This window comes from Excalfactoria chinensis, chromosome Z (genome assembly GCF_039878825.1).
Source record: "Excalfactoria chinensis isolate bCotChi1 chromosome Z, bCotChi1.hap2, whole genome shotgun sequence".
NCBI classification, from domain to species: Eukaryota; Metazoa; Chordata; class Aves; order Galliformes; family Phasianidae; genus Excalfactoria; species Excalfactoria chinensis.
The window spans coordinates 32,029,847-32,101,935 of record NC_092857.1 but is presented as its reverse complement, the minus strand read 5'-3'; positions in this window follow the sequence as shown (position 1 = coordinate 32,101,935).

Here is a 72,089-nt window from a genome sequence, read left to right as displayed (position 1 = left end):
TGACAAAACTGTTCTTGCTAATACAAGACACTTTTTTGCTGGATAAAGGTTATTCAACACCTCAATATCACTAAGTCAAGTAGGAAAATGGCATTGGATTGAAATGATTTAAAGAATTAATTTTGCTAAAATTTTAACTGAGGAAACAATATGTATATTACAAAGTACGAGATCAAATTCCTCAAATGTGCGAAAAGGTAAATAAAGAAAAAAATAGGAGAAAAAAAATAAAATAGGAACAAGACCAAGTGGGACTCATGCAAGGAAAAATGGAGATTAAAACTGTTCATGGCTATTAATTCATAGAATTGTAGAATCATAGAATCACCAAGGTTGTAAAAGACCTACAAGATCACCCAGTCCAACTATCCACCTATCACCAACAGTTCTCACTAAACCATTCCCCTCAACACAACGCCCAAACGTTCCTTGAACACCTCCAGAGTTGGTGACTCCACCACCTCCCTGGGCAGCCCATTCCAATGCCTGACCACTCTTTTGGAGAAGCAGTGTTTCCTAACATCCAGCCTGAACCTCCCCTGGCACAGCTTGAAGCCATTCCCTCTAGTCCTATCACCAGTTACAGAAAAGAAGAGGCCAACCTCCACCTTACAACAACCTCCCTTCAGGTACTTATAGAGAGCAATAAGGTCTCCCAAGCCTCCTTTTCTCCAGACTGAAAATCCCAGCTCCTTCATCCTCTCCTCATATGGCCTGTGCTCTGGACCCCTCACCAGCTTTCTTGCCCTTTAAACACACTCCAGGGTCTCAGTGTCTTCATTGCAGTGAAGGGACCAAAACTGGACACTACTTGAGGTGTGGCCTCACCAGAACTGAGTACAAGGGGACAATTACCTCCCTGTTCCTTATGGCAACACTGTTTCTGATGCAATCCACGACTGGCCTTCTTGGCCACCTGGGCACACTGTCGGCTCATCCTCAGCTGAGCATCAATCAATTCCTCCTAGGTGCATTTCCAGCCTCTCTGCCCCAAGCCTGTAGCGTTGTGTGGGATTGTTGTGGCCAAAGTTCAGGACCCAGCATTTGGTCTTGTTGAACCTCATCCCATTGGCTTCAGCCCAGCTCTCCAGCCTGTGCAGATCCCTCTGTAGGGCCACGCTACCTCCAGACAGACTGACTACTGGCTACTTCCAGACAACTTGGTGTCATCTGCAATCTTAATGAGGGTGCACCTAATGCCCTTATCCAGGTCATCAATAAAGATACTGAAGAGGACAGGCCCCAGCACTGAACCCTGGGGAACACCACCCGTGACCGGTTGCTAGTTAGATTTAGCTCTATTCCCCACCAGTCTCTGGGCCTGGCCCTCCAGCCAGTTCCTTACCCAGACAAGGGTGTACCTGTCCAAGCCATGGGCTGCCAGCTTCTGCAGGAGAATACTGTGGGAGACAGTGTCAAAGGCTTTGCTGAAGTCTAGGTAGACCACATCAGCAGCCTTTCCCTTGTCCAGCAGACAGGTCACCAGATCATGGATGGTAAAGCAGAACCTGCCCTTTGTGAACACATGCTGGCTAGGCCTGATCCGCTGGCTGTCCTGCACATGCTGCGTGATCTCACTCAAGACAATCTGCTCCTTGAATCCTCCTTACAACCTTTCTTGTAAATGGGAGTCACATTGGCAAGTTTCCAGTCTTCAGGGACCTCATCAGTCAACAAGGAGCAAAAGTTGAAAGTTGAAAGTTGATGGAATGTGACTCATCTATCACCACCAGCAGTTCCCTCCGCAGTCTTGGGTGAATCTCATCCAGCCCCATAGACTTGCAGCAGTCCAGTTGGAGTAGAAGGTTTCCGACTGTTTCCTACTCAATCAAGAGTGATTCAGTCTGCTCCCCAGGTGAAATTAACCAGGTCAGAAACTGGAGTGCCATGAGGATAACTGGTCTGACTTTCAAAGGCAGACATAAAGAAAGCATTCAGAACCTCTGCCTTTGCCTTATCATCAGTGATCACATTCCCAGCCTCATCCAGTAAAGAATGGAGATTCTCCTTAGTCCTCCTCTTACTGTTGATGTGGTTGTAAAATAATTTCTTGTCCCTTTTTACCCCAGTGGCCAAACAAAATTTTGTTTTGTTGTATTAAAATTGCTTATGTAGCTTGTTTGTGTGATTCACACATTAAAAATATATTAAGAGTTTGAACTCTATATGAGGAAACTCATTCTAATTTCTATTTCAAACAGTTGCACTTAATCATAACTCCATAATAAATACACAAGGTACAAAAGAAGACTCAAAACATTTTCTTAAACAGGAAGAAAAATGGCACCCAACGAAACACTGATTTATCAGTGCCAGAAAGTACCATTTTGTTCCACAGAATATATTTAGAAGAAAATTACAGAATTACTGGCGCTCTGTTATAACAGAAAGATCTTTAGCTCTGGGACCTCATCTTGCATCCATTCAAACCAGTGGAACAGTTGCCATTGATTACAGTACTACAGATTATCCACATGTGTCCTAGATTTTTATACAGATTCTTTCTTTCTCTCTCTCTCTCTCTCTTTTTTTTTTTTTTTTTTTTTTTTTCCCCTGTGTGAATGGAGGGAAAGATAGATTCAGGTTGGATTTATGAAAGAGGCTTCTGCACTTTTCCTGCAAAACAAAATAAAACAGAACAAAAAAACAACAACAACAAAATAACCCACATAGAAACATATGCCTATTTTATTTGTGCTTTAGCCTGTCTCCTCCCCACCTCCCACCCCCTCGATCAGGTATCTCAAAGTATAAGCAAACTTTGAGTAAATCTAGAGAAAGCTGAATTCAACATGTACTAAAGTAATTCAGGACAGACAGGAAAAAGAAAGAATAAAAGAATTCATTCTCAGGTTTGTTCAGCAGCAGTTGATATACTATGCAAACTGGTAACATAAAAATACTAGGAAATATCCAGATAACCCCTAACAGATGAAGCAAGAAGGAAGACGGTGTATGGTTTTAAGTCTTACACTCTAAGTACAAATCTTTAGTAAGAGTTTTTCATGGATTCTCCACCACGTAGAAAAATATGTTTTGAGACTTGCAAATGGTTGGAGGATGACAGCCATTAGATTTGAACTGTTTTCAGTTGATATATGCTAGGTAAAAAATAGAAATAATGATGAGTTTAGAAACAGGCAAAGCTACCTTGAGAACGAGATCAACCGGTAGATGTGTCTAACACTAACATGAGTTGTGGCAGATGTCATTCACAGCATGGCCTAATGAGAAAGAGCTGGGAAAGAGAAAAGTGTTATCTTTCTGTTTGTTTGTTTGTTTTTGTTTGTTTTGTTTTGTACTAACACCAAACAAGTAGGAAGTGAATGTGCTTCCCCTTTTCTTCTTTCTCCCATCTTCACTGAACAGCATAGACTACTTTTCTTGGCCACCATGAAGACATAAGTGACAGCAATGTGGCTGAAGTGTCATGTATTCACAGCGTCTGGGATTAAAATTAAAGCAATTGGCAAAACAAACAGAATCTGTTTGGCATCCTATGAGATTTTTTCTGTAGCTGTTACTTGTGTAAAGATTTCAAACAGCCAAAGAGGTTAACTGTTTCCCACTTGTGAAGAGTATTTCCTTTGCTTCTGCATATTGAATGAATCTGCTTCTGTTTTGTTTTGATCTTTTGTGAGCAGTATTGTTTAGTTATCAGTGATTACCTAGCAGATAGGTATCTTAATGTTTTGCAAGGAAAAGTAAATAATGAAGCAAAATAACAACTTAATACTCTTGGAATAAATTCACTCAGCTTTCAGAAAGAGATTATACACAGAAGAGATGTCATTTAAACTTGGTCCTTTGATCCTCCCTATGACCTTATTTGATCTGATGTGTTTCCCCGTTCACTTCAAAAATGGTTTGTCTTTGGACCAAAGTTGCTTCTGCTTTAGAAAACATCTAAAGCATTTGATTTAAATTCTGGAGCCAAGACTAACCCCGGCTACAAGATTTAAAGAGATAAAAAATAAAGCATTTCATCCCTAAAGTGAATCACTTTCAAAGTGAATGAGAAAACATCATGGCTCAATTTGGGCCTTGTCATGGATCAAAGAAGCAGCACCCTCAAAATGCAAACATGTCTTGAAGTATGCTTAAGTCAACAACAAACTGTACAGCTCAAATGAGGACCTTATTTTTACACGTTAATATGTTTTTGCTAAGGTAAGAGCCAAGTATGTCTGTCAAATCAAATCTGGACTGAATTAAAAAAAAAAAAAATTGCTACTAACATATAAGTGATATTCTAAAGCAGAAACACTACATTTTTACTGTGCTTATTACCACAGAAGTATGTGATGATAATATGAATAACCTACTCACAGCTCCCTGAAATATGCAAAAATCCATGGGCCAGTGCTATTACTGAAAAAAAATAATTAGAAGACTAATTGCAGAGTTTCTCCTCTCCTCTGAAGAAGAATGAGGTTCAGCATGACAATTACAATACAGTTTTTCAGTGTAATTCAGTATATATACTTGTGAAATGTGTCTTTTTACAGATCTTTCATGTGAACTAGAGATAAAAGTCATTTGAATATGCTGGTTTGGGCCAGAGAGAGTTTATCTCAATTTAGACATCAATAACAGCCTAGAAACTTGTCATTAAATTTTACACAGGGTGTATTCCATATGAATAGGGCATCAACAATGGGAATAGACTGTAGGACACAAATAGATAACAAAGTCTCATCATTCCCTGTGTGATCCAAAATTAGAAAGCACAAAACCAATAAACTCACACTCACCTTCCCTTTCTCAGGGCCATGAGTTCCAAGTTTGAGCAGTTCAGGGAAGGCTTTCCTCTCCTTTTGACAGAATGGCACCAATGAGAATGGTGACAACTGCAAAAACAACTGATACCAAAATGGCAGCGGGGAACTGGCAGTAGCAGATCTTATGTCTTTTCACAGTTTCCTACTTATTCAATGCTATAAGCCTGTTTCATGCCAGTTAACATAAAAGTAACAACAACAACAACAACAAAAACAACTGACAATAACAAAACCACTAGAAAGAAAGAAAAAAAAGAAAAAACAGCAAAAAATATCAGAAAATGCATTTCTTGTTAAGAATATGTGCTGGTGTGTTGTTCTGTATCCTAAGAACTACGTTCTTGGCCAAGCCATGCCATTTCAGATCTCCCAAGGAACAACAAGCAGCAAAGTAAGCCATTTTCTCATTTTCATCTTAATGATTATTGCAAATCTTTCTGTTGTTTCATGGTTATTCAAGCCTCCTGGCTTTAAAAAATATGAAGTAAGGAATAATTTGATAAATTTAATCTTTCCCTTTAAACCTTTTAAGCTGAGAAAAGTTAGTGAATTTTGTTCATTTGTTTCTCCTTTTTGTTGTTTTTCCTTTCCATTTTTCTTTTCTTCCACATAACTCAGGTTTCCTTTCCATGCATAAGCTCCCTTTTCTCATCTACGTCTTAATATTTCTGTATTTAAAAACATATTTCATCTCATTGCAGACTGCATTCCTCAGAGATTTTACCATTAGCCTTCTCAGAGAGGCATGTCAAGTAAGTCCTTACAAAGGCTAAGCTTGGCTTTTGCGAAGTTTTGTTGGCATCCTTTTTAAAGGGTATGATTTAGTCAAGAGTAAATGCTTAATCAACTTGAACAGTTACCTTTAGAATTACAAGCACATCCTCTGAATATAACAAATATGAGGCCTACTCCAAAATGCCTTCTATTTTATTACAATGTCAGAGACGGATGTTAGTGATGCGTCAGTAGAAGCTGAATCTTCTCACCAATATTCCACTACATTTTTCTGACCTGTGACAAATGGCAGCAGAGGGACAGTCTGACACAATGATGTAGGACATGGCAGTGCATTAGAAGCAAAAGTGTGTCATTCAATGTTGGAATACCAGAAAGTTAACACCAGGTGGATCACACAAATGCTTACAGAAAGAACACCACAGACAAGTCTTTTAGGATCTGTTGAACAAATGTGAGGCTGAATACGAGAGTTTCCTGGATTGCATCAGTATTGGTGAAGAAATGTGGTGCTATTGCCACAAGCTGGAATCAAAATGGCAGTCCATGGAGTGGTGACTTGAATTCTCCACTGAAGAAAAAGTTAAGGATGCAGTGGGTAAAGTGAAGTATGCTGTCTTTTGGGATAGAGAAGGGGTGATCCTTCTGGATTTCCTAGAACCCAGATAAACAATCTTCTCTGACTGCTACACCACAAAACTGACTAATCTGAAAGCTCAAACTTTCAGAGTCAGGCCAGAGAAGAACACAGCGTTTCTCTAGAAATACAGTAACAACAGGCTCCACATCTGTTAGAAGACCAAGGAGTATTTTGCCAATCTTAGCTGGACTGTCCTACCACACCCATTGTATAGTCCAGATTTGGCACCTTTAGACTTCTGTTTTTTGTGATATGGGTAAAATTTTCCTAGTGATGGTATCTGTGAAACAGTGGGTCATCTCCACTGATGGAGATTTTTTTGAGCATAAGACACAGGCTCTTGTTCATCACTGACAAAAACACAGAGCTAATGGTGGTGACTATGTTGACAGATAATGTTTTGTAGGTGAAAACTAGCATTATCAAATAGTGCTATTGTAATCTTTTTATCTGTTGTATTTCCATGGAAATAAATAGGAACCTTACATTTGGAGCAACATAAATATTAAACCTTCACGATATGAAGACACTATGAATTGACTTATCATGCAGATTTCCTTCACAGAGTATGTACAGTGTTATAGGCTTTCTGCCCTACTTCTCCATCTTACATCAAATAATTACCACTGTGATTTAGAATAAATGAAAACAGTACCCATAAAATAAGAGAGAATTTTTTGCAATTATCTTCAGTATTAGTTAAACAAAAACAAATGACAGGGGCTTAGTTTGTCCGTCTGTTATTCCCGCTATTGCCAAATATTTCTGGTTTGAATGTCCAGTTTTGGCTTAGAGTAGAAACATAGTAGACACATATTTACACTGCAGTATTTGGCTCTTAGTGCACATAACTGCTCAGACTTGAGTTCATGATCTCTGTTACTGCTGTACACATTTACTGCTGGAATACATTTATTCTTTTGTTGGGACATTTTTGTTTTCAATGATATCAACAAATTAGCACAAATTATGCATACTGATTATCACTATCATTTTTAATGAATGCACAGACAATGGTTTGGATAGGAGTATCATTCTTCCATGGCAATGAAACTTCCAGACATCTGAAGACAAGAAGGACTAAGTGTGCACATATGAAGAGAAAAGGTCTTTGAGGCATTTTGAGACTATTTTCTCAAATTCCCTCTAATTATCTTCTAATTCTGGTTTGACTGTTCATCTCACATGACAAGCTTGGAGTAGCACTGAAATAAGTTTACTAACATTTCTTGAACTAGAAACTTCCAATGCAAATTACTCTCTGCTTAGCTTTTGTGAGGCCCCATCTGGCGTACTGCATTCAGACCTGGTGTCCCCATGCTTGTTCAGCCTGGGGAAAAGAAGGCTGCGGGGTGACCTCATTCCAGCCTTTCAGTACCTGAAGGGAACCTATAATCAGGAAGGGAGTAAACTCTTTGAAAGGGCCTATAATAGCAGGACAAGGGGAAATGGTTTTAAGATGAAAGAGGGAAGATTTAGGTTGGATGTCAGGGGGAAGTGCTTTACTAGGAGAGTGGTGAGGTCCTGGAACAGGCTGCCCAGGGAGGTTGTGGATGTCCCGTCCCTGGAGGTGTTCAAGGCCAGGTTGGATGGGCAACCTGATTTAGTAAAGGTGTATGTTTGGTGGCCCTGCCAGGCAGGGGGGTTGGAGCTTCATGATCCTTGAGGTCCCTTCCAACCCGGGTCATTCTGTGATTCTATGAATATATGCATGGCTTGTGCTGGAACTGCCAGCTCAGATTCCCTCATTAAAGCACAGCTTGCTACTCTCTGACAACATCCATTCACATTTACACCTTATAACAGCGCTCTTCTGTTGTTAATAATACACCATGGAAAAGCAATATGTATGAAGAGTCTTGAAACACATTTGGAGAGGATACAATCTTATTGATAAATCTAATAAATTAACCTAATTTAATTTCTTTATTGGGTTTTGATAGCAGTTTATGTTTTTTGTTTTGTTTTCTTTTTTGTGTGTGTGTGTTTTTTAACCATTTCACTTTTGTTTGTTTGTTTGTTTGTTTTTTCTGCTACAGGATTGAACAGTTCCAATTAGATCTCTTAGCCCTGCTATTCCACATGATTTGTTATTATGCGCTTCTGATGCTCTTATATTTATCTGTTCTCAGATCTCCTAACCCTGTTGGTCATAGAAGTACAGTTTCTAAGTATTCAGTATACCTAACACCTTCAGAATAGAAGAATGCACAGAACTCCATACACAGAAGATGAAAAGTACCAGTCATATGAACTACAGTATGCAGTGAAAATAAAGTGAAAAAAAAACATGCAATATCAAAACGTTTGTTTGGAGGCAGAAATGCACCAATTTGTGAGACTTTCTAATGTTTCATGACTCAGACATTCCAAGTCTTGTTTTGTTTTACCAGCTAGGGCACTACAACAACATTCTTTAAACAACAGAGAGGCAACAAAGAACTTAAAGCTGCAGCAAAGAGAGAAGCAGGAAGCAAAGGAAATCCTAGCAGAGTGATCTGGTCTGTTATTTCATTACAAAAAGACATTTGTAGAATGAATTTTTTTTGGTGAAGAGAAATACAGCATGGGTAACCATTTTTTCAGCCGGGATATTATAGTTGACAGCATGTATATAGCATCTTTAAGATGCGTTTGGTTTTCTCAGTACAAATCCTTCTCTTCTTTACAGTGAAAGTTAAAAAAGAAAATCCAGAAATGGCTCCCAAAGTATACAGGTTTTTAATCTTTTATAAGTTAATATGCACAATAATAGTTAATAATGTAGCTCAGTATATCTTTCTCATATACATGTATCCTCTCAAGAGAATCTTGTCAGTATTTACCTTCATGTTTTGCATACCTACATCAGCCCGGCATTTCTTGAAATGTTAAGTAGCATGAGCATCTTACTGCAAGTTTACCATTCCCTCTCTTCTTTGTATTTATAACTCTAAATGTGTAAATAGGCTGTTCAAGCCTGTTGCTACCTGCCTCTCTACAGGCAATCAGAGAAGAGTACACTGAATTTCAAGTAGTAACAGCATAACAATTTAATAAAATATACTAGAACTCTCTGGAATGCCAATTCTGCCAAAGAGGTACAGAAAAGGACTTAGTAAGAGCCAGTTTAAGCATGAATTGTGGCCATTTGTTTTCTAAAAGGATTGCTAAAATTTCAGTAGATTAATTTCACAGAATTGTAGAATTGTAGAATCTTCTGAGTTGGAAGGGATCCTTAATAGCCATCAAGTCCAACTCCCCTGTGATGAACAGGGATTCCTACAGTGAGATCAAGTTGCTCAGAGCCCCTCCAGCCTGACCTTCAGTGGCTGCAGGGATGGGGCCTCCATCTCTCTGGACAACCTGTTCCAGTGCCTTATTACCTTTACTGTAAAAAACTTATTCCTTGTGTCCAACCTAAATTTCCCTCCTTTATTTTGAAACAATATCCTCTTGTTCTATCACTGCAGACCCTGCTAAAGAATCTGTTCCCTTCATTTTTATAACCCCCCCTTTAGGTACTGTAAGGCCACTTACAGAACCTTCTCCATGATGAACAGTCCCAGCTCTGTAAACCTGCCTCACAGAGGAGGTGTTCCATCCCTTGGATCATCTTTGTAGCCCTCCTCTGGGCATGCTCCAACAGCTCCATGTCTCTCCTGCAATGAGGACATCACATCTGGGTGCAGTACTCCAGGTGTGGTTACTTCAGTGCAGAGTGGAATGTCAGAATAACCTACCTTAAACTGCTGACCACACTTCTTTTGATGCAACCCAGGATACAGCTGGCTTTCTGGGCTACAAAGGCACATTGTTGACTCATTTCCATCCACCAATACCTCTAAATCTTTCTCAGCAGGGCTGTGTTCAATGCTAAAATCTCACAGATTGTACTGGTAGCAGAGCTTGTCACAACCCATTTGTGAGACCTTGCATTAGGATTTGTTGAACTTCATTAGGTTCACCTGGGCCCACTGCTTGAGCCAGTGTAGATTTCTCTCAGTCACATCCTTTTCTTGTGCCCTAGTGAGCTTCCTTAAAGATCCGCCAGCTGTGCTCCACTCCCATGCCCTTGAAGGCAGATTACAGGGGGTTTTTTGTACCTTGACTTTGGATTTGCTAAAATAGAGCTTCCCAATTTTATTATTTGAGTGTCTGATATCGTTCATGAGTTTTAACTCCATAATTGCATTGCCAGTACAGCCCTGTAAGCCCCCAGTCCTGATGTTACTAATCAGTTCACACTCATTGGTGAGTAAAAGGTCCAATACTGCACCCCCCCTAGTGAAACTATCTGTTAGTTGTCTTAGGACATTATCCTCAATACATCCCAGGAGACTCCTGGACTGCCAAAAATTCAATGGTTGGTTGTGCTGTAAGAAGTCCCTTTCACTTAGGAGGTTAGCCTTTTGTCTTGTCTTTTTATGTACATTTAATTTACATAGAATTAAAGGACCTCTGCAAAGCTCACGAGACACCTTTGATTCAGATAATGAGAAAATAATGTTAAAAGATGTAACGCTGAAATCCTATTCCAGCTCAACATCCTGAGATAGTGTCATTTTTATGTTGGGGAAAAATATATACTTCTATCTTTTCAAAGTCTTAGAGTTTTTTAAGTCTTACTGTTGTCAGATAATGCCAATTGATGCCAACTTTTATTTCAGTTTATTATAGAGGCTTCAAAGATAATTTTAGACAATAATACTAACAGTCTAATGGATTTCTGTTGACATTTGGGCACCTAATTGCCCTCTACTCCCCTGAAAAATCCAACCTAGAAATATCAAAGATTTGAAGAGAAATATTTACATATTCATACATCTTTAACATAAGCTCTTCATACTGCATCTGAGCATGAAAGCTAGTCATCAAGGCCAAGAAAGAGTGCCTGCTGTGAGCAACCTACTCTAATTGTACTAGCACAGACCTTCTGCCCATGGTCTGGCACAAGAGTTGGTGTTTACTCAGTGGGAATTTGACAGCACTGCCTGTATTCATGATATGTCCTTGAGCAAGGAGTAATGCTTCTGTTAGGTATGGGAAATAATTCAGTCTCTTTTGTAGCTCAGTCTAAAGGGCCTCTAAGCAGGAGCTGGCAATTGTACCAAATTACATATAATTGTTCATGATGAATTTGCAGAGTAGGCTAGGGTTTGCTAGGAACTCAGCTGAGACCACCATACTTATTTAAGTTTAGTTTGGCTTGTGTCCAATACTTTGCTCACTAAGCTACAAACTCTTCAGAGATTTTTTTTTATTTTTTTATTTTTTTCCACTCTCAAAATATCTGAATCCCAAAGCAGAGCCCTCCACACAACAAAAAAATGTGGAATCAGTTTTATGTTTCTTGCTTTGTTAATCTTGTTTGAGGCACTCAGTGAAACAAAGCTTTATGCTGTGCTGTGAAATCATGTCGTTACTTGGGTAGCTGACATGCCTCTAAAAATGCTTTCAAGAAGAAAATCAAAAACAACCTATTACTAAGTACAACAGCAATTACAGATCTGTACTTCTTTTCCCCTGTATCTTCATGGCATGCGGTAGGAAGAAGTGAACATCACAAAAATAATGAAGCCATGACAGTGTTTGTAGAAATGCCAGGGCAGATGAATAGTTGCTGGTTATCTGTTTAACAGGAATATCAGTGTACTAAGAAGGGACAAACATCCTCACTACCTCGAGGTTCTGATCAGTGATGAGGAGGTTACAGAGGTGTATGCCATCTGGATTAACACACAGAAGTTCCCCAAACTTTCTGCAACTTACTATTTCTACTGAAAGCCTTTATATTGCTTTGCTACACAAACTGGTGGGGGGCCCAGTTCAGTGCCAGAGTCCAGTGCTTGTTATGCTCTAAGGCAAGGTTGTGTTAAGAGGTTCCATCTCTTCCCTATTATCCATTCTTTCCTCCCTTACTCAGGATGCTGTTAATCAGCTACCTCTGATTTGCCCAGTGCATACTGCAAGTTGTGGCACTTTGAAAGGCGCAGGCGTGAGGTAAAGCAGCTCAGGTTTACTGTGGTTGAGGAACATGATCCCATCTTGCCTGAGGATCTGTGGAACACAGCAAAAAATATTTAGCATCCACAGTTAACACTTGCACATCTGTCCTGCGGGAAAAGTTACAGAGCTTTTTAGTTGCTACTGGTAAGCACTCAAGCACTGCTCACAGAAGTCCCAGGCCTTTCTTCACTCTGCAAAGGCACAAAGACCCCAGACATATATTTTCTTTGTAATGATATTTGTAACAAATGTAAAATTGGATCCTTAATTTGCCCAATTTCTGGGGCATCCACCTTCTTCTGTGATCATTTTGATAATAAGAATAGTGGTAACACTAAGTCAGATGCAGGTTCTGTTAAGTTTTATCCCAAACAGTTTTCTCACAGACATATTTTAAAAATGATAACTGGAACTTCCAACATTACTGATCTCTACACTCTTATCTTTAAACAACAGAAACAAGTGACTGACCTTTGTCTTTACAGTAAAAACTGAGTTTGAACAGTAAACTGACAACAGAGAATGCATAAGGGTCTAGTCCTGACCTACACCCACACCCTGAATCACACAGAACTGATCCTGAAAGCACTGAACTGATTTCTTGCATACAGCCTGCAAATCTGGGAAATAAAACAGAGAAAAATATCAACTCCTGCCACTATTCCCTGTTCCCCCAGCTCCTCCCAGAAGATTAGAAACAAAGAAATAAACAAACAAACAAAGAGAGAGAGAGAAAGAGAGGGAGAAAGAGAGAGAAATAATGGATTACAAACCAGGCAAGCTTTTGATAAACCAATGGTTCCTTATTTTGTCTTATGATTTAATGAATAAAAAGAGACACAAAACAGAATATAATATAACAGAGGAAAAAAGAGCATTTTCAGAAACTCTAGTGCACTCTCCAAAAACTGTAATTTGTATGTTATGTTTGTGGAATATTTCTGGTGGATTATTTGTTATAAACCGTTCAAAATACCCATTTATACTTATATGAATTTCTAGGATTTATCTCCTAAGTTAGTTCAGCAGCACAATCAAACTGCAAGTACAGTAAACTCCTAGGAAATGAATAAAATTACAGGATAATGAATGATACCACTGACGGCAACAAATGAGTTCAGAGAGATATTCTCTCACATTGGCCTCATTCTTTCCCCCACCTTTTTGCTAAATTAAATAAAAGACTGGGTAACCTTGTTTCTAAGTCGCTTCAGTGACCAATTCCAGCCACATCTTCTCCACAATGAGAACAAATCAGGCTATTATTTTCATACTACCATGTATTTTTCTTGGTGTCCCAAGGGTATCTGAAATGACACCAAAGAGTGCTGCATCTTATCTGCAGGGTCATTTTATAGTCAGAAGTATCTTATCTTGGGAAATGGGTAAGAATATTCAGAGAATTACAGTTTTGCTGCATAAATTAAGAATTTCAGTGCTGCTTTATTTCCCCATTTCAATTTTCACTCTTTTTTTTTTTTTTTTTTGATCCTCATCTCCAGAAGTGTGGATTAAAAACATGGCAGACAGAAGGTGACAAGTCTTGACTATAAGATGGGCATGGTAGAACTGTTCAGCCAAGTATGGCAATGTATTTCATAGCTTTTAGGTATTAAATCCCTCTGAAGGGTCTCCGTACCTTCAGGCATATCAGCACCACCTCCCAACTTGGGGTTATCTGCATACTTACTGAGGGTAACTCAATCCCCTCATCTACATCATCAATAAAGATAAACAAGATGGGCCCCAATACTGACCCTTGAGGGACACCACTTGTAATGGGTCACCAGCTGAACTTAACTCCATTCACCACTACCTGTTGGGTACAGCCCTCTAGCCAGTTCCTTACCCAAAGAAGAGTATACCTGCCCAGGCAGCCAGTTTCCTCAGGAGAATACTGTGAGAGATCATGTCAAAGGCTTTGCTGAAGACTACATCAACAGCATTTCCCTCATCAACCAATCTGGTCACCTGGTCATAGAAGAAGATGAAGTTGGTTAAGCACAACCTGCCTTTCATGAATGCATGCTGGCTGGGCCTGATCCCCTGGATATCATGCATGTGCTGTATGATCTCACCCAAGATGAATTTTATGGAACAAATAATCTCGGGAACCATCATGGACCCATTAATGGTCAACCAGGGGATCAGACCCAGTCAGCATGGGTTTATGAACTGTAGAACCTGTCTGACAAACCTGATTTCAGTCTATGACAAGGTGACCCGCTTGGTGGATGAGGCTAAGGCTGTTGATGTGGTCTACCTGGACTTCAGTAAGGCCTCTGACACTGTCCCCTGTAACATTCTCATGGAGAAGCTGGCTGCCCATGGTCTGGATGGGTGTACGCTCTGCTGGCTGAAGAACTGGTTGGATGGCTGGGCCCAAAGAATTGTGGTCAATGGAGTTAAATCCAGTTGGTGGTTGGTCATGAGCACTGTCCCCCAGGGCTCAGTGCTGGGACCGCTTCTGTTTAACATCTTCATTGATGATCTTGATGAGGGGATTGAGTGCACCCTCAGTAAGTTTGTAAATGACACGGAGTTTGGAGGGAGTGTCGATTTGCCAGAAGGAAGAAGGGCACTACAGATGGACCTCGATAGACTAGATTGATGGGCCAGGGCTAATGGCATGAATTTCAATAGGGCCAAGTGTCAGGTCCTGCATTTTGGTCACAACAACCCCAGGCAACCCTACACACTTGAGGAGGTGTGACAGAAGGCTGCCTGCTGGAAAGGGACCTTGGTGTGCTGATGGACAGTCAGCTGAATATGAGCCAGCAGTGTGCCCAGGTGGCCAAGAAGGCCAATGACATCCTGGCTTGTATTAGGAATGGTGTGGTGAGCAGGACTAAGGAAGTCATCCTGCCCCTGTACTCAGCATTGGTGAAGCCTCAACTCAAGTACTGTGTTCAGTTTTGGGCACCTTAGTACAAAGAGGACATGGAGGTACTGAAACTGGTCCAGAGAAGGGCAATGAGGCTTGTGAAGAGCTTGGAAAAAGCCCTATGAGGAGAGACTGAGGGAGCTGGGTTGGACGTTAGGAAACACTTCTTTACAGAAAGGGTAGTTAAACACTGAAATAGGCTCCCCAGGGAGATGGAGTCTCTGGATGTGTTTAAGAGCTGTTTGGATGATGGTGGTGCTCAGAAATATGATTTAGCAGAGGGTTGTTAGCGTTAGGGTACTATGGTTAGGCTGAGTTTGGACTTGATGGATCTTTGAGGTCTTTTCCAACCTGAGTAATTCTATGATTCTATGACTCTATGATTTGCTCCATAACTTTCCCTGGTACTGAGATCAGGCAGTTGAACATGAGAGCCTCCTGGAGTACCTACCAACACCCATCATTTTGTGATTTTGTGAATATTATCTAATTTATTATCTAATTATCTAATATATATAATAAATAATATGTAATAACGTATTTAATATCGTTAAGTAATATAAATAATAATACATGTTATATCTTCAATATTACACATGGAATTACATGTGTATCATACTAATAGCATTGTGAAGATGCATTAACTAACACATTAAATTATATAACATTAACTATTACTTAATGAATATTTGTTAATATTTAATATTTAATATTAATGATATATAAGGTCACTAGATTTAATTAAGTGGGGGGAAATTAGAAAGTGAAAAATTACTTTCTCACTGAGAGAACAATAATTCTGATGAACACTAGTTTTGCCTTTCCCTGAAGCATTTTCTCATTAATTACTTAATAAACAGCATCTTCTTCACCAAGACCAAAAGAACTGCCACATAGAAAGCATAAATGCTTGTGCCTAAGTTGCCAAGTAACATCATCACACCTTCTTACTCTAAAAAAAAAAAAAAAGAAAAGCTAGGCTCAACTCCATTCACATTCTGTATGACGCTGTTTTCATACTACTGCACACAACTATAATCCAAGCTTTCAACTCTGTCTTTTCTCCTCCCTTTTATAATGTTAAGGGAGGAAACATTGGGGGGAAAATGAAATGCTGAAATTTAAACACATGTACTGAAAATGACAAAAGTATTCTCTGGGAATAATCAGTCTGGATTATATATTTCCTCAGTTTGCCAAGGGAGGTTGACTTCAAGCCAAACTGGCTCCTGTTGGGCTACAACTTACAATTAATGCTCACTTCATTTATCACTGCTTAGGCAGGGATCTAGGAAACGGAAATATCATTTCAAGTAATGTAATTGTGAGTAGGAGGGAGAGAAAATTAAGGATAGTGAGGGAAGAATGGTTCTTAAATCTAATGAAATGTCATAGGGAAAGGGGATTGAAGTGGAATCAAACTCTGAAAGATACCTTCATGTCGAACATTAAGCTGAACCTAAATCAGCTTACAGACATTTGAGAGATTTGTAAGATCTGTGAAAGTAGCAAACCAATAAAATAACTTTTAGTAAATCAGAACTTGATCTAAATCAGAAAAAAAGAGTTTAAGAGCTTCTTACTATGGCCATATCTTAGGCAAGGATATTTGAATATGTGTATCATTGAAAGTGATGTTAATTCATTACTGTTGATTAAAATAAAGTCAATAAAGGACTTATTTCTGAAACTAAATGTGTATTTAGGATTTTTGTAAGGCACGGCACAAAACATAACAGAATATTAAAAAAAAAAAAAAAGAAAAGAAAAGAAAAGAAAAGAAATGCAAGAGGATACATAAAAATGCACATTCATGATTCACTGGCATACACTCATTAGCAGCACTAATTTTCTTTGCAGAGTTCCAGATAATATTATTCCAAACTCTGTGTGTGAAAGTAGTTAAAACTGTTGGTATGTATCATAAGTAATCAGTAGAGAAAACAGAGAAAACCTGCACCATTTTATCCAAAAAGGAAAACAAAACTCAGATTTCCATTCTGAGTGTGATTAAACTGCCCTTACAAAGACTTTCTCATGAAACAGTGAACGAAGGGGAATTTCTGTAATCTAATTACTTATGTCTATCAAATAACAATTGACCCTGTCACTCAGTACAATAGTACTTTTCCCTTACCTGCCAAGAACGATAAATTCATCTACAGGATGTGAATACTGACAAGGAGAGGATGCAATTGAAGTAAGTTATATATGGAAATTATTAACTCAACCTTCATTCTAGATAAGAGCTACATAACATGTAAATAACCATCCCAACCCCTTTGAGCCCTCTTGCATGAATCTGAAGTTACGTTAAAAGATGCTTAACTTGAACAGCCTATAGAGCAGACAAATGAATGTTCAAATACAGCTGGGCAGATTAAGTATACAGAAAGTATTGCTTCTTACCTGTGCTTAGGCACTTATGAGCCATCTTGTGTAAAAAGGAAATAAAGCCCATTTTTATTCAAAGATTAAGCCAAACAACCCTCTGAAATCCTAAACATTTGATCTACGTTTTGCTGCTTGTCACACCTATGTAATTCTGGTTTGGCTGGGGTGAGAAGCAAAAAAATGTTACACTTCAGAACAGCTTTGATATGAATGGAATCCTGCGGCCACAGAAGGATGCCTACACGTAGAGCAGAACCTGGAGAGCTGCTGTGGAGGCAGCTTATAGACTAACACATCTAAAAGCTGTACCGGGGATCTAGAGCATGGTACTACATGGTGTACCAGCTAAGAGTCTGAGATAAAATGTTTAGCTGCCATTCTATGCTTGCATAATCAAATATCTGCTGATCGTATAGCAGTTTGGAGACAGACACACAAGAATTTGGTTGTTTAACCAAGTTAAACCCAACTCCAAAACATTTATGCTCTGTTCATAAGTAGGCAACCTCAGATACTGCAAGCAACTTTCCAAGTACTATTCTTTACTTTGGCAAATTAAATCCGTATTTAGCTGCACAGCACTCTGTTCATTCTCAAATTCTCAAAATAATTTTATAAACAAGACTATTTTTAGACCCACACTTATATGTTATTAGTATTTGTGAAGTATTTTCACCAGTCCAATTCATGGTCTGGACAAAATCTCCACAGTCTCTACAGCCTCCTGGATAATCCATGCCAAAGTTCTCATAGGGGGAAAAAAAAAAAGTGTTTTCCTATGCTCAGATGGAATTTCATTTGTTTTAATTTCTGCACATTTGCTGTCATTTCTCCTTTTGCTGGACTTGCTCCAGGATGTCCATGTCTCTTCTGCAGTGGGAAGTCCACAACGGACCCAATGACCAGGTGTATCTTAATATAGCAGAGATCAGTGAAGGAACTTGCTGGATAAACTCTGTTAATCACTCATTTCTTTCTTAATCTAAATCTCAGATTTTTACCACTGATCTCCAGCAGTCTTCTGTAAGTCAGCAACTATGGTTATACTCTGTATAAAATCCTTCTGTACTCTAATCATCTGTAGTCAGGTTGCTGAGGAGTCCACACCCAATTTTCACAACAACCATTGTAATACCTATTCATTTGGAATAGTATTTTTTGGTAATTTACTAATTCTTTGATACTAAACTCAGTACTAAAGAAAAAAAGCAACAATCAAATGAGAAAAAGTTGATTACTACTGATAACTCAGATGAGCAGAACAGAGATGTATGTAAGATATGCGCTTTCAGAGTCCACTTTTGACTGTGATACAATGAAGACAGTACACAAACTACTTTCTGTTGACATTATGCCATCAGTGTGAATTAGTGCAATTCATTTAACTTAATTTTTAAACTTAAAGTTGGATTTATCAGAAAATAAAAGTACTGGATTTGAACACTGAACTTTTTGATCAGCATGCTCTTCATCCAGAAGCCTTGACAATGAAATATATTCATTTAAAAATAAATTAAGGTATTACAGTATTTCCTCATAATTTATATCACATTAACTGACTTTACTGAATGTATGAATATCACTTATTGCCACTCAGAACAGTCATACTGCTTCCTGTGTAAATGAACACCAACAGTTAGGAAGGGAAAAGAAAGAAAAAGCCCAACAAAAGCTGGAATAATTTTGCCTTCTTTTGTGCAAAGATTTCTGCAAGTTTCACTGGCTATAAATACACAGTACTACAAAGTAGGTGGTAATTAAGCATTACTATTTTTCCTCCCATACTGTTTTAGCTAAAATCTTAATCAATACTGAAATTTTAACCCAAAATACAGCTGTAGTGGGATGCTTACTTAGGTAAGAGGTCTGCTGATAAACCCTTCAAATAACAGCTGGTATTTTCTGGGTACTAGGACTATGAACTGCTTGTAGCATCTTGTACAGTACAAATTTCTAGAGAGGCAATTGTTATCCATGTGGTATCACTGAAGAAGGCTTTTTAGATTATTGGAGGAGTGCAAGATAGCTCATATCTGGTGTCCAGTGTGTTACATAAACAGTGATTAATACTATTCAACAGTATAGATGCTACCTGATGTTTTGCAGCATGGACTGTATGTAAGTAATGACATCAGCTGATGTCTTTACTAACTTGAATACTGGTGTAGGATCTTCAAGTACAGATGGCTGAATGCAATCTTTTATTTAATGTCCTTTCAAATAAATGCAATGTTTAGTTTTGTAAGTTGTGTCTTAAGGAGGGGCTCTTGCAGACACTGAAGACTAATCACTATCTCCAGCAGGTATGGATACAAACTTTCCAATTTCAAAGCAGTGAATTTTGAGAACTTAGTTTCAGAAGTCATTATTTCTTATTTCCACATAAACAAACAGATAAAATAAACCACAACAGTTAATTGTCCCTCTTTTCAAAAAAAGTGAAGTATTGGCAAAACATTGCAGAGAAGCATTTCATGTTTTTTTAAGTTCTATCTTTCGGTGATGTACTAGAGACTGAAGGTGTTAATGACCACACTGTATGGTAAACCTCCCTGTGCTTGTGAGCACCTGTGAGAGAAGTGTTGAATAACTCAGCTTAACAGTACAGTCTTTTTAAAATTTGACATCTGAAAGACATGAATGAAAAATCTCTTTGAATATTAAAAGAGGAAAGGTGTGTTTTTTTGTTTTTGTTTGTTTGTTTGTTTTGTTTTGTTTTTTTTCAGTAAAATTAAAGAAATTAAACTAATGTACCTCAATTAGTGAGGCAAATGTCCTCATGCCTTTGGAGAAGACAGTGTAGTTTATAAAGTCATACAATATATTAACTTCTGTTTTGCTACAGAGGAGTTGTTCCTTGCCTCCAGCTCCTGGATTTACTACAGCTGCCAAACACTTTCAAGCTTCTCAGTCTCAGTCCCAACACAGAAGAAATTCCACAGTGCTGGCAGATCAGATTTCACATCAATATTTTGTTGGGCTACTTGCCAAGGTCTTATAAAAAACATAATTACAAGTGAGACTATTGCAAGTTGTTGCTACTCTACACTCCCCTTCTGTCTAGGCAACTAATATAATAACAGAGGTATGAGATATGAAATATGCCTGACTTTAATCTTATTTTCTCTTCGGTTCAACTGGTGAACTGGGAAAGGCTCCAGCTGATGCTAAGGCTACTGCCACTCAACTACCATGGCACAAAATCATTTGAATTTGTACTATTAACTGCATAATCTGTACATCTTATGAACTAAAATGTCTTTTGAAGAAGGAATTATTTGTCACTTGTTTCTTAACTAAGACAAGTACAGAGGCTCTACAGCTAATCTGGCCTTCACAGTTGCTATTTCATCTTCCTATTAGTGCTGCAAGGATCTAGTAATTAAAAATTTGCCTGTAAAAGAACAGCAAGTCTATTTCTGTAGTAAGCTGTAATTGAACATAAACGATTTCACAGATACACAGAATAGCTGAAGATGGAATGGAACTCTGGAATTCATGTGTTCTTTTTCCTGCTGAAGGACAGAGAGACACTTGCATTTGGTTGCCTAGGGCCCTGTCCAGACTGGTCTCTGAAAAATGAGACTCTTCTGCCTCTCTGGACAATCTGTGTTTGATCATCCTTGAAAAGACAAAGTGTTTGCTGATGTTCAGGAGGACCTTTCTGTGTTCCAGTTTCTGTCTACTGCCTTTTGTTCTGCCACTGGCCACTACTGTAGTGTGCCCGGTTCCATCCTCTTTGTAACCTTCATTCAGGTTTTTATATGTATTGATATACAAAGATATATAAGATCCCCCTGTGCCTTTTCTTCTCCATGCTGAACAGTCCCAACTCTTTGTGCCTCTTCTCATGGGAGATATAATTTCTATTCCTCATTCTTTATGTCACGTGTTATCTCTATTATGCACACTGACAGGTACATTAGCATTTGACATATTTTGGTAGCTGGAGAAAAATGTCTTTCACTGCAAGATACAGAGGTACAGCTAATACTCCTATTACGGAACTCTGATGTCTCTGTTAAAAGCTGTAATGTAAGAGAACAGCTGCTGCAATGATTTAATAATGTTTTGTTTTTCCTCCTACTTGCACTGGTAACATTATTTCAGGTGCAATCATGTGTAAAGGTCCAAATCTAACAGCTGAAGGTGTATAGGAGGTGAACTCTGAAGTGTGATGGAGAGAAATAAAACTGAAAGTAGGTCCTGTGGTTACTTCAAGGATATTAGATGGTTTTATACTGATTTTATTCCAAGACAAAAGAAAAGAATAAAGTTATTCTGCTCACAGGGTAAAAAAAAAAAAAAAAAAAAAAAAAAAAAAAGTAATATTAATGGGGATAAAAAAAAAAGATGAACATTTTTACAGCCTTTCATTGTGGTATGAAGCATCTGTTGAAAACAACTGCATTACTGTTAGTGTTGAAATTCTGCACAGGGTAAGAATATTTCTGTTTTCCTCTTTGGTTTCCCTGTTAAACATATACATGTACTATATAATTCTTAAAATTTTTGTCAGTGGCTCTGGATGATAAGTGTTTACTCAGAGAGTTGATTTCCACAAGGAACAGAATAGAATACCAGCTTGAATGGACCTACAAAGATGATCAAATCTGTCAAACAACTTCGGGAGTGAATCAAGTTATAATACATCATTAGGAGTGTTATATAAATGCTACTTAAGCGTGGACAGGTACATGGTGTCAATCACCTTTATAGGAAGGTTGCTCCAGTGTTTTACTACAACAGCTGTTACAAAAGTAATGCCTCCATTTTTATCATGTTCACACATGACATCAAATATGGCTGTCATTTGTATGGCAGTAAATGTTGAACCTTCTCACCAATATTTCCTTAAATTTTGTTACCACAGATGATGAAATGGTGTCTGACATGGAAGTACATATGAAGCAAAAATTCCTCCATACAGAAAAAAATGGCATCCATTAAAAATCGTTGATGCTTGCTGAACATTCGTGTAGACCAAACAGAAGATGTGAGCACAGTGAGGCAGTAGATAGATTGTGCATTTTTGCAGTGATGACAGCAGCACTGATGACACCTTCACTGGTGTACATATTATGAGCATAGCATGCAGGCTCGTGTACATCACTGGCAAAAATGCATAGCTAATTCTGGTTAAAAACTACATCTATTACATTCCCTTCATCTACTAAGTGGATGACCTTATGAGACAGGGATATTGAATGGGTGAGATGGGAATCTGCTTTTGTGAACTCATGTTAGCTGACTGATGTCTGCTTCATCTTTAAATGTCTTTTATTAGCATCCAGGATAATCTCCATGTTTTTACTGGGCATTGAAGGTGAACTCACAGATCTGTGTTTTCCGGTAGACTGGAATAACATTGACTAGCTTCTAGTCATTAAGGACTTCCCCAGACTCCCAAGACCTTTGTTAGGTAATTGAGAAGGGTCTTGCTGTAACACCCACTAACTGTGAACAATCCCATATGCCCCAACAGGCTTACAAACATTCAACCAAGACAGTTGATTTCTTATTAGTTTTGATGGCAAAAAATAGAAAGTTGCTGTTTCCCACTCATAGTCCTCCAACTTGCAGGACAATGTAACCCATGGCCTATGATTAACCTTAAAGACTAAAGAAAAAGAAGAGATTAAATGCCCTGCACTCTTTCATCATCTCTTGCTGTCAATTGACCAGTTTCAACTAGTAATAGTACAATATTTTTCTTGGTCCTCCTCTTGCTATTAACTTACTTCAAAAGGCACCCTTTTTTGTTATGTTATCTTAAAGATTACTGCCAGGTCTCAACTCCAGCTGAGATTTGGCCTTTTCTGGTTTCTTTGAGAGACAATTAAGGGGCTATTGATCATTTTAACCATGTTAGAACTCATCTGAGCTGAAGTTAAAATCTTCCATCACCTAAAGCTGATGGTAGCAATGCTTGCATTAGATTTTTTAGTGATTTTCCATATTCCATGCAGTAGAAGTAATTACAATGCAAAATTATTTCTAAGTTTGCTTTATATTTTTCAGTACTGCATAACTAAAATAAATAAGTTACATAATTCTATATATACAGAAAATGAAGAAAAGGCAGAGATGAACTACAGAGCTAAAATATAATTCCATGACTCTACTTCCATGACTCTACACTCTACTGATTCCATTACTCATATGTTCAAGTTTATGCAGTCACCAAGAGTTTGACATGACATCACTGACTCATAGCTGAACAACTTATATTTTACTTGCAGTATTAATTTTATGGTTCAGGATTTCTTACATCCAATTTCAGCTACAACTCTCTTGCTCCCGTGTCCCCTTCAGTTTTTTAAAAATTCAGTTTGTAAGAAGTATATTTATACCTCACCTATTACTACACAAGTCTGAGTAATGCCCAAATATTTCTCAAGTATTTTACTTTCCAGGAGCAAATTTGTGTCAGTTTGATCTTGGGGATCAAAAAAAGATGTTTTATTCAGATTCACAGTTTACAAAACCCCACTGAAGACAAATTATTTAGCTATGCGATAAACTTGGCAAATTGGTACGGTCTGGTTAATAGCATGACCAGAAATTGCCTTTACTGAACAGCTTTTCTACATAATATTACATCTACTAAGACAACCCTTGGTTGCTATCTGTTATGAATGAATACTCAGTTTTCAATTTCTGTGGTGTAGCTAAGTGTCCAAGGGACAAAAATGTTAAGAATCCTTCCAAAGGATGTAAGAAGGGCCATACACAAACCATTTTTTTAATCAGGGCCTGCAGAATGATGTCATGTCATGTCATGTCATGTCATGTCATGTCATGTCATGTCATGTCATGTCATGTCATGTCATGTCATGTCATGTCATGTCATTTCTATTCTATTCTATTCTATTCTATTCTATTCTATTCTATTCTATTCTATTCTATTCTATTCTATTCTATTCTATTCTATTCTATTCTATTCTATTCATTCCATTCCATTCCATTCCATTCCAATCCAATTCATAATCCGTGGTCTACATCTGTGCTTTACATTACAATTCAGGCCCACACTATTCGGGTTTAAAATCTCTAAATATCTCTTCATGATACATACATGATTTATTTATTTAACTCATCTTCCTTGCGCAGTGACAGGGCAACAGTTAGGAGGAAGAGTTTAAGGAGCTCATATTGCTTCCGCTTCCCCTTTTCTATGATGTTTTCACTATTATCTCCAGTGGTAGAAAATGTTAGGAACTCCAAGTTTCCTTCTGATCATCAGTTCTTCCTTTAGGTCTTACTGCAATGTGGCAGTGAGATGTCACACATTCACCACTGTCGTTCTTTATGGTGATGCTTGTTTGACTTAGAAGACAGTTAGGAAAAGAAAATTCTATTACTTAATGAAAAGTGAAAAACAAAATCATGTTTTGCTTATAATATGACAGGGAGCTCATTTTTTAGACACTAAGAAAAAGACTGTAATTTTGAGTGCAAGGAAGGGAACAAATTTAAAGAATTTGGAAGAGAAAAAGGTGAATCTTTTATCAGTCAAAGAAACTAGAGTAACTAGAGTTACATCTGTGCAGTGGAGTACAACTACTGATAATCATTCCAATTTAAAATGAAAAGATGGAAATAATTAAGAAAATGACTGAAATACACAGTTATAAAGCTTTCTTTTTAAATAACTATGCATTTAAAGGTACTTGACTACTTAAAAATTTATTAGAAGTTCTCAGGGCCTGCTCAGCCATCCAGAACATCTGAGGAGCTGTTGGAAAGTAGGTCTTTTCCCCAAGAGTACACTCTACAAGATGAAGAAACACTGAACAGATGAAGTGTGGAAAGGAAACTATTTTGATGATGGCAATTATTAATGACGCCTTTGACTGTGTCAGGAATTCAAATACTCCTATCATGGGCAATAAGTGGCTTAGAAGAGCAGAAGTTTTAGAGAAGCACACTGAGCTGCTCTTGGGATCAATCAGGAAGGGCTCATGGGCTAGAAATCAAGAACAATCAGAAAAGAAGAGAAAACAAAACTTAGGAAGCTTAGGAAAAATACTTTCTTCAAAGATACAGCAGTGTTTTCCAAAGAGTGGGGCCAGATCATATTTCCCCGCTAACTTTTCATAAAACTGCCATCCTTATATTTACTCCATCCCTGTAGGGACATGCATTTCCTGTTCTCTCTTCTCTGTCTTGCACTCGGTATTACAGACTTCTCTTTCCTAGCTACTAAAGGGATCACAAAATACAGATTAAGGAAAAGGAGGAAAGGAGAATCCAGAGCTCGGATAAGGGTACCAGCTTCAAGTGACTCGTTTTTACTTTATGACTTACAGTATAAGAGAAAAATACAGGACAAGAAAAACTGAGTTTTTCTGGAGGAAATTCTGGATTTCCCACTTCACAGATACTGTGAAATATTTCTAGCACCTTGTACTGTATGATTGAAGTTGGCTATTAAAATATAGCGTTAGGAAACTTATTGTTGCTAAAAAATTAAATTAATAAAATGCATAGCCTATACTATTGTGAATAAGTATAAAATTAAACACGTATTCCATTCTTCTCACCTCTTCTGTGATAGTAGGGGGTACATTACCAAAACTGTCTCACAACTTGAGCAAGCAATTACTTCTTACACAGTAAATACTTCTGTTTTGCAAACATAACAGTTCTCAAGCTAGAGAGCTCTCAGGTTTCATAAGGCCTAGAGCAAATGCAGAAAGTCAGATTTAAAGTCAGACTGATACTATTTTCTGTCTATTTATAAGTAATTCAACACTGACTTCTTTATGGAGGGTAGGTACCACAGAATTACTTTTTATTATAATTCACTTTGTTTTACTAAATTCCTCATTACACAAGTGCAACTTACAGCATTATGTGGGTAATTTTTGAGGTAATCTTTGAGGCTGTTAATTTCAGAAACAAAAACAAAACCAAAAACAAATCAGTCTAAGCCTTTGAGTTTCTTAGAAAAAGTAACAAATGAAAAGTAAGAGTGCAAGAAAATTAAGCCATGAAAGAGCTTAGGTATTAATAATTATGTAAATAATTGTATTATGTAAATAACTGAAGAGTAAGAAATTTATTTTCATAAACCTTGGTTTCATATTTTTATCCTTTTTATTCTCATTTCTTATTTGATATATTGATACTCAGAAGAGAGTAGATCATTACTTATAATACTAATAAAAAATAATTGCATTTTTCAAATGCTTGAAATCTTGAAATCTTGAAAGCTTTCATCTTCCAGAGTATTCTCCTCTTTTGTCCATCAACTGAGCTGATTCAAGGAGCATTTCCTGATATTGATTCATTTGCCTGTGCAAAAATGGTGTGCATAGTTAAAGCACAGGAACAAGGGTCCTGACACTGGGGTTCTGCTCCCTCTTCCTTACTGTGCAGCTTCTGGTAAATCACTTTGTCTTGGTATTTATATCTATGTAATGCTCACAGTACTGTGGCACTCTGCCTAAACAGTCACTGCAGTGCATTAAATCTCTTTTTCTTGATTAGGGAACAGCACAGAAATTTGAATGACAAAGCTCACAATGTATTTGGTCAGACTTGCTACGGTCAAGAATATACAGACACAAGTATATGAAACAAAAACACTTTATGGACACTACAATTTGAAAATATTTGAAAAGAAACATTTCAAAGGATTTTACACTGAAGTTGATGCCTGAAACCTGATCACACACAGATACAAAGACCAACTGTAGCTTAGTCTGACTTGTTCTCAGACCAAAGCAAGGACATACATAGAGTATGAAAGCCCTTTCAGGACCTTCAGATGGAAAAAACAAATGCCTTATACAACCTTGTTTAGTACAGACATGAAAGGTATTAGCAAATATAGGGCTTTTTATTGGTAGAAGGAGACCTCATAAATAGCAGGAGAGACACAAGAGACACAAGAGACAGATGCCTCTGCATGCATATTAAATGAAAATATAACTGTAAAAGCAAATTGGAGTGATTTTCTTGCTTATTTGTTTCTCTGATTTTGCCTGTGTTCTTTTGGCTTTTTTTTTTTTTAAGCTGTTTTTATTTACTTTTGATCATCGCATATGTTCAGCAATGCTGAATTATGTCATTACTCAGCAATACTTTTTCAAGTGATTAGCATCATGTACTATAACACAGAATACTGTCATAATTTTATTAAGATTATTTTTGGAACTTGTTTTAATTCCTTTCTAGCCATTCAGCCATTACCAGAAAAGATTTATTATTATTATTTTTTTTTAATGAAAAAGATATGAGAATTCAGAATTTTACATAAGAACTGACAACATGAAATTATTGAAATAATACCACTACCCCTAAATATCACAAGTATGTAAAAGTAGAATTTTATGCACTTGGCAAACAAGAAATACTCTGTTAAAAACAACAACAACAACAACAACAAAACAACCAAAAACCACAAAAACAAAAACAAACAAACAAAAAAACCCGAATCTACTATTTTCTTTGTTTCAAATGATTCAGCAAAAACTGAGAATACATAGAGTACGGCACCTCAAAATAAATACACAGGTAACCTAGGTCTAGATTTAACCTAGGTTACAGGGATGATATTACTGAGATTAATTTTTTAATTATCTTTTACAAAACATAATTCTGTTACTATCAAGGCAATAAAATCATAATGGTTACAGTTGTTTCTATTCACAAGCATTTTGTAATTCACTGTAAAAGTGCTTGGATATATGCAGGAAAACATACATCATTGAAGGATTCTGTCCAGTACCTATCATAAAGATCAAGCCAGATTCACTAATTTTCACACTTTTTTTCCAGTAATGAAGTAACTATGAGTTAAATGGCTTTTCTGAAACACTGATGATGAGAGAGCGCTGTAAATTTTGAATTTTTTGGAATTATGAGTGGAACTCTCAGAATCCTTTTTTCACTCCCATTCTGTTAACACATGGCAGAAAGTCTATTCTTTGTGTGAATACACATATCAAATGGGTTTCTGAAGTGCAAAATATATTACAAACTATAAGTAAAATTACTTAATTTCTCTTTTTGTGCAGTGTACTATTTAAGACAGAAATAAACATTTCATTTAATTAATCTCTTTCTTTAATTATTGAAAAGAAATTAATCCAAAATGTATCTACTTAATTAAAGCAGTTTGGACTTTTCAATACTTTTCTACTATTTGAAAACATTTTTTTTTTTTTAAATTTATTTATTTATTTTTATTATTATTAATTTTTTTGTCTTTAAGATACTAATTTCCTAGAACAGCATTCAATGTCTTACCACTTTCAGGATGGCAGTATTTATGACATCTGCTGTTTGTTTGGTTGGCTGGTTTTTCTTTGGTTTTGTAATAGTCTGTTTAAACTTCCCCAGAGAATGACTTCTTTCAATAAGACAAAACTCTAATTTTTCTTCTTGCATGACAGATAATATCCAGCCTACTCCCAGTCAAATAAGCAAAAATAGCCCCTGTGTGCATCAGTTAAACTGGGGATTGAACTTAAATATAAAATAAAATGTTTTGTTAGCTAGCTATTCAGAAATACTGAATAATTACTTAGTATAAAAGTTTTAAAACAGAGACTAAAAAATACTCTTCCCAGTAGATGAGTACAGTTCCATATTTCTTCTATGTGTGGATTCTTTGTCTGGCCAATTGTACTTAGCTAATAATGTAAACTGATGTGTTTTTAAAATGTTTAATGAGTTTTTTGAACGAGAGAAAGACACAACACAGAGACATTCATTTATGCTCTCTCTATATATATAAATATATAAATTCATATCTATAATGGTCCAAGGACATCCAAGAGAGTCACGATGTTTTAGAGACAGAATCAAAGAATCACAGGAGTCGGAAGGGACCTCAAGAGATCACAAAGACCAACCCCCGTGCTAACACCTACAATCTAATCACACAGATAAGTGTACAGAGGGGTCTTGTATATACTCATGGAAGGAGACTCTACAACCTCTTTGGGCAACTTGTTCCAGTGCTCCAACACCCTTACCTTAAAAAAGTCTTTCCCATTAAGGAAATTCCTATGTTCAAATTCTAGGCCATTACTCTACGTCTTGTGGCTACACATTATGGAGGAAAACCTGGTCTTATACACTTGCCTCCCACCTCCCTTTAGATATTTGTAAACATTTACCAGATCATCTATTAGTCTTCTTTTCTCTGGTATGGACAGACCCAAGTTACTCAGTCTTTCCTCGTATGGGAAATGCTCCAGGTCCCTAATAATTGCCATGGCACTCCACTGTACTCCTTCTAGGAGACTGCTGTCTTTCTTGTACTGGGGAGCCCAGAACTGGACACAGTACTATAAAAGCCTCACCAAGTCACAGTAGACGGGTAGGACAATCTACCTTGACCTGCTTGCCACATTCTTTTAAATGCGCCCCAGAATACCTTTGGTCTTTTTGGCCTCAAGGGTTCACCACTGTCTCACAGCCAACCTGTTGTCCACCAGGACCCCCAGGACCTTCTCTACAGAGCTCATCTCCAGCAAGTCATCCCCTTACTCATACTGATGCATATGGTTATCCCTCCTCAGGCTCAAGAATCTAAACCTGCTCTTGTTAAACCTCATCAGTTTCCTCCCTGCCCAACTTTCCAGTCTGTCCAGGTCTTGTCGAATGGCAGCAGAGCCTTGATCCTGGAGATGTTCAAGGAGCATTTAAATGTACTGAGGGACATGGTTTAGTGGGAAATATTGTGGACAGGTGGTTGGTTAGACTGGATGATCTTGGATGGTCTTTTCCAACCTTGGTGATACTATGATTTCTGTGATATCTTGATATTGTCTATATATGCTTATAGGTCAACCATCCCAGCTTTTTTTTTTTTTTTTTTTTTTTTTTTTTTTTCTAGTTTCTTTCTATTTTATTAGGAATATAATATTTTAAATCAAAGACATCACAGCTAATGCATCACAAAGATTAGGCATGTTCCATTAGATATTAGACAAGCATCACTCATGTTTAATTTCTTTGTGGAAACACATTCTGGTTCAATGTAAGTACATCTTATGCTGTGGTTGCTCCTGCTTTGCTTGCTGTGCTGCTAGAAAAATATTCTCGAATTCCTCAAAAAATCAATTAAAATTTACAGAATGATTCTGTAAAGAAGGTATTCAGAACGTCTGCCTTTTCTTTATCCTAAGTGGTCACATTCCCAGCCTCATCCAGCAAAGAATGGAGATTCTCCTTAGTCCTCCTCTTACTGTTGATGTATTTGTAAAAGACTTTCTTGTTCCTTTTTATCCCAGCAGCCAGGTTGAGTTCAAGCTATGTTTTTGCCTTTCAGTTTCTCTCCCTACATGCAAATCTTAACAACTTCTCTGTACTTTTTCTGAGTCACCTGTCCCTTCTCCTACAGGAGGTAGATTATAGCTCCCTATTCATCCATGCTGGTCTTCTTCCCACCACCTCATTTTGGAAATCAGGGGGACAGCCTGCTCCTGTGCCTTTAAGACTTCCTTCTTGAAGAGTGACCAGCCATCTTGGACCCCTTTACTCTTTTACTCTCTAAGACTTCACTTGCAGAAGAGTTTTCTGTGTTAGAAGATATGGATTTAACACAGAGCATGTGAAAATAGGATGAAGTAAATATAGAGTCGGAATACATAATAAAAGACTAAGAAAAAGAGGAAATTGTCTCTCAGTGGAGTTTCCTACTTTGGTTTGTGGTAATAATTCAGCCTATTTCAAGTTCTGGGAAAGGTTTTAAAGAGCCTGGGTTTTGAAAGAAGCCAAACCAAATTTTCAGAGCCTTGTCTGTATGCTTATTCATAGAGATAGAGGTTTTACTGCCTACCACAGTTCGATGCTTACTGTTGTAAACTGAAGTAAGTTTGTATGTGGTACAACTAGCAGAAGATGAAAATTGCACTCCCACTGTTAAGTAGTCCTATACACTGAAATATAACTCCCACAATTTTTTATCAAGTCACAACTCCTAATTTTGTAACTGGCTTCTATTATTACTAATGCTTGATTTCTCATGCCCTATTCTATGACAAGATTGTCTTTATCTGCATCGTTAAAGTAGATAGTGCAGCTCTGGAAAAACAGCCGCCCTTATCCTCTTAGCTTGTTTCTTTTGACAGTCCAATGATTCTGTTTTATGCACACTTTCCCAATAAATCAAAACTAATAGTGTCCTCCCGATTGTGTTGTCCTAAGTATGAAAATGTACCTAACAGAAGTAAGCCAGAAAGCTGCTAGAATTACCTGAGCATTGTTACTTTACAACAAGCCAAGGAAGGTTTCCAGATAAAAGTCTGTTTGCATAGAAGTACATGTTCATATTTAGAAGACCATATTCTTAGGCTTTCCCTTCTAATACAGTCAATGAACATTGCCAGTAATTCACTCTGATGGCTGCAAAAATCCTGGTTTAGGGAAGAGCAAGCTGCCTCCTTCTCTCTCTTTTTGTTTTTAGTCAGGCCACTCTCGTGAAATGAAGCAAAAGAGAATTCCCAGTAGTGCAGAGAAATGAATGGACATATTGTTCTCACAGATGCCTGAATACCTCTGAAATATATCAGAGAATTACCTTGTCATTTTTTTCTTCTTCCTCCTTAAAGTGTTTTGAAATGACTAATACATTACCAAGAAGCGGCCTTTTACATCTCGTGCAGGCTAATTCCCCAGGGCTCCCATTATGTCGGCAGCCTAAAATGATCAGTTAGCAGGGTGTGTTAGCGGCAGTGAGGGGTTGAGCAAAGCACCAAGAGAAGAGAAAGTAGTGTTTCTGTGGCTTGCCTCCCTCCTGTTTTAGTAGCCTGTCAAACATAATTACGCTCCTGTCATCTGCACCTACAAGACAGGATTTTAGTTATGATATCTTGCCTGGCATGTAGCTGCCGTTGACAGGTCCCTGTGACCCTGTTCCAAGCAGCCTGACTCTGTGGATGACAGGACCCTGGCCTGGATGCAAGAATTAGCCTTCCTTCACAGAAAAGTCTCTTGTAAAGGAAGAGGATAAAACACCAAGAGAAGGTGGGTCACCTTGTGGCCCTGTTGGTTCTTGATAAACTACTGTGAGGGACTTAACACACTGAATGTGAACTGCCTAGAAAATGGCTGCTGCCTGTGGACCAGGTCTGTTGGACCACGTTAAACACCTTTGCACTCTCTGCATCCTCTGACCCAAGAAAACTGTTCTGTGGAACACTCCAGTAAATAACATGCCAAGAAACTAAAATGTTTTCCCAGAAGTATAAGAAGGCTGCAAACATGAGTTGCTCAGACAGCGTAGAAGAAGGATCATTGGTTAATGGGAAGATGTTATACTCAAAGAAAATGCTTGCCTCTCCCTTCATATCTTCATCAGTTGACATTTTACAATGCCTTTATATCTTCTGGAAAGAAACAAACAAACAAAAAAAGGCTAATATATATATGCTAATTAAAATGCTATGTATGTAATTTTATTTTCTTACTGGCCTGCTATGGTCATTGGTCATTAAATAAAGTGGCTCATTCATTTAGATGACATTGAGACCTCTAATGTCTTGAGAAAAACAAGTATTTTCATCCTTAAACATTCTCTTTAAAAGATGAAGAGAAAATGTGCATATTAATTAAGCAGGAGCACATCTGGGTTTAGAGAAACTAGGTGATTTTGCAGGTCACACACTTAAGCATGGAAAAGCCTTGTTTTTAGTGATGGCACAAGCATTTCTGATTAGAAGCTGACAGAAAAGCAGTATGAATTTGATTTGATCACTTTACAAACCTGTCTTCTCAGCATTTGAGAACTGAAGAGATCAACAACCATCTGAAGAGCTACATTCTAGAGGACCTACTTGTAACAGTGCTCCGTGATCCATAAATTTACTGCCCACCATAAACTGAGGGGAAAAAAATCCTGCAGGAATGCCTCAGACCTAGAATTATCCGTGAAGACATGGAAACACAACTCATGGAAGGTTTGTATGAGAGCCACACTTCAAAATCTCACAGTTTGGATCACGTTGGTATGCAAGACACTGGGGAGAATTTGGGACATCAGATAACAGAAAGTTAGATGGATGAGATCAGAAGCATGTTCTGAGCTAATGTTTAAAGTTTATCTGAGTCAGATAGACCTCCCTGGAGAAGAAATTGGCTCTAATTCATGGCATTATGGGTTCTATAGACAATAGTGAGACAGGTTTTTGTAGGAGTACAGAATACCAAAAGTAAGCATTACAGAGACTCCTCTGATGGCACAGCATAACTTAAAGGAACCTGCAAGAAGTCCAAAGAAAAGGGTCATGAGCTGACTGTGCAGGTGACCCTGAAGAAGAAACAACTTTACAGACCACAATCACTTATTCTTTACATGACAAGACATACAAGGAAATAATTCTGACATGCCCTAGAATTCATCAAATAAGAATGAGTGAGATTATCTTGCATATTGCTCAGCTTTTAATATCAAATTTACTATTCTATTCAAAAGAGCTGAAATGTGATAACAACTCCCACACTTACATAACAGAGGTTGAAATAAATTTTAGTATGTAAATACAGCATTTCTAAAGGTAATTTACACTAACTGGATCAATTTATTACTTCAGTTGGAAGGCTATATATAATACAGCAAATAAATGAAGAGAGTATTTCTGGGGTCATTTTGAAATCTTTTAAGATTTATGACAACTGGAACCTGATAACCTGAGGCATTCTCATAAAGAAAACACAATAAATATTACTAACATTTGAGTATTCAAGGAGACTGATATGTTAATACGCTTATTCTGGGTGAGTTATCAAAATATTTGAAATGGAATTACAAAACCTTTGCGAGGGCAAAGACTCGTTAAAAGTCTCACTGTCCTGTGCCTTTGAAACTCCCCTGTATAGGAGCACAGAAAACCAGAAAGCCAAGAAAACATGATTTGAGTCTTGGAAGGTAGAGGAAGAACTTCTACTCATTTAGAGGAAGCTGGGACCTACATAAACTAACTTGGAAATCAAAGGATTAGCAGGGTGGTTTAAACTACACATCCCATAAAAACTTTGAAATATGCCGAGTTCTGAATAGGATTTCTGTTTGTAGACAAAATTAGCCTTTCTTACAGATAGGTGAGTTTGCCTTTCTTCCTTGCTACATAAAAGAGCAAATACTCTCCAAGAAAGATTGATCTGTAGAAGTCTATCAGATACAACTGACCATGAAGTAAGGCACTGTCAAGCACTTAAAAACCATGGACTGCAAACATGAAAGAATCATTTTATAAAACAAGTGCATATTTCTCCCTGCATGTATTTAATCTTTAGAGACTGTAATGCTAATTCAAGTTTTGATACAGTTTTGACTACAATCCACATGTTGGCCTCAGAGAGAGTATTGGTGCCCTCTGTCAATTTTTCACTTGTCTTCTGCACACTAGAGGATCCAACTGTCTCTAGAACACCTAATTATTAATGAAACATCACCCCTAGTGCAAGAGCCGTTATTTCTTAGAAGAAATACAGTAGGGTGATGATCTGATCTCTTAGACCCTTGGATATAATTTTATATGAATGCAGCAAATAACATATTTCAAATTGTTGTTCTTGTAAGTCACAGCATTTACATGAGCACTGACACTGTGCTAGGACAAGACAGATAGTATATTTGTGTGTTTATTTTCTTCTTTTAAAACATTGATTTAACCACAAGTAAACTAGGAAAAACTTGCATAAATAAATCAATAAAATGAGCTGATTGCTAAAACAAGTCTAGATAAGTGTTACACACCTTTTCCAACAGTCAAAATGCAACTAGACTAACCAAATCATCTAGGTTTCTGAAACCATTATTTCCCCAGTGAAAATCAAAATGATGGTAAATTGTTCATCTTATTGTGTCTGTAAGATTAAGGTGTTTGTTGTTGTTGTTGTTGTTGCTCTTTGAGAATACTCTGATTTTACACGAGCCTATTTGTCAAAACGTTATCTGAATGTTTCAAACAATCAATCTTCCTTTCTCTTACAGCTTTAATTGTTCACTATGAAAAAATACTCCGGTGAAATAGCATCATTAGTCTTTCCAATCTCAATTTTCTTAACTTAAGAGTATTAATGATTTCCAAATACTGTTAGCATTAACAGCAGTAACTATCCTAAAACAAGTCATTTACAAGCTTCATAGATTAGGTCATAGGGGTAGAAATAGCATTCAGTTTAGCCAGTCCCTTTCTCAAACGGAAATGTAGAATGAATAATGAATTTTATATATACATGCAAAATTGATTATAACCTCCAGTTCATTTCAAGGGGTTGCATTTATTAAGGAGTAAGTCCGTGCATTACCACATTTCCTCTGTATGTTTTAAAGGACCAATTACTACACAAGCTGCATCCTAACTCTATCTCCTGTTGTTCACAAAAAGTGTTAGAACATTATTTGTTTTACAAACAAACTTACACTGATTTGGATGGTGGTTTCATTGAAACGTGTGGGAAAAATAAATATGGAAAAATGTTAGGTTATGAGCCAGTCGCCTTTCATACATCTGCTCTTTTCACTGGATTTCCTTCTGTCTGATAACTACTTAATATTACCATCTTTCTCTTCTTTTCTTCTTGCAATGCAAAATCTAAAAGCCAGACAAATGTGAATGACTGGAGGCATCTATTCCAGAACGTTATTTTTTTGATTGTCTATTAAAATTTTTTCTACAACCCCGTTCCCCTTGAAGTTCCTATCAACCTCTCCTTTTTCTGTTTATTGTCACTGTCAGTTATCTCTGGCATACTAGCAAGTCAGTATCCAGTTCATAGTCAGTTCCATTATCATCATACTAGATGTAGTAAAAATCACCAATATATTAAATTTTATGAAAAAACTGACATCTTATTAGTTTTCCTAGGTTATAAAAGCATGTCTATTTAGATTATAGTTTTACCTCTTTCTTTCCCATGCTGTCTCTGTATAGTCTTGATATAATTGTGTCAGTGACTCACAGGATCAGTGAATAAGAAGTATAGTGGGGATATCCTACAGGGATAACATTTCTAGATCTCAATGATCCAAACTGAAACAGAGATATAGGAGTGAGAAGAACTTAGGGAGAAAGATAAAAAAGATAAGAAATGACACACACGTTTTTGTGATGTCTCAGCTTCCTAGAACTTTTAATGAATATATATATATATGTATGTATTTTATTACAAATAGTTGATTATTTTTATTTGACTATGAAAGAGAAAAACATAATAAATCACCCAAGTAACAAGAAACTGTTTTCATAAGATAATACTATTTCTGACTTTTCAAGCTTTATGTATTTCTTTTAGCTAGCAAAATGTTTATCTTTTACAATGTCAATATTGTTTGTTTTTGTTCAGATTTGAAACCAAGAATAACAACTCCAGTCCCTCATTATTCTGAAGGGATTCCAGAATCTAGCTTCCTCTTAAGCAGAAGCTTATCTATAATTAAACATAAAGACGAAATGATTAAATTATTAGTAGGTTACTCAAAAAGAAATGCCTCCTATTTATTTCCATGGCAGCTACAATAGAGCTGAGTAACACAAAGAGCAGAGTAACACTTTTTGATAGAGCAAATCCTCAGCTACAGAACAGTATTTGTTAGCACAGTCACCACCATTATCTATGCATTTTTGCCAGTGATGAACACAAGCCTGTATGCTGTGCTTGTAAAAATCTGCACTAGTGGAGATGACCCACCGTTCCTGTTGTCACTGCTGAAATGTACCACCCACTGCCTCACTGTGCACACATACACTGTTTGGTGTCCATATATGTTCAACAAGTGTCAATGAATATCAGTGGGTACCACTTTTTTCTCATGGAAGAATTCAGTTCCACACCTTTGCTTAATCTGTACTTCCATGTCTTCTGCCATGTATCAGACTACCCTTCTGCTGCCCTCTCCCACACGTCAGCATAATGAGATGGAATATTGGCAGGAAGGTTCAACATCTACTGCCATATCACCAACATCTGCTTCAGACACTGTGGGCCAGTGTAGTAAAATGGGAGACACTGCTTTCAGAATAGCCCTCCTACATATCCAGAATTCTTGAAAATCTTGAAAATCAAGATTACTTCAGCAGTGTTATTTGTCACTTGATGAAAATGGTGTACTTGTGCCAGATACCTAGTGTGGTATGTGAGACCCACACAAACAAGATCAATTAACAGTAACATAATTCCACTGCAATCTGACTGATAAATCATTGCAGGCAGAACAGAATGAAGCAAGAAAAGAGACAGGTTCTGACCTGCCCCCACCTGACCAGGAGCATTTTGTACCTGTTATGTGAGAAGATATCTAAGTCTGTATGACTGTGAATATTTATTGAACAAGCAAGAACAGGGCCTTTTGCTGACTAGATAATCATGAATCTGAGTTTGTCTTCATAGCCTGAGGCATGTTAGTGGAAGCCTATCACTTCGGGGTGATCTAGAGCATATGTGATAAGAGTTGGAGTCCTGTGATCTAACTCGCTCAGATCTGATGCTGGGGAAGCTGTGCCTTCCATCATTCACTGTTAAGAAGCATAGAATATCAATGAGACATTATCTGCAAAATAGCTTCAAAACCTCAAAAGAAACATTAATTTTACATGTGTAGTATTCCATAATATAAAACCTACATATTAAGAAGCATCCTAACCAGCTCTGCTCAGATTTCATTGTCCACTGTGGTGTATAGTCACTTGCTAGAGTTTTAATGTCAAAAATAAGCTTAAATAGCCTGAGTTTAGTTGACTTAAGACAGCTTCTAAATATTATTTAAACATAGTGTTTCACATTTAATAAGAAACATATTTTCCTTCCTTAAAATACAAAAAGAATAAAAAAATAAAAAATCTTAAGTAGAACTGCAGAGCCTCTCCATTTTGCCAACACACAGCTTGCTAAACAGAGGGCTGAAAACAGTTAGAGCTGAGAGGGAAAAAACTGAAGAGTGTTTTCACAGTGAAGTAAAACCACAACTAATGACTTTAGGAGACAGGAGCTAGGTGGACAAGCAAAGTACTGCAGTTTTATATATATGATATTTGGCTTCATGTCCCAAATAAGAGGGCTGGCATTCATTCAAAAAGGCTGGTCTGCATGCTTGTGCCTCTGAGAGGGACCACACTGCCTGATGGAAACAACCACAAAAGCCACAGTGAGAGCACAGACTTCCAAAGGCAACAAGAAAGCAACCAGATTGGCAATTAGGTTGTGCCAGTGAATGATCCCAGTGAGGGGAAGGTAGGCATCTGAGATGGCTCATCTGTCCGCACGAGAAATGTACCTGGTGGCCATCACATGGGAGAAAGTAAAGTAGCCATCACATCACAGACAACATAGGAAACATTTTGAACGCAGATGACCTTGTCCCTGAGCACCAACATAATAAAAAAGGTTTACATTTACTTCTGCATCTTGAAAATAGTATTTTTACAGCATTCGTTGAAACTAAAGACAGCTGTGTGAAGCTGGCTATGGATTTTTATGTCTATTCAGCCTGTATCCTGGAAGTTATTTTGCCATACATGCATTCCACTTTTTATCTTACTGCTTGCCAAATAATTCATATTTTAAGCTTTTTCCCTTGTGCCATGTGATAAACTGTGTTGTAGACCTGTTTTCTTTGTTGCAGATATCCTCGGAGCCTAGAGGCACTGTGGCTTCCATAAACATCTGTTTTAAAATACTACTTTTCCCACTGCAGTGTGAGTTTTCTCATTCTTCAGCTAACTCGCTGTTTCAGTCCAATAATTTAAGGAAAGAAAATGAACAACTGTTGATGAAACAAGCAGTTCACAAGGACCAAGGGCTTTTATATCTTAACATTATTGAAAACAGAAAGTTTATCCAAGCTTAATTGGTCATCATTAGTAACAAAGAACACTTTTTGTAATAAAGAACATGGCAATATCAAATTCTTGAGAATGAGGAAAATTGGATTTGCAGTACAGGGTGCAGAATTAGAGTTTAAATTACAAAGTAGTTGTTTCTAGCCTTCTTGTTTCAGAAGTTTATACCAAAGAGATGATAGGTAGCATAGTCTAACGAGCTTAAAGCAAAACATCACCACTTTCAGCATGAAGCCTATCTTTAATTCAGTCTCACTCTTGGCCATCCTCATAGACAAGCTTATGAAGTGCAGGTTAGTTAACTGGTCAGTGACATGGCCTGAGAACTAGCTGACCTGACAAGCACACTGAGCGGGTCTAGGACACTATCCTGACTTCAGCTGAGACATCTGACTTACCTCCAAGTAACTGGCATGGTGCTATTTGGCTGTCTGCTGGGCTAAGCCACAACAGAGACCTGCAGTACTGGCTAGCCTCAGCCATACTGTAACTGTGAGAGTGTAGCTGAGGGACACTCTTCTATGGAGAGAACTTTGTCATACCTTCTCTTCCTGATATCAGATGAAGAACGGTGAACTTACTACATGAAAACTACTTCTATATCTAGGTTTTCTGCATACCACCAGTTAATCACCAAATTAGACTGCAACCTGGAATATGTATTTTCCAGAAACCCACAGCGCCTCTTACCAAGCACCATCGAGGAGAGCTTCAGGTACTGAGCTACCTGAACTTTATAAGTTCAGTATAGTTTTCCTTTTTCATTAAATGAACATGGAATTGATTCTGATGAATATAAGATAACTTGTTCCAAGGTAAAAATAAGACAATCTTTTCTAAATGAAAGTTGAAATATCACTGTGAACAGGGCTTCAGGAGAAAGCTGCAGAAGAATATTCCATATGTAGGCTAGTAAACTCTAGGAATATTGCAATTCATACTTATTTGCCTGCTCTGTTTGATGTGAAAATTCTCACTTGAGGACTATCTTTGTGAATAAGATAACAGCCTAAACGGTGTGCTTTCTAATTGTTTTTTCTACTTCATCCTTCATATACCACCTTTGTCATTCCCATATCCCAACATCTCTTTCAGATGTGGATCTTAGTTGGCTTTAAAAAATGATTTATGCTGAAGTTTTTCTAACTTTACTAGTATCTTTTTAGGACTCCACTTCAAATACATTGAAGAAACATGATTTTCGCAAAATATATTCACACGCCTTTAGGAGAAAACTAAACATCATCACAAACACAGACAAAAATATTGTGTTAAGATTAGTCAACCAAAAACTGAGTATCTCAAAGGCATGCTAGTTAGCTCTGAAAGTACCAGTGGAATCATCCTTTCTTCTGGCTACAAGACAGACCAGAAAGTTCAGTAGATAAGACCTACTTTCGTCTTCACTGTCTAGTTTGTCATATACGGCAATTTGATGACAACGCTTGGAACAGAAAATGCTTTTGGAAGTTTTGCTTCCTATAGTTGAAATTCCCAGGCTTATCATTGAAAAACTTTGTATGGGAGATAAAATACAAGAGTAGGAGCAGGCTGAAGCTTTGAGGTCATCTGTCTGGGCTTTGGTATAATATTAAATAATTACTTGGTAAAAACACATAATTTTCCCTTTTAACACTGACTCAGAAAGTGGATGTCAGATTGAAATTTGGAGTAAATCACAAAAATGGTTATTTAAGTTCAAAGAAGTGGCGAGGCATATTTATTTTAGTTAGAGAATTCCAAGTCTGATCCAAGCTGGGAAATCTATACGTAATTTGCGATTCACTGACAGTTTTAGAATTAGAGTCAGGATTTTTGGAAGGGGTAGAAGAGGAGGAGGCTGTAAGAATGCTCAAATGATCAGTTACTACCCACATACATGTGCAACAGCATTGCCTTTTCAGGTAGGTGGTAAATTTAGTCTAGAAAAGACAGCCTACCTCTTGAGTATGATGAAACTTGGCCACACACCATTACCAATGATGAGATATTACAGAATCACATAACCATAGAATCATAAGGGTTAGATGTAAACCTCTAGAGATCACCTTGTCCACATCCACTGCTAAAGCAGTATACCTATGTTTATATTACACAGGAAAGCACCCATGTGGGTCTTGAATATCAAAGGAGGTGATTCCACAACCTGTTTCAGCACTCTGATGATCTGACAGTAATTAAGTTATTCCTCATGTTTGTGTGAAACTTTGTGCATTGTATTTTTTGCCTGTTACCCCTTCTCCTGTACATAGCTGAAAAGAGCCCAGTCCAATTCATTTGACTGTCACATATTAGATATCTATAAACAGTGATGAAATCCTTTCTACCTTCTTCAGGTTGAACAGTCCCAGGTATCTCATCCTTTCACGATATTGGAAATGCTCCAGGGCCTGGATAATTTTTGTGGATCTCTGCTGGACTTTCCCTAGAAGTTCTCTGTCTTCCTTGAACTGGGGAGCCAAGAACTGGACACAGTATTTCAGATGTGGCCTCACAAGTGCAGAGTAGTGGGGGTGGATCAATTCCCACAGCCTGCTGGCCATGCTCTTTTTTTATGCACACCTGGACGCTATTAGCCTTCTTTGCCAGAAAGGCACACTGCTGTCTCATAGCCAACCTGTTGTCCACCAGGACCCCCAGGTCTTTCTCTACAGAGCTCCTCTCCAGCAGGACATCCTCTAACCAGTACTGACGCATCTAGATATTCCTCCCCAGGTGAAAGACTCTACATTTGTTAAACAACATTAAGTTCCCCCTTTACCAACTCTCCAGTCTGTCCAGGTCTTACTGAATGGCAGCACAGCTTTCTAGTGTGTCAGTCACTTCTCCCATTTTGGTGTCATCAGCAAGCTTGCTGAAGGTACATTCTATCACAGAATCACAGAATTGTAGGGGTTGGAAGGGACCTCTAGAGATCATTTTGTCCAACCCCCCTGCCAAAGCAGGTTCCCTACAGCACATCGCACAGGTAGGCGTCCAGGCATGTCTTGAATATCTCCAGAGAAGGAGACTCCACAACCCCCCTGGGCAGCCTGTTCCAGTGCTCAATCCCTTCATCCAGGTTACTGGTGTATATTTTGAACAAGAACAGACCTTTGGGGAACACTGCTAGTTACAGGCCTCCATCAAGGCTCTGCACTACTGATGACAACCCTCTGATATCTGCCAATCAGCCAGTTCTCACTCCACCTCACTGTCCACTCATCACTCCCAGATGACAACCTTTCTCTTGAAGCATGATAACACCGGGGTCCATATCAGTTTGAAGACTGTAGAGAACATGGCTAGTCTTGGATGCACTGTTCTACCACATCCAAAGTATCCTCTGAGTGGGGCAGCTTCTGACTCTCAACTGTTTTGACTGATGAAAGATGGACTCTGTGAGCAACATTTTCCTAGCAATGACACTGCCATAGCAGCTGTGACAGCTTTGCCGATGCAAATTTTCATGCGCATGGCATGCACACTCTTGTTCATGGATGGTGAAAAGCATAGCTAATGGTGCTGCCTGTAATGACAGATAATGCTTTGTTGCTAAGAAGGTGCTTTATCCAATAGCGCTACTGTGGTTCTTGTAGCTATTGTAATTTTGATGAAAATAGATAGGAGCTTTACTATCAGAGCAATCTACATGTTTGCTTTTTCTGAAACATATATGATACGTATCCTGACCAAAAATAAATAAATAAATAAATAAATAAAATCAGTATATTTTTCTTCAGCATTAATTCAACATAAAGGATGATCTTTTTTAGCTGAGTAAGTTAGCTTTAAGCCTTCAAATCACATACCTCAGTACCAACTGATGCATTTTCACAAAACAGATTGAATGTAGAACTCTATATTCTCTGTGTGATTTTCTCTATATGTGACAACATTGCTGTCAGCAACCGTGTATTTATCATGTTCTACCAATCACGTTTTACATATCAGATCCACAAAGTTTTTCTGATTAAACTTTATATTGTCTTTTATAGGCTGCAAATAAACTTGTACGTACTGTAATGTAGTATGAGTGCAGCTTGGAGAGTGGGATGGTAGTGCAGCAGGTATTTGTGGGATATTGTACACAAAGAATATGAAACAGCTCCCCTTAGTGTCCACTGGGATGAGTAGCACCAAAGCTATGGAAAACAATATTAAAAAATGAAAAAAAATAAGATTTATTTCAATATGGTGTCTCTGGTGCTGTATTTCTTTTAAAATTTACAGTATCACAGAACAAACGGTAGGAAAACACAAACTTTTCAACAATAATTTTAGACCTACATAAAGCTCAAGGATGCTGCTTTCTTTAAATATAAGAAATATATAACAGACTAAATAAGGGGTGACTGATAGTAACAAAGGAAAATGCAAAAGACTCTCAAGGGACATAAATGATGATGAGGGTCATTTCTTTCAATTAAAGTTAAAATCAAAGAAAAATTCTCTAGGACAAAGTCTACCTATTTGTCGGCTACCTTCCAAAGAAAGCTTTGTTCCTCTCAAACTCAAAATGAGGTACTGAAAGACAGAAGGCATTCTCAAGCAGATGCACAATTCTTACAGAGCATCTCTGCTTTAAAAACAATGCTATACTGTACTGAGAAAGTTTGCCCTTTTTTCTTTCCTCTCATTCTAAAGAGAAGAATAGCTCATTCTAAAATGGGCTAATCTTCTAATTTGTCATTAGACAGGTTACTTTCATCAAAAACATATAATGAGCAGTATTATTTAATCTCAGGAGAATCTTATGAACAGCTCAGAACTTAATTGGCATAAAATGGACTGTAAATGACAAGTTCGGAGAATTATCTCAGTAGTTCAATCAGGCATGCAAACATGCTTTGTCATCAAAGAATATACACCACATAGTGAGCTGCTCCTATTTCCCATGTAGAACTGTTTGGTTGTGCCTCCAGTTATTACAGACAGAAGACTAAAGTGGTCCCTGAAATCTTTCATTTCTGAGCTCTCAGTTGAATGTCAAAGCTCAGATAAATTTATTTCAGTCTGAGGAACATGAAAAATAGTTCTTTTTTCAGCAGAAGAACCTTCTCGTATATTTACAAAATCATTTAATGAGAATTAAAAGCAGAATTTGTTGACAGCAGATTTCACATACACAAATGATGCTAGATTTTTGCCAAATCTATTTTGACATTGAAATCTTTCACCATTATTTGACAAGTCATTAGAAAAACAGAAAATGCCCTAAACTTCTAAAGTAAACTCTTCTTTATTTCCTGAAAAAAAAATAATTTATTTGAACTGATGTAAAGAAAATGAAACATAATGAGTACTGTGATAACTAAATCATGAACAGCATGTGGATTAATGGGGAAGAACTTAGGTCTCTCTCAAAGAGCTGTCATAAGTTGTACACCAGATAACTATATTCATACTCATAAACCTGAATTGTGTACCATCTAGACTTATGATCCAAGTATTGTAGTACTGGCTAACCATTATCCTCCACTGCCTTGACTTTCCCTTATTATTGTTTTTCAGTTTGTTTTGTTTTGTTTTACATTTCATGGGCCATTTTCCATGCTATTTGTAATACTCCCATTTACAAACTTAAACTTTGAAGAACTACAGATGCACTTTCCTGCTGTTTTATTGAGGAAACTATTGCTAAAATGAGGTATGGCAACATATCCTATTCCTTGATACCTTGTTTAGATAAGTTTGTTATATTCTAGACAAAAAAGATCTATAGATGCTGAGTAGAGTACTGCCATTTTTACATCTTTTTTTTTGCACCTGAAAATATTTGGAGCAGAAAATTTCACAAGCTATAGTCCTGTTTGATTCAGTTTTTAAAAAAATCCATAATCATAAAATGGCTGTGTTTAAAACTTTACTTACCATTATTTATAGAGATGAAAGTCTGGTCAGTAATACTGATAATGAACAACAGATGGTATTGAAGTTTCAGAGAAGTAATATTTAGTTACTTAAAATAAATAAATAAGTAAGTAAATAATTGTAATTTTAAATGCTCAACCTAGAAATTAACAGGAAAAAAATATCCTGTACACAGCCTGAAATTGGAAGCACAGCTGGAGAGAATAGAAGAAGGAATGATTATGAAAGAATTTTAAAAACTGCAGTAAATAATAGAAGTATGTTCTTATTACACCTGAACGGCAGATTCTTCATTTGCATGCTTACGAAAATTACAGCTTATCTCAAGAAAGAGAAGAAGAGAGCTTATACCCTCAGTTTTGATGATTTGAGGCTTTGAGGTTTTACTGCTAATCATGAAAATTAGATGCAGCATGAAACATTAGATATCTTATATACTTTGATATATTCTTCTCATTTTTCATCCAGTTTCACTAAAAAAACACAGTGAAAAATCCTTACAAAATCCTCCAACTGGAACTTTGTATCCACACAGATGGAAATTCCAAATTATGGACTATAATTTCCTATTCTATTTCTTTCAAGAAATTCTGTTCCTAAATCTTTCAGACTTTACAGACTTCCTTTTTCTCATTCTAGTGCTTGAAAGCTTAGTAATTACAATGACAAATTCTTAATTTACAATAGTTAAATTCATGAATCAAAACAAAAGTTTTCCTTTCCTCATATAATCAATATTGAGTTAGAATGGCAATTCTAAAAGATACAGGAAACTGACTAAGTCCTAAAGCTGCATTATAGACTATAAAAATTATAGAAGTGAAATTTTACCTTCCCATTGGAAAAATGATGCAATGCTCTAACTACCTTGGGAATTACAGGGCTTGAGCCAAAGCTCATGGCAGTTAGGTAGAATAAACCTATTCAAAACAATTTTTGTATCAGGTTAAAAGAAAACACAATCTTCTAACCCTCATATTATGTCCAAGTCAAATTCTAGGTGAAAGTTTTCATTAAATTAATTTTATGGTTAAAATATTTAACAAAATTCTACCTGTTGTAATTTTCATGTTACAGTCATTCTTTCATCAAAACTCCTATAAAAAAGTTTAATTTTACTAATAATTTGCAAAATCATTACCCAAGTGAAATGCAATATAGTAGAAAAATAATTTCTCACTGAAATTCTTCTAAGAACAATAACTCTCCAAAACACAGGGGAACTGAAAACGGATTTGAATACTGCCAATTACTTAAGAGGGGTCTACATTTTCTGTTGCCATGGCGCAAATTTGAAATCTATCTACAGTGTGTAACTTTACTTTGTATTATGCAAATGCTATTATTCTTCAGTTGCAAAAAGGGCGTTGATTTTCAATTCACGAGAGAAGTACTTCATGGTACTGTGCAAGCATTTCCAAAGGGAATGTATGTGCTGCAGCAGTGAGAGATCATTAGGTATGTGAAGAACACTCCTTTTCCAAAATCCACTTTTTATTAGATACTGAAGTGGAACGCATACCGAGGGAAGAAATAAAACTTGAAACGTGGTTCATAATCACAGAATCACAGAATCACAGAATGACCCGGGTTGGAAGGGACCTCAAGGATCATGTAGTTCCAACCCCCCTGCGTAGCAGGGCCACCAAACATACGCCTTTACTAGATCAGGTTGCCCAGAGCCCTGTCCAACCTGGTCTTGAACACCTCCAAGGACGGGGCATCCACAACCTCCCTGGGCAGCCTGTTCCAGGACCTAACCACTCTCCTAGTAAAGAACTTCCCCCTAACATCCAACCTAAATCTTCCCTCTTTTAACTTAAAACCATTTCCCCTAGTCCTGCTATTATCAGCCCTTTCGAAGAGTTTACTCCCCTCCTGGGAGTAGAATCATAGAATCATAGAATTATCCAGGTTGGAAAAGACCTTGAAGATCATCAAGTCCAACCGCAGCCTAACCAGTACCCCATCTCTAAGAAAAAAAAAACAAAAAAACAAAAAAACAAAAAAACAAACAAAAAAAAAACAAACAAACAAACAAAAAAAAACCCAACCTCTGCTAAATCATATCCCTGAGTACCACATCCAAACGGCTCTTAAACACATCCAGGGATGGCGATTCAACCACCTCCCTGGGGAGCCCATTCCAGTACCTAACCACCCTTTCTGTAAAGAAGTACTTCCTAATATCCAACCTAAACTTGCCCTGGCGCAACTTGAGGCCATTTCCCCTCGTCCTCGAGTAAGTTCCCTTCATGTATTGAAAGGCTGCAATGAGGTCACCCCGCAACCTTCTCTTCTCCAGGCTGAACAAACCCAACTCCCTCAGCCTGTCCTCATAAGGGAGGTGCTCCAGCCCCCTGATCATCTTCGTGGCCCTCCTCTGGACCCTTTCCAAAATCTCCATATCTTTTTTGTACTGAGGGCTCCACACCTGGACACAGTACTCCAGATGGGGCCTCACAAGAGCAGAGTAGAGAGGAACAATCACCTCCCTATCCCTGCTGACCACCCCTCTCCTGATGGAGCCCAGGATCCCATTTGCCTTCCGGGCTGCCAGAGCGCACTGCTGGCTCATGTTAAGTTTCTCATCTATTAGGACCCCTAGGTCTTTCTCTGCCAAGCTGCTCTCAAGGACAACTCCTCCCAGCCTGTACAAGTGCCTGGGGTGAAGGGATTCAAAGAAAACACAACAAAGATATGAAACTAGCACAGAGACATGATAGGCAGAGTTTTTATTCACAAAACAATCTGAAAAATCACTTAGACAGAAAAATATAAAAACTTATATAAAAAAATGAAAAATTTTCACAATTTATGATTACCCAATGGCTACTTTGAATTTAGGCATTACACACCCTGCGTAATGTCACCTCACTGAATTGCTTTCCAAACTTTGTGTTTATATGTGTGGCACAAGTGGTAGAAGTGCCACTCTGCTTACACAGAGGGCTTGAATCCCGGGAGTTGGACTCGGTGATCTCTAAGGTCTACTATGATACTATGATGCTATGATGATATACATCTGCTCTTGCATATTACTACTGCAGTAATGGTGTTTGTACCAGATACTTTACCTACACCTTATTGATCATTTCCAAATTTTTACCACATTCTGCTGCCTTATAAAACTCTCGAATGGAGGATCGTACAATCTACAGTGGAATAACTATGAATTCATCAGACTGAAAATTCTTCTTATTATTTTTTGCATACACATTCACAGAAAAAGATCTTAAATAGATGTAGCTTTTAAAAATATTTCATTAGCTTTTCAAAAAAGCTATAAATTTAGTAATACATGTGGTCATTTTGCTATCTTATGAATCTAATGTGTTGATTAATGAAATCTGAAAAATGCTTGAGGAAGAAGTCTGAAAACCAAGCACCTACAGCAAATCACCAATTGAATTTCATCTTGTTCACACAACTTCTAGCACAAATAAATAATTAAAGTTCAATCCAAATACTTAACAACTAGATAACACAAGATTTTCCTCCTCATTCTTGCCATAATTAGATGTGTTTACAGATAAGATGATGGTGCCAAATTTGTATACTTATTCAAAGCTTCCTTTTAGCCCACAGGACCAATACAATGCCTTGTGTGCCTCTGATTGTTGCCTTGATTTATTGGATTTTGGGATAATTATGTAAATGTGTTGAAGAGCCTTCTCAAGTATACCTTGAGAAGCCAGGAAGTGACAGATGTATTCTTTTTGCAGTTCTTGCAAAAATACATCAGTATTTTCCCTCTAGTCCTGTCACCAATTACGTGAGAGAAGAGGCCACCCCCCAGCTCACTACAACCTCCCTTCAGGTAGTTATAGAGAGCAATAAGGTCTCCCCTGAGCCTCCTCTTTTCCCAGATCCTTCAGCTGTTCCTCATAAAGCCTGTGCTCTAGAACACTCACCAGCTTCATTGCTCTTCTTTGAAAACACTCCAGTGCCTCAATGTCTTTCTTGCAGTGAGGGGCCCAAAACTGGACCCAGTACACAGGTGTTGCTACTACCACAGCTATAGTCTTATTATTAGCTCCCCATTGTCATTTAATTCATGAGTTATTAAACAAATGGCAATTTTCAATATGGAAAATTTTTGGAAAAAATAACCACCAAAACTAGTCATATAATTGGAGCTGGAAGTAATATAAAACCATATTTTCTGTTGCTAAATCATTCAGAACTAAGTGATTGAGGGGTGCAATTCCCACACCTGAAAAATATCTCAGGAGCTCAAGTCCTCAGTCACACTTCAGACTTTAGATCCAGCAGGGAATCTTTGAATCTAGAAATTCTAGGCTAATTTTTAAAGTAAGAACCATGCTCTCAGATTACTGAGAGACACTTCTAGCCTTTATGCTCCAAGCCAATTTTCTGCTCAACTAGCCGTCTTTTTGAAAGTGCTGACTGACTTTGAGTGTCCAACCGTAAAAATAATGAAAAGAAGTTCTTATAATGAAATTTTAATTTTTCCCAGAAAACTGGGGTTTTGACAAATACCTTAGTATGGATGGAAATAGTCCTACCAGCTTTCTTAAATCCTCATTCTAAAAGCCATAATATTGATTGTGCTGCAGGCACTGACAGGGGAATTGCTTTCATCAGTGCAAAAATCAGGAAAATTTAAAACGTAAGTGTGCTGGACATTGCTTTAAATGCCATATTGCTTATTCTTTACCTGTGCTTGAGATAGTTAAAAAATACAGTGTTGAGTTGTGTCAAGCATGTATTCACTTTTATGAAGATGAGTGGTACACACTACAGGTGGAAAAAGAAAATAGAATTTCTTTTCCAGATTAAGCTAAAAATTAAGGAAATGGTGTATGGAGCCACACCACTTGCTGTGTCACACTGTTCAAGTATGGCAATGTCACTTTTGGCACAGGCTAATCACATATGCTTTGGCCAGCATCACAGTAAGAGCACCAACATCTGAAGTCCAGGTATGTCTCATATATGAAGTAGCTTAGCAGAAGACATTGTCCACATGGCTCTGTTTTTCTGCACAGTGCTCAGACAATGATGGCTGTGTTATTTCAGCATTCTATTCCCACTTTCCTGACCTATTTCTGCCTAACAGTCATTCCTTGGCATGCAAGAGGGAGCAGCCCATTTGTCTAACGTGACCTAACCAAAAATGAACTGCAGTCAACTGATCTTGTCTAGTGTTCTCAGCAGATGGTAAAGAAGGTTCTTACTGAATGAGGTGAACTTCTTAAATCTAAGAACATCAGCACTGGACTCCAGTTAGACTAAAAGGAAACACTTTTTCTTATTTTGCAGTAAAAAAAAAGGAAAAATTCTGACAGAATTAGAAGCATGCTATATCATAATTTTACACTGAAACTGGAGCTTTAAACAAAACTTAACGTCACAAAAGTTTATGTTTTATCTGCCAATACTCTCTTCTGTAAAGCAAAGGTTTTGCCAGTCTTACCTGATTTTATTGTCGCTGACAATTTAGGGAAATAATCAAAGTGAATTGTGTATTTTTGCTTGTATGGTTTATGTTTTCTGAGTCTGTGACTCTTGCGGCAATTTTTCTGTGCAGTCTTCCTCAAGACAGTGACCTGATTTACAGCAAACTGCAGTCCAGTAGAAAAAGAAAGAGGAAGTAAGAATTGTTGACGTTGATGCCAGTACCTTGTATAAATCTCTGCACTCATACTGCTCTCTTGTCTGCATGACACCAGTGCATTGCCAGTCATGACCATCTGCTCTTACTTTAGAAAAAACCAACACAGCTAATTTATTTACTTTATGTGATGTGATTCTACTAGTACTCCAAAGTGTACTAGTAGAATTAGGCCCCAAATCCTTAAGAATAACAGTGACTGCAGAAGCTGAGAAATGTGTGGACAAAATCAGAGGACAGAATTACTGGAACAAGGATTCTTGCTTTCTTTCTCTCTTAAAGCCCAAAATTGAATGTAGGATTTTCATTCATCTTTCATCATTGAAACATGATAGTAGCTGCTTCCTATAATACTCACTACTTTAATGGATTCATGATTTTTTGCAACATCAGCATGTACATTCTAAGTGAAGTTGCAAGGAAAATTCACCAGATGGCTGTATGGTGATATTTGCTGGGACATAGTTCTGATCACATGATTTCAGTGCAAACATAACTGGAATATTTATCTGGTTAAGTGCCATTGCATTTTAATGTCTTAGGTTTGTGACTGTGGGCAGAACAGAGAGATTGGCAGAGAAAAAGGAAGATAATAATATTTAATTTGGGAACTTTGTCTAGTAAGCAAAATGGAAATAAGCCTGAATAAGGATAGGCCAGAACAGATATCCAGAACAGTTTGTAATCAGATTTTAAGATGTAGTTCATGATTTATGCCTTGGGTGCTTTATACCTTAAGGGAAACCAACCTGACTTATCTATTACATAAGAATGACTGCCTATTCGTGGGTAATCCATTTTCCTCACTGTTACTGGCATTCCTGTGTCATCCTTCTGTCTCATTCACAGACTCTTATGCAAGTTTAACCAATTAAAGCAGGAAGTTCTCAAGTCTTAACAAAGGCTTACTGGGCTTAACAAAGCTTTTTGAATGAGTTCAGCTTTTCATTTGGAAAATTAAAGGATGAGAAATTTTGGAGCTATATTTTTTTTCAGACTTAGCACCTCTTGCAGGGCAACATGGGCAAATGAAACCTAATGCAGATGATATGGAAGGTCAGGGTTCTGAATACACCATAGGACTCACACTATAATATGTTCAAAAGATGTGCTGTTACCTGGATTTGTCAGCTATTTTTCAACCATTTAGAAACTGCCAGCCAGTGGAAGCTTGCTGATTCTCCCTTTGTTGCTACATTTCAAATCATTAGTAGTTGAATAATCTCTGTAGTAAACCAGTACCCTACTAATTATAATCAAAATCATAGAATAAAAAAAATAATAATAAAATAAAATAAAATAAAATAGAATAAAATAAAAAAGAAGTAAAAAGGATGTCTTTTTTGTCTTTCACCCATGTAAAATTATAACATTTATATTTTTATGGACCTTCATGAAACGTATTTATTTTAAAGACATAGATTTCATAGGCTCATTAGACATAGAAACATAGATATATAAACACTCCTTGACAAGACAAGGGGGAATGGTTTTAAATGGAGACTGGAGGTTTAGGTTAGGTATTAGGAGAAATTTTTTCACACAGAGGGTGGTGACACACTGTGACAGGTTGCCCAAGGAGGTTGTGGATGCCCCATCCATGGAGTCATTCAAGGCCAGACTGGATATGGCTCTGGGCAGCCTGGCAACTCTGCCCACAGCAGCGAGTTCAGGGCACAGCAGAATCTTCTGTATATTGTCTGTTATTTTAATTCTGACTGAACTGTCCTGCTTTTTTTGCAACATATTCTGGTCAAACAAATCTAGGTCTCATCTGGAGCACTTTTTCTTCCTCTGTCTGACAAAGACAAAATAAAGAGAAAAAGGAGGCCAATAAAATACACATCTACTGAGAGTAAATATTTCAATAAACTCATTGAAGGATGTGTCTAAGACAGGACTGAAAGATCAGGTCCAGAAAAAAAGACTGTTTAGCCCTTTATTCCAATGTTGTTTCTCTTGGTGAATAGAAATTTGTATGCTTCCACTTACTAATGCAGCACAAGAGAGAAAAGGTGAAGTAGAAATTATTTCATTTGTTTCTCTTTTCATTAGCTTTCAGTCCTTTCAGATACACTAACAGAGAACACAGAATCTCCCACCTGTTTGTTGTAATTAAGCTTGTCTTCCAAAATTAAATATAAGATTAAAGTTCAATTTGTTTTATTTGCTGATTCAGCTACCATATATTTTTTTAAACTACTATGATTGAGTCATCCTGCCTAATACAGTTACATGATATCCTGAGTAAGACATAAGATGTGTCTCATTAACATTTCTATTTTAGACGAGAATGGATATCATTAAAATGCCAGCACTACACAAGAGAAATAACAAACAGCAGGCTCTGAATGGGAAAAGGCTCTCTGTGGAAGCATTATTTTCTCACAGTCCTAACAAAAATCACGTTCATCTCCTGCCACTCATCCAACTAACAGGACCCCTTAAATTGACAAGCTTTTACTAATTCAGTTTTGCTGTTCAACTGTTCTAGTTTTTTTTTTTTCTCACAAGGAAAAAAATGATGTTCTTAATAGTATATTGAGTCAGACAAATGCTAGCGCATATCTGAATTCAACTGCATTTTTATTCTGATTCATAATTGCAGTGAGTGCAAAATGCTCTATGAATTAATTGAGGGGAGTGATCCAACAGAGACAAGCCGCAGTTTATGGCGAGGAAAGTTGATCCACATATTTTTGACAGAAAAGAAGAAAAGATGATGTTGCTATGTGAGAGACACCAAGAGCAGAAGAAAATTATGGGTAGAAAGCTTTCTGTAGATCATCTTTCTGCAGAACATCTCTTTACTTTTTCATAGATCTTTTTTTCTTTCATACTTTGCATCCCAACAAAGCGGAATTGTTGAAGTAGTTTCTTTAAAGAGTTTTCCTAATTCTTTGTTTCACTGCTTCTTGGGAAGAAAATCATGCAGTTCTGAGTTTGTTTCCATGCAGAAATATGAAATGGCTCCTTATTCTCTGACGTGCTCAGGTAAAGCACAACAGCTAATAGTGCTGTGAAGAGACACGGGCACCAGTTGGTTAGAACTGTGCAAAATAATCACTCTGTGAACAAGACTGTGATGTGCTTGACATGGAGGCCTATCTCTGAATCACAGAATCACAGGAGTTGAAAGGAACCTGAAGAGATAAGAGTCTGACTGCCCTGCTATAGCAGGTACCCTACAGTAGGTCACATAGGTGGACATCCAGATACGGGTCTTGAATAACTCCATAGAAGGAGATCTTTCTCCCAGACTGAACGGACCCATGTTACTCCAACTTTCCTCATATGGGAGATGCTCCAGACCCTTTAATAATCTCTGTGGACTTCCATTCGAAACATTCTAGGAGATCTCTATCATTTTTGAACAGGGGGGCCCACAACTGGACACAGTATTTCAGTTGTGGCCTCACCAGGGCAGAGTAGATGTGGAGGATAATCTTCCTCAGCCTGCTGGGCATGCTCTTTTTTATGCACACCTGGATATTACAGACCAGTTTGGACAGAAGGGCACACAGCAGTCTCGGGGACAACGTGACATCCACCAATACTCCTTGTCCTATTGCTACATATCACCAAGAAGAGCCTCACCTAATCCATTTGCCTCCCAATTCCCTTCAGGTTTTTATAACCATTTACAAGATCCCCTTAGTCTTCTTTTCCCTGGACTGAACAGGTTGTTCAGACTTTCCTCATGAAGGAGATGCTTCAGGCACCTAATCATCTTTTTGGGCCTCTGCTGGATTCCTTCTAGGAGACTGCTGTCTTCCTTGAACTGGGGAGCCCAGAACTGGACATAATATAGATGCCTCACCAAGGCAGAGAAGAGGGGGAATACATCTTCCTCAGCCTGCTGGCCACACTCGATTTAATGCTGCCCAGGATACCTTTGGTCTTTTAGGCCTCAAGGGCACACTGCTGGCTTGTGGCCCGTCTATTGTCCACTGAGACTCTCAGGTCCTTCTCTACACAGCTCCTCTCCAGAAGGTCATCCCCTAATCTGTACTGATGCATTCAGTTATTCCTCCCCAGGTGCAAGACTCTACTCTTGTTAAACATCCTTAAGTTGCCCCCTGCCCAACACTCCAGTCTGTCCAGGTCTCACCGAATGGCAGCACAGCTTTCTGGTGTGTCAGTCACTTCTCCTGGCTTGGTATCATCAGCAAGCTTGCTGAGGGTACATTCTAGCCCTTCATCCAGGCTGTGGATATAGATGTTAAACAAGATTGGACCCAGTACTGACATTTGGGGAACACTGCTAGTTACAGGTCTCCAATGACATCCTGTGTCACTGATGTTAATTTTCTGTTATCCTTTACCTCCTTTTCAAGGTTTAATTCCAAGGGGACCTTCCTCATTGCAGTCCTGACAACACTGCTACAATCTTCCCAGGTGTAAAGGCCCTTTTTCAACATTTCAAAGACTTTCTTGTTTCCTTTTAGTTTATCCAAGAGTTCCCTGTTCATTCACACACTCTTGCCACCCTTCCCCAATTTCTTATTCTTTGGTTTCCACCAATTTTGAATGGTGTTCAACTGTCAACCAGCTCTCATGGGCCCCCTTACCTTCTAACACTCTAGCCTGAGGGATACCTCGAAGTAGATCTTTGAAGAAATTCAAAGATTCAAAGAAATTCAAAGTCAGCTCTCCTGAAGTTCTAGGTAGCAATATTACTTAGTTCTTTATTTCTTCTGCAGAAGATACTGAACTTCACCATCTCATGATTGCGACATCCCAAGCTGCTCCCAACCATCACACCCCCAGTCAGACCTTCCTTGTTAGTAAAAACAAGGTCAAATAGATAGCCTACCACCTGCATCAGAAAGCTAACATCAATGTATTGCTGAAACCTCCTGGACCTTGTGTGCCTGGCCATGTTGCTTATTCAACAAATGTCAGGATGGTTGAAGTCTCCCATAAGAACCAGTGCCAGGGATCACAATGATACTTCCAGCTATTTGTAGAAGGCCTCATCCACCTCCTTCTGATCAGATGGCCTAGAGTGCAGGTCCACAACAGTGTTGCCTGTGTTAGGCAGCCCCTTAGCTCTTACTCACAGGCTTTCCATAGGACATTTCATACTGCAGAGCGCTTGACTAATGACCTACACTGAGCTCATGAATTCTGGACTATCTATCCTGCCTAGTTTGACTGCAAGCATGATCTAGAGATCTAACTATGAGGCCCTGTTCCTGGAGCAGAAAGTCTGTACGGAAGCGGAAATCCAGATAATCCCTTTTCCTCCATCCAAGAACTCAGAAGGAATTTTGGGAAGACTGCTGCACTTTTTTCCAATTTGTTTCCAATTTTTTCCCTTGGTGAAGATCATGATGCTTTAAAAATATTGGGTATCTAAAGAAATGAACATCTTGCCTTATTTGTGTTCCTGTCACCATAAGCTGTAGGGTTTTCCTAATGACTGGCTGTTGTAAAGCATTTTGACAAGAGTGGCAATAACACAGCAAGAACATTTGGAGAAAACAATGATCAAATTCCAAAGAGCTGTTTAGAAGGAGAATGATAAAACCTGAACAGTGGCAAAATAGAAAAGTAAGCAGTAAGGTGTTAATTCTCTCTCTTTTACGAGACTGCTTAATGAAAATAACTAAAAGATCACGCAGGCACTCCATTAATCAAGTGTTTAAGGTGCCAAGACAGGAGGAGAGACATGCCACAATAACATCTTATTCTGCCAGTTGCCTAACAGCAGCAGGGGAAGGATTCTATTCTAAATTCCTTTCATTGATCTAAATGAAATCTGAAGTTATTAAAATGACTAATGAAAACTCACACAAGTTTCATAGTGCATTTTGAGACGAGTCCTGCTCCACACTGGGACAAAAGACTACATCTGGTGCTCAGAAGGGAAGACAGTTTTACACATTTCAGTACTAAGTTCCCATTCAAACATCGTATGAAGTAAAAGCAACAAACACAGAGTTGCCCAACCTTCTTCTTTTCCATTTTCTGTAAATATAGACAGCAGCAGATAGTATGAATGTTACAAAAGCAGTGGAAACTTCAAGGCAGGCAAGCGTTAGTATGGCTATCTGGAGAGAGCTGGCACTTAAAATTGGTGGATTCCCTGAAAGCTTTACACATTTATCAGAACTTCACATTCTGAAGAGCTGGGCCAGATGTCACTCTGACTACAACTCTGTTCCCATCATCTTTGATAGGAATTAAAAGTCTTTTCAGCATTCAGCAGTAACAGTGTATGTTGTATCCTCAAAGTGATAATTGTATGTGTAAATCTTACTTCTTGACTTAAAAGTAGACTATGTTACTTCCAGCAGAATGTGAATATTTAGCAGAATAACAGAAAAAATTATGGTAACCTCTAGTTTTGAGTCTCAATTAGCAATAAGGGAATATTCTAATGAATTCTTACAGCATTAGAAGTGAAACCTAGTAACAAAGCAGGATGCAACACCACATGAATTATATTCCCTATTGCAGCATATCACCACTGTGACACATGATGTCTGAACTTCCAGTGCTTTCAGCTCTGCATAAAACAGTGATGCAGCCACAAATCAAGGGAACTGTTGATAGATGGGGAATGCAATTGAGGCATTTCTCACGCACATATGTACAATCTCAGTCATGAGAAAAATCTATTAGAAAGTCAAAATCTCTGTCCTGACCGTAACAAGGGACAGATATAATGGGAGGAGAGAAGGAAAGAATATTCACACAGTTCTTCAAGTTTTACACTTCCTGAAGACACAGACAAGGAGGAGAGGAAAGATGGAGAAAGTGAAGAGCAAAAAATACTTGCTTCTAGAGATACACCTCATGGTTTGCTGTACTGTCAAAGCAGTAGGAATCCAACACTGTGTGTCTGGATTAATTCTATAATCTGCAACAGCAGAAACTGAAGAATTTCTTTCCAGGTGGCTTCAGGGGCTTACCTGTCAGAGGTATATGTTGATGTGGCTGATGCTCAGAAAGTGATGTGTATTAGCTGCAAACGTATTTATGTCAAATCTCTTTACATTTCATTTTGTTCTTCTTTGTCATGAAGAAATCACTACATATGTAAGATAATTACACTTGACAAGACCTAGCAGATAAAATGCAGTAAGAAAATAAAGCAAATGTTCTCAAAGAAAGCACAAGAAATTTTCTTGGTATTAGCCATTTAACTTATTCCAGCTTGCACTGATTTAGTCTCTAGAACCAAAACATAGAAGTGCTCTATAGGTTACAAAAAAAAAAAAAAAAAAAAAAAAAAAAGGAGTATTCTTTTGAGGGAGGATTTAAATAGAACACATTGAACAGTAACTGAAATGGTATGTTCCAGAAAGCTGAAAATTATGCAGACTATGTTTTCCTCCCAGAGTTGTTCTGAGGTTTACAGATAAAAGCTTGTAAGCTAATGATTATTATTACTCACATTCATCCAGCAGATACACTTGAGGAGGTTTCTTCAGAGCCTTGGGCAACAATGGGAACTTTCTAACCAAGCTGAACTGGAATAGGAAAGACAGGTGGCAATAAATTCACCTGTTCTGCTGCAGGGTGAATCCCTCTGGGAAATTATAAACTTGTTTCTGCAGACTTCTCCTTATCCCTGAAGTGCTAAAACTCAGTTTAGCCAACCAGCACTAAGGCTTTCTCCAAGTACTACCAGTGAATAATAAGAGTATCATGTTAATCTGGGCTTTGAGAAAAGTTCAATAGGACACAAGCACTGATAGAAGTGTATCTATAAGAATGGATTTTTTAAAGTTTCTGATCTATATTTCTTTTGTGATAGGTTGACAGTCTGCATCGGAGACTGAGTGAGAGAGATAGAGTGAAAGAAGAGGAAAAGTCAGATACGTGAAACACAAGTACCTATCTTGCCTGTTTTCTTCCCACAAACTGAAGGCAGTTATTACATACTCATGCCAATTGTGCCTTCTAACTGGGAATTCAGTGCCAGTTTGCTTGTTTGTTTGTTTCAAGCTTGAGACCATTGCTGAGTTTATCTGAGCTGCCAATGATGTCAGGTCAGCTGAGTTCAGGAATAAAGATTAGCAATTAGAAATGTTGTTTACTCCTTTCTCACAATGAACAGCCAGACATGACTTAGTTGAACTCATTTGGTAGAAAAGGTGCCCTGACAGGTGAGGTAATATCCTTCAACATTTTTTCTCTCTCCTCACCCCCCAGGAATTCAGTTAAATGACACATGACTGTTTCTTCTGATCTTGCTGTAGGCGCAGAGTATAAAATGAACTACTTAAACTGCATGCTCAAAAAGTGATTGTACAATGCAGTTCTCCAGCTTTACAAGTACTACTGAAGTATCACCTGAAAAAAAAAACAAACATATTAACTTGTTCCTCTGTGATTTACATTCTTAATACTGCAATTAGCATAGATTTAATTCATCTATCAAGACGTGTGTCATTAATAGGGTAATCCTTAAAATTATCCTATAAACCTGTTTGAGATAATTCCTTAGCTGCTGCACAGAAATGCTGACCACTGTTTTCAATTTTGAAGTGTATGGTAGAGACACTGTTTTCTTCTCAGAACATACAGTACGTATTTGTACAAACAACAGACCTTGTGACATCAGGGTATTTCTAAAAAGAAAAAAATATTTAAGAAAATAAGGTTTTATTGATTTGATCTTTGCCACCTGTTTCTTCAAGTTTATCTGATGAAAAACAACCCCCCCCCTTCCCCCAGAAAACAACAACAACAACAAACAAACCCAAAACATAAACAAACAAAACAAACAAAAAGCAAACAAACAACAACAACAAAAAAAACCAGCCTATTTTAAAGTATTTAGTATACATGAAGGAATCATTTCATTTTGCAGAAAATTAACTCCTTTTCTTAGGGAAAAACTATCAGCAACCTTTTTTTTTTTTTTTTTTTTTTTTTTTTTTTTTTTTCTTTTTTCTCTTTTTCTTTTTTTCTTCCCCACCTCCCCAGCCCCCCAAAACAGGATTTGAAATTGCATTCATAGTATTGTGACATGTCAAGTCTACCAACTCATCTAACAAGACCAGAACAATGGCCAGTCTATTTTCACTGAAGCATAAATTCCTGCCCATAAGATTTTTCGAGTCATGACTCTTTCCTTGCACTGGCACTTTTCTAACCCTGCAGTAACTCTACAGGAAAGACAATAGTCTTTCCAGCACATCTGCCTGAAATGGTTTGCCAAGGGAACAGGAGAGTCCTATGATGGCCAAGGAGGCAGCATGAATAGTTCAGTACAGATAGTGGGATCTCAGTAACCCATGCTTAGGTCAGTGCACATCCTGCCACAGAAGTGCATCCTCCCATAACTGAAAAAACTGCCAATTTGTGGCTTTCACAGAATATTCTAACTATCTGCCATTAATACAGTACTTCAGCTAATTTGCTTGTCAGTATATAACAAGTACATGTATATATACAAAGCATATAGTATGACTGTAAAAAATGCAGTACAAAATTAATAAACATGGCAAACTGTAACTTAACTGGAATTCTTTTACAGACCTTGACCATTCCCTTGCCACCTGACCACCACTGTGCTAAGGAGCATTGCACTTGTTTCTAAAATGCTTTTATGACCAATAGCCTTACTAATACGGACAGACTGAAAATTGTCCTCTTTGCACTGTTATTAGCAGTGCTAATGATAGACTTCAAAAAGCAAAAGGAAGAAACACTGTGAACAGTATGGAGTGGCCGAATGGGAAGAATTCCTCTCTCTGGTATTCAGAAAGTGTCAGTCATCTGAATATCTGCCTAGAAATAAAACATCAGCCACAAAAGCAACTCATACCATAGCTGTCTGATGCAAAGCCAGGCACCTAATGCATTAAGAATAGCAGACAGTTTGTCAGGAAGGCAAAGAACCACAGGACCAAATAAGGAAACTAAAACAGACTAGACTTTTCTAATTCTGTTATTTAAGATTTGTGTTCAACTAAAGTCATTATTTATTAACCCTCAGAGTCATCTGTCATTGATGGAGCTCTCCCATAATACTTGTAACACTCGCTAAAATATTCTTCTAATCAGACAGCTGTAAATAATAGGACTCTTGAGTGGAGAGCTTAGCGGTATTTTTAACTTAATTATTCTAGGAATTATACTTTTAACAAAAACTGGTCTTTACGGCTTTTGCCCCAGTAAAATATAAGGGCTATATGAGGAACAAGATATCAGTATTCCATATCATCAGAGGGCTGATGAGAGTTGGGCAAGTCTCTTCTCACTGGTCACAAATGACAGGATGAGGGGAAATGGCCTCAAGTTGCGCCAGGGCAAGTTTAGGTTGGATATTAGGAAGAATTTCTTTACAGAAAGGGTAGTTAGGTACTGGAATAGGCTCCCCAGGGAGGTGGTTGAATCGCCATCCCTGGATGTATTTAAGAGCTGTTCGGATGTGGTACTCAGGGATATAATTTCACAGAGGGTTGTTAGAGTTTAGAGATTTAGCTGAAGGTTGTTAGAGTTAGGGTACTATGGTTAGTCTGCAGTTGTTCTTGATGACCCTCAAGGTCTTTTCCAACCCGTGTAATTCTATGATTCTATGATTCTATTAGCACTAGGTCAAAAGGATAAAATATTTTTTCCCTGTTTGTTGTTGTTGTTGCTATTGTTGTTGTTGTTTTCTCTCTTAACATGAATTAGCAGAAGTAAAAATGAATCATCACAAAGGCAGAAAGTTAAACATTACTTAACTTGTTTGGTGCTTTTTAAAGTTGCAGCCATATCAGCAAATACCTGCATAACGTATATCCCCACTTAAAATAAGGCTCAGTGAAAGCAGATGTGCCCATTTTGTGCAGAAAAGAGCATACAGATTTGATATACGCAGCCAACCCCATTTTCACATTTCTCAAGTAACAACCTGAAGAAGTGCTGGTCTGTATGAAATTCAGTCCCACACCAACAGGTGGCCTGCTTATTCTCTATTTTCATCTCTGCAGTTTCATTTCTAGTATTTTTTCTGTCTTGTTGAGTTCCTTGGAAGTGTATGAGGACTGAATATAACCTATCCTGTTAGCTGGGTCTTTTCCTGTTGGAAAAACTTGAAATACTTTGGTTAAGCATCTTTATGCTGTATGTAACTGTAGGGTTGAACTGAAGTGAAATGCAGAGACATCAGAAACAGCTGTTCCTCTAGACTACTAGGTAATAGCAGTTTAAACTCTCCTTATTATTTGTTTCTAATCAACAGGTGGAGTAAAGTTTTCCTCTCATCATCCATCCAATACTGTCTTCTTCTTGGTATTTTTTGTTCCTTTTCCTTGCATATCTCTACATTATCATACCTACTTATTGAAACTTCTTCCTTATATCCTCCAGAACAGTCATGTAATTTTCACAAGTGCTACTCTTCCACTTAATAGATTTATCTGTGGAAATTTTTACCAAGAACTCATGTGAAGAGAAAAATATCTTTTTCTTGTCCTCAAGGAACATTAGTACACAGGAACCACACTTGCTAATTTAGCTATTTCTTAATTCAGAAAAGAGAAAAAGGTGACAACTTATCCACTGTCCATTCTTGGACTAATAAAATAGGTGAAGCTGGAAGTGCCAGCAAAATCAACATTTCCGCTACCCATTTTTTCCCCTAAAAATTCCAGGCAGATGATTGTGTCAAGAAGTGAGATGGTAACCTGGAACTAAGCCTTTTATCACTCACCTGATACACTCAGGAGTACCTACCTATGGTGCATGGAATCTATATAAGCAGGAAGATTTTACCCAAACTTAGCAGCAAGCATGTCTTCTTAACCTTGCCTGTGACACCAACTGGTTAGTATGGTTTAAACCTGCTGATCACTAATATCACAACTGTAGCAAACAGCAAAGCATACCCAGCATCCTTGTCATGAGAGTCCACAATTTATTATTATTCCCAGCAGCCGTTTTTAAGAGTGAAAGATAAATACCTTGAATTTCTTAAATGCTGATCCAACCCAGAAGCTGAGCAAAATGAGAGAATGTAGCATGTAGGAAAAAAGCCTCTTCAGCTTGGAATTTTTGCCTTTGGTCAGACCTTTCAGTGTATTTCTCCCCAGTGCAATGTCTTTGAAAGTGTATCTGACACACCGTTAAATCTGGAAATGTTTTCAGTGGTCAAGTTTTGCGTTATCATCTAAGCCACATTTAGCTGACATTTCAGAATATATAGTCAACGTAGTTGCTATTTTCAGTATCAGGAAACAAAAATATTTCACTATATTGAAATCTTAACATATAGTTAACTATACAGAGCACTTTACTACAATGACATAAAAGACCTAAATTATTATTTGTACATGTCCAAATCTGCTTATGTGTTATCTAAACATTAGCACTGAATGTACTTTAGTCTTTTCATTCTCTCAACTCTATTTGGCCTCTTCTTATGCCTAACAAAGTATGATCAGATACACATGATCAGCTAAATGTCTTCTTATTTTGGTTTCAGAACCTCAGAATCCTATAATTCAGTGCACTGAAGATCTGGTTATTAGATCAAGTTGTTTATTTTTTTTTTCCTCCATAAGTTTGAGCTACTTCCAGTTCTCCAGAGTATAAGAAAACTTCCATTTTCTTCTACGTATGACATCTATGAAGATGTGTTGTACTGACTTATGCACTCTGGATGATGAATAGTAACTTGTTTTAATGAGTTCAGTGTTCAAAATAAAACTTACCAGAATTTTCAAATTATGAAACTTATATAAAACAGCATTTGGCAATTGGGCTAGCAAATTTCTATTAACATTCCAATGATTATTCTACTACAGTATGATTTTTGTCTATAGTTATGTGCAGACCTCGACAATAAAAGAGAGGACTGAATGAAAACACAAGTCCAGAAACTTTTGGAATTTTGTATTTGTGAAACAATGTTATTTAAACAATGTTATTTTTAAACCAACAAGATTATCTTTTCTTCTGCATTTCTAGGGTATTCAAGAAGAAAGCCCTCTGTTATGTTTGCTCAGAACAGAAGTCACATATAAATATGAATTCCAGGCAACACTACCAAAGGACAAGCTGTTTAGTTGCCTATATAAAAAACAGAGAAAAGTCTCCTTTGCACACACTCTCTTCTGTATAATGATTATGGTATATCTTATAATGTATACTGTGGTGTTTTTGGTTTGGAAGTAATCTGCTTATAATGCCACAATGAGTTGAAGTAGTATGTAGGGAATCACATATTGAGCAGAAAGAAAGGTCTAATGTAAAGCTGACTAATGCTAATGGGATACTAAGTGCCTTACCTTTGAAAGTGGTACAAACTGCAGGTAATCAAACACTGCCTTTTAGTTGGAATAGATGATCTTAGAAGTCTTTTCAACCTTAATGAATTTATGATTACACTTGCTGTTTAATTTCCTGCTATATTCAGCCTCATCCCATATGTTATTGGGAAACAGAAACACACTAAACATATTTTTTAAAGTTTTTAGTTGATTTTGGGTGGCCATAATGAAAAAAAAGACAGCCAAAAAAATATAATTTTGTAGAATACTGTGTTTTGGTTTTTTTTTTTTTTTGTTTGCTTGTTTTTTCCATTTCACAGAATACATTTCAATTCCATTTGCTTTAATCTAAATCTTTCATGTTTTGAAATAAACATCTCTCCACCATCTCCAGAAAACTGAATATCAAACCAGTAAAATAAACCAAACAAAATGATCAGTGGGACTGGATGTTTAGTTTTGTAAATTTGATTGGCTAAGGATTTTTTTTTGCTAGAGGACAAACTTCACATAGACCAAAAAGTAGACAGATATTTTTCCTTGCAAATCCAGATCAAACATAAAGAGCGGGGAAGGGGAGGGGGAACAGGGAAAGAAAAGAAAAGGAATAACACTTCCCATTTATTTTAATATCACTTCTAATCTACTTGAAAATGCACTGAAAAGCACTGGAAGGCCCTATGATCCTTTGGTTCCCTCAAACCGTCTGTTTCAGCTTTTAGCCCTAGCCACACTGTCTGCTGTTTGTAGCCTTTGAAGTATCTACAGATTGGACTGACAATGCCCTCAGCAACTCAAGGGAGGAACCGGTGGTTTGAAGGAAAAAACTTGCAGCTCACAGCCAAGTTTTGACTTATCCACTAGATTTGTCCAATCTGAAGCTACTTCAAAAGGCTTCAAAGTGCAGACACAGTGACTGCGACTCAAGTTGGCTTTGGAGATTTTAGGATCCAGTACTCAATAACATTTTCCAAAATTAAATTGTAAATGGATTAAAATGAAGTCATAAAATTAAGAAGAAACTCTAACTGTTCTCATATCCCCTTGCAATCTACTGATAAAATGTTCTCTAGGAGAGGTAGACATTAAACAATCCCAAATTGTTTAATTATGTTTCAGTTTAATTTAATAATCTCTGTTCTATCTGTGAGACAACATAAGAGGTTATTAAAAGATGACTGCTTGCCTCAGGTGCTAAGCAGTTTTGGCCTGTTGCCCCAGTGCTGAGCTCAAGGTGAGTCAATCTGTTTCTTGAGTTGTTTTACAGAGCCTCAGTACAAGTAAAGTCCACTTTCAGATTTATGAATTCCTCTGGCTGATGATTCCACTCATGAAACTCTGAGGTTTTTATCACAACCTGAATATACAGAAGTGTTTTAGAATACGGTCATACAAAACATACTGATTCAAGTAAATCTGATGCCTAATCCCCAAATCTCACTGCTAAACGTGAATAGCACACTTAAAGCTAGATGTTTCCCAGTATCTCTTGTTTTGCAGACAAAAACAAACCTGGGAAAAAACTATATGGAATTTCTTTTAGGTAAACAATAATTAGTTAAGTAGGATACTGTTTTTTCATTTTCTCTACATAGCTACTTCCTGTAACACTGAAAATTTATTTGAGAACTATGATACACAGAAGACTGGACACCGATACATGGTCATGCTCAATAACACTCCACTGTTTGATAAGAGATCTTCAGGCAGGAAGCAGAAGAAAATGCTTCCAAAGCTGAATATGAATTTGGATGTACAGAACATAGGTACCATGACTAGAATCTGACAAGAACACAACAGCTAAGTCTTCAATGCAATGAGTGGAATTGGTTCAGATTTCTTCAAACTGCAGTTAAGAATCCATGATCTCTTTTTCTCCATTTCTGGGGCAAACATGAGAGAGTGTAATTTTATGATTTTTAATCTGCAGGTGCCCTATGAGCATTTTAATAAAATACTGAATATACCAATACAGAGAGATATTTCTACACAGTATTAGATGTGACTGGGATGGAACTGTATTTCTTCACAGCAGCCATTATGGTATTGTGCTTTATATTTGAGGCTAAACTAGTTCTGACAACACATCAACATTACAGCTATTGATGAGAAGTGCTTACACGGAATCAAGGTTTTCTTTCTTCTGACAGCGCAATTTCTATACCTTCTGATAACCATATAGTGAAAAACTCCCTTCCCCCATCCTCTAACATATGCACATAGAAGTTAATAAGAATTTAAATATGGAAGCCTTTTCTCAAATGCTTGAGAAAAACATCTGAAACACCCATAACAAAGAAAACTTAAAGATGTGCAGAAAACAAGACAAAATAAATTATGAATACATGTAACATAAATAAAGTTATACACATGAATGAGTACTGTAACTCACATCTCAGCTTAGAAATGAGATGGGGGAGCAGTTGCTCTTTATCCTTTTCCTCAGTCCAAAGTCAAACCTATCGTGCCTGAACATATCTTAAATGTTTCATACGTTAAAATTCAAGCTTGGTTTACTGACCTGATGCTAAGCAAATTATGAGTTTAGATTATTTTCCTGTCTTTTTGTATTCATGCTAGCACCACACATATTGTGGTAAAAGACATAGACTATCTACACATGAAAGATGTTCTACTTCCAACACACCAGAAATTGCAATCAAATTTAATTTTTAAATTAAAAAAAATTAAATTTAATTTTTAAAATAGACGTAATCTGCGGTTTTAGTTGGACTCAAATTTGGATTCAGAGATCACTGTCAACTTGTAATAATCCATTTTGATTTCCAGTTGTTTGACTTGGGAATCAAAACAGTGCAACTCAAAATTTTTTATTTTAGTTCACATCATAGAGTTACTATTAAAGGTATTGATAGTACACCCAGTAACAAAAATGTTATTACAGCGCACTTATTTTCTGGAGTTATACAGTGTAAGAATACAGCACTACTTGAGAGGACTATGTCTGTACAGTTGCTATAAAACCATCTCCATCAGTACACTGAGAACTGTCTATAGTAACTCTCTTGATGATTTTATGGAAGAAAAACCTGAAGATTCTTTTTAGTTACTGACTTTTTTTACCTACTGAAATATCTAGGAATCTTTTGAGAGCAACTAAACCTGGATTTATTTTACTTCCTTTTACATTTCTCTTTGGAAATGAAAGTTTAGCACTTTCCAAGTTCGTTTCATCTGATTTGCAAGCCAGCTTTATTACAAAGGAGAACAGAACATTCTTGGGCCCAGGATCTTCCTTGCTGTCCACTCATCTAATCTGCACCTGAAACTTTAGTTACTGTACTCACCATTATTGAAGCTGCACCTGAATGCTCTGTTCAATTCTAGGCCATCCAGTACAAGGGAGATCTAGACATACTAGAAAGAGCCCAAAAGAGTGTTTCCAAGAAGGAGGACTGAAGCACTTCTATGGGGAAAGGCTGAGAGATTTGGGACTGTTCAGTGTGAAGAAGAGGAAGCTCACGAAGAAATCTCATCAATGATTATTAACTCTCACCTGAGCAGATGGTGAAAAGTATATGGTACCAGGCTACTTTCAGTGGAGCTTCTCTTACTTTTTTGTTTGTTTGCTTGTTTTGTTTTGTTTGTTTTTGTTTTTGTAAGATAATTTTCAAACTAAAATTGCTTTTAACTATGCATTTGTTGCTTATGGAACTATCATAGGAAGCCAATTAAAATATTCCCTCTTTGCTTCACTTACTATGGAAACTAGTAACATAACTCAAAAGAAGAAAAATGATATTTGATGCTTACATGGCCAAGAAATGAAACAGGAGTGTTGCAGTAGGACAATGAGAAACATATCTGTAGGATCCATATTAGAAGCAGAGATTATGCCAGGTATAAAAAATTGCATTATGTTGAGAACAAAACTTAAATATTCAGACATTAAAGGCATTTTATTTGGATCTACAATTTCAATGGAAACATTAGATCAGTGAAAACGATGTTTGGTGCTTAGATAAAAGACTGCAAAGCAAAAACAATATTCAATACTTGTTCTTCAGATTGTATAAACCATCAGATTAATTTTAGAGCAATAATGAATTACTACCCAAACTATAACAAACACTCTTCTTTACTAAACAGAGCTCTCCACTCCACTGTTCTGCATAACCCAGAGTTCAAATATAGCTATCGTTACTACATAATAAGTAAAAAGATAGAAAGACTGTCCAAAAGACAATCTAATTCTTGTGAAGAGTATGTAAAATATTTCCCATCAAAATTATAATTCCATACTTCATCTCCTCTGCTAAGAGGTGTTAAACCTGCCCATGCTATTATTGTTTCTTAATAATAAACAACAAATACTTTTCATTTAAATTCAATACTAAAAAGTTTCTTTCATAAAACTATTACATTACACTTCTGGAAGAGTTATTCTTCTTTGAGTTAAATTTTCTAAAACAGCAGTATGTTAGAAGAGATGTTTAATTATTTTGTGATATCATCAATGCGTCCAAATGAATAATGGCTGTAAGCTGAGGGCTTTTTTCTTCATTCTGGATGGAAAAAATACTCATTTGAAGTGTTTTTTAATAGTTCTAAATAAAATTCTTTATGTCCAGACAATTTCTCGAAAGCTTTAGGGTCTCAGACTGGAGACTGAGTCACTCTTTCCCACTAAATATTGGGGCTATCTCCCTATAAGAAGATTAATTGGCTTTCTAAATGGTTTTGTTGACACAAAACTGAAGAATGAAGAAACTAGCTGCCGGAATTTTCGCATTATGTTGGTAGAAGGGAGAAATGTGAGTAAAATAAAGGAATGTACAAAAGAAAAAAGAAAAAAACAAAAGCCAAATCCAAAACAAAAATAACTGAACAAAACAAAATCAAATCGAAACAAAGCAAAAGAGCCATAACATTAGATAGCTGGCAGCATTTCTGGAAGTCTTTTCAGGCAGAAATCAGTTTAGCAATACAGTTACAGATTATTATCTGTTGTCTGGAAAGACATCACTTATACTAAGTATATGCATATCTGAAAAGAAAAAAAGGTTATGTGACAAACATTCTCCAACTTGGTTCTTCTGTTCTTTTAAAAAGGCATCCATGAAACTAATTGTATAGAATCTCTGCATCAGAAAAGGTGTTGTTTTATGTAAACCCATATGGATATATTTGAAACGTGAGGAATAGTGAAAAGTGAATATTCAGTGGCTCAGACGCTAGTGAAAATATCAGTAATATGATATCTCCATCAGACAATGGAGAGAAAAAATGGAGGAAAATGAAAAATGTTCTGTTTCTTTTTATCAGAGCACAACTTGTAGCAATATATTAAATCTTTAATCTGAATAATCCTTCTGCAGACAACTATTTCTCAAGCTAATATAACTAAATCTAGGCAGTTTCTTTTCCAGAGCTGATGTGGTATTTTCCATTTTGATCTGTCCTACAAAAAGAAATTTCTTCTCCCAAAAGCAGAAGAACCCTACTACATGGTACTTCTGTGACAGACAAAGACCTGTTAAGACTTGTTGGTCTCCAGAGTTTTCTGGGATTAAAACTCAAAATATTTCCAAATAACACACTACTGTTATGGGAATGTAAAGTTTGACCAAGAAGAAGGAAGAAATGGCATGATCTAACATCATTCTATACAACTGTAAGAAGAAATAATTGTAGCTTTAAATAACAGAAGATGAAGCTAAAACTCTGTTCTTCATCTTAAGTGTCCCATTACCCCAGCTCTGCACCCATCTGTTTTCAAAACATGCTGCAAAGCACCTACACAAAAATGGAAATGAAAAAAAAAAAAAAAAAAATAGGAAAAGGAGAGTGCTAAGTGCACAAGAGTCTTTTTCAGTATGTCTCAACTTGTTTCAGACTCTAAATCAAAGTACAACTTTTTGTAGGCCAGTTATGAGTAAATAAACTTTTTTTTTAATCTAACAATCAGTTTAAAATAGTTTCACATCTTGCAACTTGTAAGCACTTTTACTTATTGTTCAGCTTGCATGTTCTATGGTTTTCAAAAGCTTATACTTGCTCCCTGCAGGTAAATCATATCAAACTGTAGACAGAAATACCAATTACCCTGCAGCTAATAAAAGACAAAGTATATTCTGATTAAGAAGTTGGAATGATGCATAATTCACAGTATTCCTAAAGATGAGATTAAATGTGTATAATATTTTCAGAGTTAACAGATGCAGAGATTTTTGCCCTACAGGAGGTTACCACAGCCAAGAACTCTTAAGACTTAACAAACAGATTTGCACTCTGTTTGGGGCTCTTCTCACAAACTTTTGGAGCCGCTGTATGTGTTTAAGTACTTTATAACTTTCATTAGCTTTTTTTAAGGAACAGGATAATGCTTCTTTATTGGAAAGTCTTCATGCTAATTATCCTTTTAATCTAACATTCTTTACAGTTAAATTTCAGCTGTGTTGCACTGAAGTCAATGAGAGAATAAAATTACAGAAATAAAACAGGGATGTGGCACTGAAAACTAAAAATTCTTTTTGAAGCACATAAAATTCAGAAAGACCTTCAGGAGGACAATTTTATTTTAATTTCATAAGTTTGCTCAAACTCACTTCAACCAAAAATGAAAGTCAAAGCTGGACTGAAGAATCCAAGATCTGTCTTCTTACTATAACAATTACTCATTTATATAAACTGAGGTTAAAAAGTCACAAATTAAAATCATACGGATCAAGTACAGTGTAATTTAATAATATGATAACTAACTAAATAAATATCCATGTTATTTTGCTTTTTACATTAAATTGGAAAAAAAAAAAAAAAAAGGCAAATATAGTTGTTAATATGAGTGTGCCTTTCAACACTATGTTAAAAGCGTCATATGAAGAACAAAAATCAATATTTATTTCTGCTGGTAGGCTTGCCAAGACTTTTGCTCTCTCATATTATCTTGAGGTATCCTATTTCACCTGGGGGACCTGTTTGGACTAACAAGACTTCTTAAGATTTGTGGCAGAAGCAAGGCTGGAAAATACTAATAAAGAAACAGCTGAACAACCTGATCCTATTAACACTGAAGTCAGTGTATATTTTGACAAATCACATTGCAGTAGTTCAAAAAGAGACAAGGAGAGCATTTGAAGGTGTTCATGACCATGGCAAATAAGAATGCTTGTTTCTTCTGTCTAAGCCTAAAACAGTTTCTACTGGTAGGAGAAGATGGTGAAAGATGAAAAATAAAAGATAAACTTCGGAAACCTGTATTTATTGTTTATTTATAGGAACTAAACACATATCAGGCTCATTATGAATTAGAAAAGTTCTGTTTTCAGCTCTGTCTGACCCAGAGGTGTCTACCTGCTCCTTGCATCACTCTTTCTGATTTACCTTGAATCATTCACTGTCTGAGCCAAGGACTGTCCTTGAGTTCTGTGCAGGAATTCAAAAAGCCCTGTCAAAACCTCTCTAACATGACATTCCAGGGATAGCTTCACAGAAAAACTTGTACAGTCTCTTTTTCTTGCTCCAACCACTTCACTCATAAGAATTGTTGAATCATAGAATCACTGCAACATCTAGGTTGGAAAAAGACTTTTGCAGCCATCATGTCTGGCCATCAACCTGACTTACCACATCTCTCAGTGATACATCCATGTGCTTCTAAAATTACTGCAGGAATTCCTCCTCTAGCATAACCTGAGACAATTTCTTTACTTCCAACATTAGCTTGTTGCCACTATTTTCCTTCTCTGGGGCCATCTTCCTTATCTTCCCCCATTGTCCTTTGCTGGGGTGTGGATAGGTGGGTCCCTCTACCCCATTAGGGAACTAGACCAAACTATGTCCATGACAATAATCTTTATAGCAAGGACATTCAAAAGTTCTTTTCTTGACCATTTACTTCCTGCCCAGAGGAAAAAAACAAACAAACAACAAAACAACAGTACAGGCTTATGGGTGGGCTCTATAGAAAATACACGCATCTGAGGAAAACACACTGATTTACACAAATGTAGAATATCTAAAGGTTAAAAGGTATTTGGGCCGTGTTATCACTTAGCAGTAATGTGATAGTAATTAGAGAATTAAACAAGTTAAGAGATAATAAGGAATAGCCATCATGAACTGTTCAGTCTTGTTTTAGCAGTGCATCTCTATTTAGGTAACCCAAGAAAACTACCTGTTCAAATGAGTGC